The sequence below is a fragment of the Dermochelys coriacea genome, chromosome 27, assembly GCF_009764565.3.
Source record: "Dermochelys coriacea isolate rDerCor1 chromosome 27, rDerCor1.pri.v4, whole genome shotgun sequence".
Taxonomy (NCBI): domain Eukaryota; kingdom Metazoa; phylum Chordata; order Testudines; family Dermochelyidae; genus Dermochelys; species Dermochelys coriacea.
In genome coordinates, this window is record NC_050094.1 from 15,056,677 (window position 1) to 15,123,678 (window position 67,002).

General features: G+C 57.3%; 4 protein-coding genes and 2 long non-coding RNA genes across 9 annotated transcripts; all 6 read left to right on the forward strand.

Annotated features, from left to right (window-relative positions):
- Nucleotides 1-13,273: 13,273 nt before the first annotated feature.
- Nucleotides 13,274-22,039, forward strand: NAGLU (N-acetyl-alpha-glucosaminidase). The gene is made up of 6 exons (XM_038385877.2): nt 13,274-13,719; nt 16,435-16,582; nt 17,032-17,178; nt 17,722-17,807; nt 18,437-18,693; nt 19,255-22,039. The coding sequence occupies exons 1-6, from the start codon at nt 13,304-13,306 to the stop codon at nt 20,469-20,471; spliced, it is 2,271 nt and encodes a 756-aa protein (XP_038241805.2). The 5' UTR covers nt 13,274-13,303; the 3' UTR covers nt 20,472-22,039.
- Nucleotides 22,040-22,182: 143 nt separating this feature from the next.
- Nucleotides 22,183-28,807, forward strand: HSD17B1 (hydroxysteroid 17-beta dehydrogenase 1). 3 transcript variants are annotated; one of them, XM_038385878.2, is made up of 6 exons: nt 22,183-23,323; nt 24,400-24,561; nt 25,202-25,381; nt 25,909-26,002; nt 27,860-28,043; nt 28,490-28,807. In XM_038385878.2, the coding sequence occupies exons 1-6, from the start codon at nt 23,227-23,229 to the stop codon at nt 28,658-28,660; spliced, it is 888 nt and encodes a 295-aa protein (XP_038241806.1). In that variant the 5' UTR covers nt 22,183-23,226; the 3' UTR covers nt 28,661-28,807. The 3 variants fall into 3 exon arrangements, with proteins under 3 accessions (XP_038241806.1, XP_038241807.1, XP_043359342.1); XM_038385879.2 differs by having other exon boundaries at nt 27,860-28,034; XM_043503407.1 differs by having other exon boundaries at nt 22,183-22,943.
- Nucleotides 28,808-29,665: 858 nt separating this feature from the next.
- On the forward strand, nt 29,666-35,249 carry LOC122457641. The gene is made up of 3 exons (XR_006277288.1): nt 29,666-30,404; nt 33,452-33,649; nt 35,108-35,249. It is a non-coding gene; the product is annotated as an uncharacterized LOC122457641 (long non-coding RNA).
- A 268-nt stretch (nt 35,250-35,517) lies between these two features.
- LOC122457640 lies at nt 35,518-37,696 on the forward strand. The gene is made up of 3 exons (XR_006277287.1): nt 35,518-35,730; nt 36,477-36,642; nt 37,519-37,696. It is a non-coding gene; the product is annotated as an uncharacterized LOC122457640 (long non-coding RNA).
- Nucleotides 37,697-47,274: 9,578 nt separating this feature from the next.
- On the forward strand, nt 47,275-58,219 carry COASY (Coenzyme A synthase). Of its 2 annotated transcripts, XM_038385768.2 has the most exons (10): nt 47,275-47,495; nt 48,871-49,539; nt 50,585-50,799; nt 52,059-52,190; nt 52,938-53,127; nt 54,770-54,834; nt 55,668-55,752; nt 56,436-56,533; nt 56,625-56,771; nt 57,508-58,219. In XM_038385768.2, the coding sequence occupies exons 1-10, from the start codon at nt 47,405-47,407 to the stop codon at nt 57,553-57,555; spliced, it is 1,740 nt and encodes a 579-aa protein (XP_038241696.1). In that variant the 5' UTR covers nt 47,275-47,404; the 3' UTR covers nt 57,556-58,219. The 2 variants fall into 2 exon arrangements, 1 of the variants encoding a protein (XP_038241696.1); XR_005290404.2 differs by lacking the exon at nt 55,668-55,752 and having other exon boundaries at nt 47,352-47,495.
- A 4,486-nt stretch (nt 58,220-62,705) lies between these two features.
- LOC119849095 (coenzyme Q-binding protein COQ10 homolog B, mitochondrial-like) lies at nt 62,706-65,392 on the forward strand. Its single transcript, XM_038385769.2, has 5 exons — nt 62,706-62,835; nt 63,167-63,325; nt 63,591-63,783; nt 64,450-64,551; nt 64,897-65,392. The coding sequence occupies exons 1-5, from the start codon at nt 62,750-62,752 to the stop codon at nt 65,062-65,064; spliced, it is 708 nt and encodes a 235-aa protein (XP_038241697.1). The 5' UTR covers nt 62,706-62,749; the 3' UTR covers nt 65,065-65,392.
- The last annotated feature ends 1,610 nt before the right edge of the window (nt 65,393-67,002 follow it).

Below are 67,002 nucleotides of genomic sequence, written 5' to 3' on the forward strand. Positions count from 1 at the left end.
TCCCTCCTGGCCTTAAAATTCAGGAATGTATTAACTGCAGTGCTACAGATGGGACCAGCTCCAGCCAGACCCTGAATCATAGAATATCAGGATTGGAAGGGGCCTCAGGAGGTCATCTAGTCCAACCCCCTGCTCAAAGCAGGGCCAATCTCTGCCCCAGATCCCTAAAATGCCCCCTCAAGGATTGAGCTCACAACCCTGGGCTTAGTAGACCAATGCTCAAACCACTGAGCTATCCCTCCTCCAATTGCTTTGCTCTGATGTCATTCTGCAAGGCATGATCTCAGCCACCTAGCATGATGTCATTGTGGCTTCAGCCAATCAGCCGCAGATGTGACCCCATTCGGAGAGGCCCTGGTCAGGCCCAGCTGGGATCCACCTGGCCTTCCTGCTGCTTAGAAGCCTGTGGAGTAACTACCCAGTTCCCAGGGAGGGTGATAGGGCATCTCGTGGGCCTTTCTGTCTGGTGCCCGGGGTGAGAGCTCTGCATGCCAGCCCTGTGCCTTCCTCCGGCCCCAGCCAAGCATTGCTGGAAGGGAAGCCTGGACAGGTGTGTACAGGGTCAGCACTGCCCCCAGGCTGCAAAGGAGAGCTGGCCAGTGCAGAGTGAGGCCCAGCTGGAGGATCTGGATCCAGAGAGGCCACACTAAGCACCAGTGGGCAAGGCAAGGGGCTGAGTTTAGTCTGGCTCCTCTTTGGAGCATCCCCCACCACAATCCCACCAGCTGCTGCCTCCAGTTCTCCAGGCCCCACCTGTTTGCTTCCCTGAGTCAAGTTATCAGAGCAAAGTGCAGCCACATGGTCTAACTGTCCCCAGCGAGGCTCTGCCCAGCTCCAGCCACAGCGCACACCGCTGGGGACAGGCTGAGCTCCCTGGGACCTGGCCAGGCCCTGCCCACCTGCCCTTAGCACCAACTCTGCTGCTAAGCACCTCAGCAAAGCCCCTCGGGCCTGGGGCTGGGGCTGCTTGCTGGAGGGAAGTTACCATCTGAGCTTCTGCCTCCCAGTGCCAGACCTGCCAGGGGATGGTTGGCAGGAATCAGAGGGGCTGGTTCTCAGGCTGTGACTGGCTGCAATACCTTGGAGAAGAGCAAGGAGCCAACCAGAGGTGCAGGTGGAGAATCACCCTGGCATTTCTAGGACACCTATCTCCCCAAGGGCTTTGCTACCATGCACAGCACCCATCTTCTCCATCAATGAAATGCTCCCACCTCTGGGGCATGACACAGCTGCTGCTAGGGGGCAGGACGCTGTGAAGAGGGGCTCCCCATGTTCACCTGCCACAGTGAGGAGGGATCATGGGAGAGGCATTGTGCTGGTGTCTGATGGATGGCCCCCGAGATGGGAACGTTGTCCCCCCAGCAGGGAGGGCACAAGCCTTGCCCTACCACGCTATGGGCCATGGCCTAGCCCTGCAGGGCCCTGCCTATCACCAGCTCCCTACCAGCCACTCACAGCTTCCAAGGACAAATCTTGATCAGTGACTGATAGTGGTGGATGCAGCTTAGGGTTCTGCAAGCTTCACACCCCCAGCTTTGCTGGTTGTCCCCTAATCCCAACCCACAGCCCCCCACTGTCGCAGCCCGGGGTTGCCCTAAGCAGATTGCCCGTCAGGCTGAGCTGTGGGGTGGTTTTGTGATGTGGACAGGTATTCACCAGGAACCAGTGGAGCCAGATCAACCCATTTCAGGAACACTCTGGGTTTACCCAGAGCTTCGTATGGGCTCTGTCCCCATGCATCCTGAGAGTAGCCCCAGGGGGAGGGGTGGGAGCCAGCAACAGAGCTGTCTCTCCGATGCACTGATCAGGGATGGTGATAAACCTGGTGTCACTGAGCAACTGTGGGCCTGGAGCAGCTAGCAGAGGCCGTGACACCATGGTGATGGGCAGGAGCATTAGGGACAGCCAGCAGCCTTGGGATTACTACCCCAGCGTCTCCCCGTGCCTCCCCCCCACTTGCTGGCATCGCTGCTCCGTACAATTCTCCTGCAGTTCTGTGGTGAGTGGCTGCTGCTGCAGATGGAGCTGCCTGTCTGGACTCGTTTGTGATGAAGGAAGGGAACAATACAGCCCCACGGGCTTGTTTCACATATGGCGCAGTGCTCCAGCCTCCCCGCCCCCTTTCCCACTGGCATGTGGCGCTGGGCCATGCAGGGAACTCGCTGCCAGGCTGCGAGGCCCAGCTTCCATTGGGTCTGAGCTCCCATCAAGAGACACCAAGCCCATCCCAGCTGGGGACCCCCGCCCAGCTAGTGGGAGCCACAGCCATGGAGAGGACAGTCCCTGTGCAGCAGGGAGAGGAAAGGGACTGGGTGGCTCAGCAGGCCCCTGCCAACCCCAGAGTCATGGTCCTGTCCAGCTGCGAAGGAAAAGGGAGGAGTCTCTGCCCTGGACTAGCTGTGGAGCCTCGGATAGCAGCCACGGGGCAGAGTCATGGCCTGGGGGCTGGTGGGGGGATAAAGCTCCATAAAGAATCTGGCTCTGTGAGGTCAGCGCCAAATGGGGAAACAAATGCTCCCTCATCCCCTAGAAACATCTGGGCTGGAGGCCGACAGCCAGCCAAGGGGCCTGCACTGGGGCCACTGGATCACTTAGAAGGGTGGGGACCCGGTAATCAGGGCCCAGCACTGCCGTGGGGTTCCTCAGCTCATGTTGGGGGTGATTAGGCAGCGTGTTTAATGATGGTTAACTGGGGACTGGAGGAGTTTAGCTCTGCTCTCCGACAGGGCTCATTAAAGGGTTTATTACATGCTGCTTGATGACTTCATTGACCTGGGGTAAGTGATGCACTGAGGGGTCCCCTGCCACAGCCGGAACATGGGCCCTCACCTTCCCACGAGGGTCAGCCCGGGCTGTGTTCATGCAGGGTCACTCCCTCTGCCACGTAATGCAGCCATGTCTCATGTAGCCACCCTTTGGAGCCCATCCTGGCCCAGCTGTGAGCAATGACTTGGCCATGGGGCCACTTGGCAGTTCATTGGCTAATGAGGACTTGGGGCTGGCAAAGGCTTCCAGGTGGCGGCCGAAGGAGGGGCTCACAAGGATAAGAGCTCTGGGGATGTTAGCAGCAGCTGCTGGCTGGTGAAGAGAAGCGAGTACAAAGGGGCTGGGGGAAAACAAGCTGCTTGAGGACTAGAGAGGGCCCAATGTGAAACCCAGCTCTGCAGGAGGCAGGACAGGATTCAAGGCCTGCATGTGGGAGGTTACACTCACTGCCATTAGCCCCCAGCTAGAAGAAGGGCTGGATATTGAGGGGTTTCAGAGTAGCAGCCGTGTTAGTCTGTATTCGCAAAAAGAAAAGGAGTACTGTGGCACCTTAGAGACAAACAAATTTATTAGAGCATAAGCTTTCATGGGCTACAGCCCACTTCATCGGGGGGGCTAATGAGGGGGAGGGGTTGTACCCTGTAAAAGGAGTTAACTAACGAAACCCCACCCAGGAGGCTTTTTGTTAGACCCTAGCTCAGAGTATCAGACTGCCAGCCCCAGCAAGGAGCTGAGGCCTGGCCCTGCAGGGCCACCAGGGCACGTGCTGGAGGCTGATGGCCCATCACAAGCTGCCTCTGGGGTGGGACATGGCATCAGCAAAACAGCGCGGTGCAGTGTGACAGCACAGCAGTGGCGTGGGGTGATGGCCGGGAAGCGACATGGAGCAGCGTGAAGGCACAGGGGAGGCATGGGGTGACGGCCGGGCAGTGGTGCGGCACAAGGAGCTGGGGGGCTTTGCCTAGGATGGAAATGCCCAGACTATAACTTGACCGGGGGCAAGAGGTTCCTTTGGGTCTTGGGGTGACAAAGAGCAGAGACTCACTGGCAAGCCCCACCCCACAGTGCCCAGGAGTAGGCTGGCATAAGGCAGTGTGCTGCCTGCCATGGGGGTTCAGCCCCGTGGACCTGGGTCTGAGTGGGCAATGCCGGTGCTGGGACAGGGCACCCAGCAGAGCCCATTACAGCTCCTCCTCCAAAGCCAGAGCAGGGCCAGGGCCAGCCCTGGCCTCAGTCTTGCCCCCCAGGCCTGAGCTGCCTCTCCCCATGTGGAAGGAGCTGGTGGGCTCAGAGCTGGCCAGCATTCCCCAGCAATGCTCAGGCATTTCCTGCCTGGCATGCTTGCCACAAATCTCATTAAAGCCTCTCCACTTGAATTCTTTAATGTTTTATGGGGGGGGGAGTAGTGCAGTGGTAACTGGCTCCTGGCTGGCCCACCGCTCTGCCCCCAGCTCAGCCCCCTCCCCTTCTCCTGCGGGAGCCCCCTCCCCTGGGGCCACATTGCTTTGTCACTAAATGGGACTAGTTCCACAAATCTCCCCCGGGAGCCCTGGCTCAAGGCCCCGGTCCCTGTACCCTCCAAACAAGGGATGCAGAGAGGGGGGTTGATATGGGCCCGGACTAGCCCACAGGCCAGATTATGACCCTGGTCTCTCTGGAATCACACCCCATCCCCAGCCCTGACTCTGGATGACCCTGAGATACTGTAGCATTTGAAGGGCAGGGGCACTACTATGCAGCCATTGCATGTGCCCGGGAGGGAGACTCCATCAGCGTCACTAACCCACCTCCCCAAGAGGAAGCAGCCAGGTCAATGGAGGAATTCTGTCTACACCAGGGCTGAGATTGACTTACTAATGCTTGAGCCAGGGATAGAACCCAGGCGTCCTGGCTCCCAGGCCCCCCTGCTCTAACCCATTAGACCCTGTCCCACTCTCAGAGCTGGGGATAGAACCCAGGAGTCCTGCCTCCCAGTTCCCTCCCCAACCCTCCTGGGTGAAGAGGTGACCTCACCCTGGCTGGTAAATCAGTCAGGAAAAGGCAGCTCAGAGAGGAAACAATCCCTGGGCGGTAAAGCGGGGGGGGACACAGTGTTCCTCTCTGGGGCGTGCATTTCCCATCACCATAGCGCAGGGAGCTGGGGAGCGATGGTGGGCGTGTCGGGGAGGAGGGGGGCTGAGCCACTGCAAGTGTCCCCAGCCCAGCTCTGAGATGCCAATCGCCCCCCAGCCTTTGTGTTCCCAGCAGGCAGGGGGCCAAACTGATAAGAGCCCTGCCAGGAACGACCTGAGGGAGCGGCCGGCCCCAGGGTCATGGGAACAAGACTGCTTGGGGCTGGAGCCAGCCTTCCCATGGGCCACCCAGCTGCCGCCCTTCCCTAGGAGCAAGGCCGCCCCCATAATGCAACCCCCACCCCTGGAATTGGTGGGAGGGGGCACAGTTGGCTGGGAGGGGCCCTGTGGTTGGAGCATTAGGAGATGCGCTATTTGCCCCCAGCCGAGAAGGGCCATGAGTTACGAGTGCTGGGGGTTTAACGAGATCCCGCCTGATCCTGGAGGGACCTTCAGGCTAGAAAATACTTTTTCTCCTAGTGGAAAATAATAACTCAGGCATGTCCCCCTCAACCCAAATGTTAAGGGCACTGGCGGAGAGCGTGTGGGCTAGCCGGGGTGGGGGGGGGTGGCGGGTTGGGATTCAGGGACACCAGCAGAGCTGGGGGGAGCCCAGGGCTGGGATAGCAAGGGTCAGGATTGAGGGGGCTTGGATGCATTGAGGTGGCTGCATGAGGATCCTGCCCCTCCAGCTGACACCAGCCAGGACTCGGCTGCTCTGGGTGGCAAGGGGGCCGTGTTCCAGGGGCCTCCCCTTTTCCGAGCCCTGCGCTCTGCTTCCTGGCCCCGGCTGGTAACTTCAGCCTTTGCTGCTCCCAGGCCGAAGCACAGAGCCCACGAGAAGCATGCTCTGCCCTGATGATGGCTGCCCTGCCATCCCCACGGTGCCCTGGCTGGCTTGGCTGGTGCCCCAGCTCCCAGCCCCATAGGCAGGCCCGGGGCAGGGCAGCAGCAGGTGCCAACCCTGGGGAATTGTTACCTGAGAAGAATCCATACGTTACAATGTTAATCGGCATTAATTACCCAACGGCCTCGCCCCAGCCAGGGCCTGCCCGGACTCGCCTCAGCCTGCTGGAGCCATTTGGGGCTTTGCTGAGGGGGCTGGGTTACCAGCCCTGGAGACAGAGGGTCTCTGGGCACCCTCGGACCGGGGACAGGTTCCCCAGCACAGTGCCTGGGGCCCAGCCAGCCCAGGGGGTGTGGGCTCATGTCTACAAGAAACTGGAATGAGCCCCCCCCAGCTTAAGCCACGTGGGACACCAAGGAAGGCACAGAATGCACCAAGCGCCAGTCCTGTCCATGTGGCCAGCCGGAGCTGGCAGGGGACGGAATAGGTTTTCACAGGGGCTGCGGGGGAGGCGAGGTTCCCCTAGGGTCTTGTTACAAGTCAGCACAGGCAGGGTAAGCACCTCCCCAAACTCCACTCCAGGTTGGCGAGTCCTGTCTGAACAGGATCCCAGAGCCTCACACAGCAGCTCTGCCAGGCGAGCCCTGAGGGTCCTGCACATGGGCCAGGCCAAGTGGGGCCGGACTCGGGCCAGGCCTGCCGGGCCGAGCGGGGCCGGACTCCTCTGGGAGCTTCTCTGGGTATTTCACACTCTGATCTGCAGCACACTCGGATCCGCCCAGGGCACCTTCCCTGAGGGTTATTGAATTTCCTGGGAACCCCCCGTGGGAAGCAGTTACAAAACACCATTAACTCCTCCTCTTCCCCAGGCCCCTGCTGGGATGCTGGGCCCTGCTCAGCACCTCCACCAGCAGATGCATCTATCTCCCTGCAGCTGGTACCAGCATTAATGGAGAGATGCTCCCTCACCACTTGGAGATGGGCAGGGCCTGTAGCACCACTTCACTGAGGGGGAAACTGAGGCACAGAGCAAGGAATGAACTCAGCCCAAGTGACTCAGTGGCCTAGATGGGAATAGAACCCAGGGGTCGTGGCTCCCAGTCCTCCCTGCTCCAGGCCCACCCAGAGGACGTGGCATGCACGTGGAGACCAAATTTTCCTTCCCATCCATTGTTTGTGGTAAAGAGGGAAAACAGCCAAAATAAACAGGAAAGTGGGAAGGAGGCGGCTCCACATGGAGCCATTTGGGGCCTTTATGCAAGGCAGGGGGAGGGATTTACATCCTGCACCTCTCAGCTGGTCCCTGCATCCTTGGGCTGAGAAAGGCCAGAGAGGGGATCGCCCCAGCCTGGCTGAGCAAGGCTGGAGGAGTTGGAGAGCTGCTTCCAGGTCTCGCCTCTGGGGAGAAGGAAGCTGGGTTCCACTTTGCCGTACAGAGCAATGCGTTTCTCTTTACCTTTACATGCCGTGTCTCAAGTAGTAACTGTGCACTGCCTCCCATCCATCCTTCAGCAGCCAGCCAGCCCCCTTTGTCCTGGGGCTCCCAGCCTGCCCCCCCCCACCCACACCCTCCGTCCTGGGGTACCCAGCCTGCACACCATGCATCTCAGGGCTTCCTCGGCAGGAATCGCCAGCATTGCGTGCTGGAATTTAACACCAGCTCTGTTATGTAACCTGGCTTCTTCCTGGGACAGCAAACCTTCCCCTCCAGGCTGCGCAATGGGATGGGCAGCTCTGCCATCACGTGGCTCCTGGAAAACAAATCACTCTGCAAAAGGGAGAATAACATTGCGGTTCCCTGGGACCGGCCCTGCACGTTCCACCCTGACTCAACTGCCCCCATGCTGGCCAGACAGGGCTCGCCACTGAGGGATCTGCTGCAGCCCCCTGTTCCCTTCCAGCACCCTTGAGCCCCGCTGGCCAGTGCCTCCCAGCGAGGAGCTGCAGATCTTGTCGGGGGGGGGGCTGCATCAGTAGGGCTTTCGGGGCTCCTTGTGGCCAGCGAGCTGGGGGTGTCAGTGAGCACGCAGTGGCCAGAGTGCTCTGGGGCCCTTGGCCTGGCCAGGATCAGAGAGAAGGACTGGGGTGCCCAGCTCTAGCCGCCTGGAGCACCCCCCGAACCCCCCGCAGCTGTTGCTGAGAGCGGAGGGAGCTGCGGGCTCTGAGCATCTCCAGCCGACCAGGCCCCTGGTGCCAGAAGCTGGGCACCTGGAGGTCACTTTGGAAAACTGGAGCCAGAGCGACCTGGGTGCAGAGCTTCCTGGACAGCCGGGGCAGGGGCTGGTCGCCACAGGCTGGCCTCTTTTCCTGCGGTCCTGCAGCCTCCCAGCAGGGGGCAGGCGAGCATCATGCAAAGGCTCGTGCAAGCCGGGACACTATTTCCCGGACCAGCTGCTGTTCCCAGGCCCAGAGCCCAGGCTTGTACTGAAATGCGGCCGAGTCCCTGGGCTGAGCAAGGCCAGGTGGAACTAGCCCGGCTGCGGCCATCACCCTGTTGCTCCCACTGCCTGTGAGAGCAGAACTGGGCCACGGGCCAGGGCCTGACGCCATGGGCCCGAGTCTGAGCTGCTCTGCAGTGAGCCAGCTGGACAGACGCCGGTTCAGCCCGGACGGTCCGTGCTCGCCAGGCTGGCTCGTGGGCTGACACGTTACACTTCCACCCCACCATGGCAATGCCCCCCAGGTGCTCAGCCCCCAGAAGCAGTGGATTCTGGGAGCCCCAGTGCACTGTGGGACAGTTGAAGGACAATTACAGTGGCACTGGACGAGTGCAGGCTGAAGCGGGACCGTCCTGTCTCAGTGTGTGACCCCGTGCTGCTGGGAGACCTTGGGGTGGGGAAGAGTTGTGTGCTCAAAGCACCCCTGACCCCTCTCCCTATGGAACACGTCCCTAGATGTGCTAGGCCCAGGAGAGAACAGCGGGACGGGATGGGACAGGAGAGATGACCCATGTGACTGTCAGGAGGACATGAGCAGCGCTGCAGGGCTCTTGAGGTCAATGGGAATGCACAGGGGTGGAGCCAGGAAGTGGCCCTGGCGTGTTGCTATTTGTTCGGGTCAGCCTGGTTTGGGTGACCTGGGAACGCAGCAGCCTGCAGAGAGAACACACAGCCCTGCAGTCCATCAGCTGGGGAGTTTCACTTCACAGACACGGCTGCCTGCGCCCCACTCCCCTCCCCGCAGCTACGCTGCACGGTTCTGAGATCTCGGCCACGGGCTGTATTTCTGGACAGCACCTTTGACCCTGGCAGCAGCTTTTGGTGGTGGAGGGGTAGTGGCAAATGGTCCCGTGGGAAACCCCTGGCAAAGGGGCACTAGGCATATAACAGCCTGCTGGTCCCATGACTCCTCCACCGTTCCTTGGGCATTTTGCCCCTGGATCCCAGCAGGGACTTTCCATTTCAGGGCTCAGATCCCGTCCCTCTCCTGGGCAGGCCACGGTGCCTCTCAGAGGGCTAGAATGGCATCCAGCTGTGTCACGGGGGAGACTGCTTGCCCTCTAGCAGACTCCTGGCCAGGTTCCCATGGTGTAAACCCAGAGCAACCCCATGCATGGGGCACTGTGCTCATTCCTGATTCATCCTGCTGGAACAGAGGGCAGAATCCGGTTCAGTCTGACCAGCTGCGGGGAGATCCTGCAGCAGGGCTCCTCAGTAGCAGTGGGGCAGAGGGTCTGGAGAACAGCTGGTTTGTCTCAAGCCAGACTGGCATTCTGCTCCGCCTGTGTGTGGTTTTCCTGAATGGAAAGTTACCGTTTTCAGAACTTAGCTCTGCCAGCCTGGTGCCTCTTAGACCCAGCCAGACATCCTCCCAGGGACATACGCAGGTCCATGGATCCACACGCACACTGACCGACCAGCAGATACACCTCCACCCCCTCCCTCGGCTCTTCCCAGTCGCTCCCATGTCCAACAACCCGATGCCGGCCTCACTCTGCTGGTTTGATGTGTCCTGCAGCCACAGCTTTGTAGCTCACTGTGACCGGGGTCCCAGTGGGGGCCAGCTGAGGTCACTCAATTAGGGTGAACTGCAAAGAATTGGGCAGATAATCCTCAAAGATGGTGGATATTTTCAATACTTAGATTTACCAAGGCAGCATAAAACAGTTTCTTTATTACCTTGGTGGTTGCCCAGAAACCAACAACACAGTTCCCTTGAAGTGATCCAGCCTCAGGCCTCCATCCAGGTACCTAAGTCAAATATGATGAAGATTTCTGAAAATCTTATTTCATCATATAAAAGAAAAGATTCTACTAATCCCAAAGGATCGGACACATTAACTCCCAGGTTAATGAATATTCCAGATCTTACCCAAATACACACTAAAAGACAATTCTTATTAACTAAACTAAAATTTATTTTAAAAAAAGAAGAGAGAGTATGGTTAAAAGATCAATATACAGACAGACCTGAGTTCAATTCTTGAGGTTCAGATTCGTAGCAGAGATGGGGAGCTTTGTAGTTGCAAAGAGTTTTTTTAGAATTTAGTCCATAGGTTAGAATCCACTGTACAATATCATATTCAGGGTGTACCAGCTGAACTGGGATCTCATCTTGTCACTCAAACTTCCCCTGGTGAAGCTAAGTTGATATGAGATAAAAAGGATCAGGACCCAAGGATCTTTTATACAATTTCAGGTCTTTTTTGACAAGTTGGAGTCCCTCAGGGAACAACAGGCCCTTATTTCCTAAGCATTGTTGTTAATTATTCACACAGATTAACATAAGGCAATTTATGCATTAGGCAGTCTATCACCGGTACTTAGCTATACGAATTAACATAAGGTAACTGCCTGTTCTTCCACCATTCACTGATGATTGGCTCTACATTTCAAAGAGAGATTAATACAGCGATATCCCGTGTTTACAATTCATTTAAATGCTAGGACGTTCTTTTGATCTTTGAATTATCAGAATACAGCATAGACAGGGACTGTTGAGTACATTGTTACCACTACTCATCTCCCCACATGTCTTTAAGGGTTGAATTTGAGTCATTTATTCTGCAGGATGTTTAACACTTTCTGGCCATGGGTCACACTCACACTCGCCTCTCTTTCATTCTCTGGAGAGGGTGGGGTCACTTCCATGTGGCCAGGATGGCTCATCTACCCTGCACTGTTATTTCTGCCATCAGCTGCCTTTGACTGTATCCCACTGACATTCTGCCATATGATCTTCTGGGGGGCAGGGTGTATATAAATACTCTCTTCCCACAGCACCACTGCTGACTGCAGGGGGAATTCCAGGAAGAAGCCAACCCAAATGGAAAATTAAATAGGAGGAAGAGACGCCTCTCGGGATGAGAGAATACACTCAGCGAGCCACACAGTTCAGACAGAGGCGGATACTTGCTGCACAAATGGAAAATTAAAGACTCGTGTGTGTGGTTGTGGATCCCCAGAACAGAGCATGGCTCATAGAACAGCTCAGTGCCCAATTCACAAATAGGAAGGAGGGTTCACAGCAATACACTCCACCACTCCAGATGCAACTCTCTGGCTTAACCATCAAAGTGTAACATTACAGCTGTTGCTCTGCATTTACATCAGCCACACACAGAAGACAGTTCAAACACACACAGGTGCACCCCACACATGAGCTTGCACTGGGAGTTGCAGGGCTTGTGGTTCCGTGTGCAGACTGCGCCCCATTCTCCTTTTGCTCAGGGTTACTATCCTGCTGCTACTTCCTGGTGCTCTCAGCCAAGACCCCCCACCTGCTCCCAGGATCTCTGGGGGATGAGAATCTGGCCCAGAGCAGGAAGAAATACAGTGCCACTAATCTTGGAGTAGCCAAAGTGCGAGCCACATGGTTCCACAATGCTACTTGTAGTGTCTGACCTCTGGCCAGCAGAGCAGCAGGTGTTGGGTTAACACAAGTTCCACATACTAACGATGCACTTTTAAATCACACTTTTACATTTAGGGCATGTCTACACTACAACCGTGCAGGTACATCAATGCAGGTACAGCCGTGCAGGTGCAGCCTTGCTGCTGTGGTGTAGATGCTTCCCACATTAACACAAGGGCTTTTTCTATCTGCGTAGTTAATCCACCTCTCCCAGAGGCAGTAGCTAGGGCTATGTCTACGCTAGCACTTTTGTCAGGGGTGTGAAAAAACACCCCCCTGCCCGATATGTTTCACTGACATAAGTGCTGGTGTGGACAGTGCCCTAACGACCGCTGCTCATTGGGGGTGGTTTAATTATGCCATCGGGAGCGCTCTTTCCCGCCAGCACAGAGCAGCTACAAGGGAGACCTTCCAGCCGCACAGCTGCCGTGATACACTTTTGCTGTACGGTCTGTAGTGTAGACGTAGCCTAGGTCGATGCTGCAAGAATTCTTCTGTCAACTTAGCAGTCAGGACTGGGGGTTGGGTTGACCTCAGGGCATGACCTTTTTCACAGCTCTGAGAGATATAGGGAGATCGAGCTAATTTCTAAGAGTGGATCAGGTGCTGATGCTGAGGCTGCCAGCTCTTTGGGGCAGGGGTCACCTCTTTGCTGTGTGTGTGCAACCCGCAACAGGGGTCCTGAGCTGCGATGAGGTCCCCAGGCCCTACCCACTGCGTGGATAATAAATAAACACATCAGCGATGAACAGTCAGAGTGATACAGTCAGTGATAAAAAGAAAAGGAGTACCCGTGGCACCTTAGAGACTAACAAATTTATTAGAGCATAAGCTTCGTGATGCATCCGATGAAGTGAGCTGTAGCTCACGAAAGCTTATGCTCTAATAAATTTGTTAGTCAGTGATAAGAAAACCTTAACTTGGACAAGGCCAGAGTTAGTTTCTGAGGGTCAGGGGTGGCTCCGGAGATGGTGTAGGAGATCTGGGAGGCATCCTCTGGATCAGTTTGGGGGGCTGGGAGGGATCCCAAGGGTCGGTTGGGGGGAGGGAGGGATTGCTCCCCAGACTTGGGGGGGGGCTGGGAGGGATCTCCTGGGTCAGTTTGGGGGGCTGGAAGGGATCCCCTAGGTTGATTGGGGGGCTGGAAGGGATCCTTAGGCTTGGTTTGGGGGGGCTGGGAGAGATCTCCTGGATCAGTTTTTTGGGGGTAGGGGTCCCCTGGGTCGGTTGGGGGGGCTGGGAGGAATCCCCTGGGTCAGTTGGGGGAGGGTGCTGGGAGGGGTCCCTAGGTTTGGATGGGGGGTCTGGGAGGGATCCCCTGGGTCAGTTGGGGGTGATCCCTAGGCTTGGCTGGGGGGGCTAGGAGGGATCCCCTGGGTCGGCTGGGGGCGGGCCGGGAGGGGGGTCCCCTGGGTTGGCTGGGGGAGGGGCTGGGAGGGGTCCCCTGGGTCGGCTGGGGGCGGGCCGGGAGGGGGGTCCCCTGGGTCGGCTGCGGGAGGGGGCCGGGAGGGGGGGACCCCTGGGTCGGCTGGGGGAGGGGGGGCTCGATCGCCGGGGTCGGCCCCACGCCCCCCAGCCGCGGACATGGTTTCGCTCGGGCACAGTGATACAGCGGGGGGGGGGCGTGGCCGGCCGCTGATTGGCTCCCGGGAGGGCCGCCCCCCCCCCCCCAGCTGGCCGGCCCCGGATTGGCGGAAGCCGCCGCGCCGGGAGGCTGGATCCGGCCATGGCGCCCGCCGCGCTCCTGCTGCTGCTCCTGGCGGCCGCCCCGGCCCCGGCCCCGGCCCCGGCCCCCGCCCCCGCCCCCGCCCCCGCCCCGCAGGCGGCCGACGCGCGGCAGGAGGCGGCGGTGCGGGCGCTGCTGCAGCGGCTGCTGGGGCCGCGGGCGGCCGCCGGCTTCGCCGTCTCGGTGAACCGCTCGCTGGCGGCCGGCGGCCCGGACACCTACCGGCTCAGCTCCCCGCCGGGCGCCGCGGTGCGGGTGCGGGTGGCCGGCTCCAGCGGGGTGGCCGCCGCCGCCGGCATCTACCGCTACCTGCGGGAGCTCTGCGGCTGCCACGTGTCCTGGTCCGGGGCGCAGCTGCGGCTGCCGGACCCGCTGCCCGCCGTGCCCGGGGTGATCCGCGGCGCCAGCCCCGACAGGTAACCGGGCCCCGCCCCAGCACGGGCCAGGCCTGGGCACTGACCCCGGGCCAGCCGCCGCCGGCTCCTGCCGGGGCCGGAACCCGGGGTCGGGGCCCCGCCGCGGGCCCTGGCTCCCCCGGTGCGGGGCTCCCCCGGTGCGGGGCCGGGCTGGCTCCGGCAGACGCCGTTCCTCGCGGGCAGCCGCGGCTTCCCCCGGGGGCAGGGGTTGGGGATCGGAGCTGACCGGCCCCTGCTCTCCTGCCGGCAGAGCCGGGCCGGGAGCGGGCTGAGGACCTGGTCCGCAAAGTCCCATCCCTCCGGCTGGGAGCTGAATTCCCATCGCCTGGTTTCTGAGCGGCGGGGGGCGGGTGGCGGCTCCGGGTGCAGCAGGAGGCCGCGGGATGCTCCTGGCCTTACCTTGGCGCGGCGCAGGCCCCGGGCAGCGAGGCCCCATGCCAGGCTCCTGCACGCTGTCCACGGCCAGCTCCGCCTTTGGGGGGCGGAGGCGGGGGGCTTCCACCTGGCATGGCTGCGCGGCCCCGACTGCGGTCTGGCAAGCAAGGGCTGAAAGTGATGGGTGCTGAGGGGTCTCTTGTTCCGCCTCTGATGCGCATGCTGCCCCGTACCTAGCTGGGGTGACTGGGGCCGGCGGGGAGCCGGGGGTGCTGTTCCCCTTGTGATGTCTTCACCCCCAGAAGCTACTTCAGAAAACATCGGTTGCCCGTTGGCTTCCCAAGCCCTGGGGCTGAGAACTCCCCAGCCTTTCCTGCTGTTGGATTCCGTGGTGGGATTGGAACAAGGGGCTCCCTCCAGCGGTCGGGGCCCCCCACCGGCCCTGGTGCAGCTGGAGATGCCATGGACAGGTTTGGTTCATTTACCACCCCCTCTGGGTCTGCCAGGGCCTGGGTGTGTTTCTGCAGCTGGGGGCCTCTCTCACCCCTGCCCCACGCGCTCCTGTCCTGAATGTTGGCCCTACCTGGAATTTAGATGCCATAGGCCAAGTTTGTGGCTGGTGCAAGGGAGTGGAGTTAATGGAGCTTACACCAGGGATGTCCTTGGTCCTGTATCTCTGAACCACAGGTGTGAGATTGATGGGTGTCTGGCTCTAGCATCTGTTCTGCCCACTGTGCAGCTGCTCTGGGGTGGGCCCGTGATGGGGCCAGAGGATTCTGCTGCAAAAAGGGCACTTCCCCATTTAAGAGGGTGCTTCAGTCAGCTGCCTGCAGCCTTCCCGGGCAAGAGGAAGTGTCTCCCTGTCCGGGAGCGGCCCCCACGCTGACTGAGAGTCATTTGGATCCTCACTGTGCTGGTCGTATGTACTAGTGCTCTTGGCTGGGTCCTGAACACGCCATGCTCACACCAGCAAAGATCGACCCAATTAGCTCAGCCGCTGGGGCTCCTTAGGGGAGCCTTCCCTTGGCGTGTAAAAGTTGACAAAGGTCCTGGCAGGTGCATAAGGGCTGCGTGGCTTGATAGGTTTTGCTACATGAAAGCAAGGGAAGGATCCGGAGCAGAGGGGTTGCACATGCAGGTCCTTGGAAACCAATCATCTTCCCACAAGGCTGCCCTGGCGGTCGGCCTGTGGTCTGGTGCGGCTAGTCAGGAAGCTTTGGTTAGTGCTCCTTCAGCCGGAAGGCAAAGCCCTGCAGCGTTTCCCACTAGCTGCTGCGCTGGATCCAAGGGTGCGGGAAGGGTCTTGGTGTGGTTCATTACCATACAGTCAAGCAACTTGTGAAATCTTGTGGCTCTCACTTGAGATCATCTGGAAACAGCCTCCTGCTGTTCTTGCTGCTTCGAGGGAAAAGGGGAACTGTCCGTTTAAAATTCTTCACGGGCAAAGATATTGCCTTACCGTAGAGCGCTGCAGGGGATCTCAGCGCCTGGTCCTTGCTGTCATGTTTGCTGCTTGCACTTCGTTAGTCTTGGACAATGACCGTTACTCTCTGTCTAACATAGAGAATGGGCCCTTCGGTTTGTTGCAAACAACTGGATCAGTTTCCTGCTAGGCTTTGCATGAGCTGTAGGTGTTTGAGCTGCAAAACACACAGGGGGATGTTGAAATCGACACAAAAGAAGTGTCTCAATTGAAAAAACCAAGTCCCTGTGTGTAGCATTAGGGGTGTAACGTTTGCCCTCATGGGAAAAGGCTGTCTGAGTTAATTAGTCTGCAGAAGAGAAGAATGAGGGGGGATTTGATAGCTGCTTTCAACTACCTGAAAGGGGGTTTCAAAGAGGATGGCTCTAGACTGTTCTCAATGGTAGCAGATGACAGAACGAGGAGTAATGGTCTCAAGTTGCAATGGGGGAGGTTTAGATTGGATATTAGGAAAAACTTTTTCACTAAGAGGGTGGTGAAACACTGGAATGCGTTACCTAGGGAGGTGGTAGAATCTCCTTCCTTAGAGGTTTTTAAGGTCAGGCTTGACAAAGCCCTGGCTGGGATGATTTAACTGGGACTTGGTCCTGCTTTGAGCAGGGGGTTGGACTAGATGACCTTCTGGGGTCCCTTCCAACCCTGATATTCTATGATTCTATGATTCTATGAATTCTCCAGCATCCATGGCGCCAGTGCTGGCCGGGAGCGGATACGATGCATGGATGCACATTAAGCTCCATTGCGAGGAGCTGCCTGTGTCCCGGTTTCTTTCACTCGCGCCAACCCGGAGGTAGTCTCCTGCGGTGAGGTCAGGAGTCTGGCGTGTTCTCTGAAGCATCTGTTCTCTCCGCTCCCAGGTTCCGCTACTACCAGAACGTCTGCACCCAGAGTTACTCTTATGTGTGGTGGGACTGGCCTCGCTGGGAGAGAGAGATCGACTGGATGGCGCTCAACGGCATCAACCTGGCGCTGGCATTTACCGGGCAGGAGGCTGTTTGGCAGCGGGTTGAGTATTTGATTTGTTTCTAGTGAAGCCATGTTGCATACAGGGCCTAGCTGGGGCTTTTCAGGAGGGTGGGGAGACACGTTAAATGTATTGTCCTGTGGACAGCACAGAACAGGTCGCTCTGGGGGGGAAGGCTGCTGTCCGGGGAGCGACCCAGCCCCTTGATGTGGGGCAGCAGCCCAGCCGTCTCTGGTCAGCGTGGCCAGATAGATCTGCTGTGTTGGCTGAGCTGGGGCTGTGGATGCTGGGATTGGCCAGAGGGGAGCGTTCCCAGCATTGGGCACGTCCAGGCTGAACACTCCCTGCAGACTGAGCCAGCGCTGTGCTCAGCAGGGCAGCATCTTCCTGTCAGCAGCAGCTGGGAGCAGCAAAGGGCTTCAGCTGAATCTGGCCATCTGCTTTGAGCAGCTGATGTCACCCCTTGTGTTCTTTCCCTCGTTCGCTCCAGGTATATCTGTCCTTGGGCCTGAACCAGTCTGAAATAGACGAGTACTTCACTGGGCCCGCCTTCCTCTCCTGGAACCGCATGGGGAACCTGCACACCTGGGCTGGGCCCCTGCCTCTCTCCTGGAACCTAAAGCAGCTGTACTTGCAGGTACCTGCGCTTGGCTCGCTGTTGGGGCCAGGTCTGTGAGCACCCAGCCTGCATGTTGTGGAGACGCCCCCTCCAACAACTCTCCCTGCAGAGCTCCCAAATGCCACCGTGCCTCAGTGTGCACTGCCAGACAAGCATGTGGGAGCCAGGGGTATGGTGCTGCCCATGAGATGCGGGGGCTGTGGAATAAGCTCCCAGTGGAAGGGCCCTAGGAAACGTGCTCTAGGGACTAGCTTTCCCTGGCCCCCAAAGAGCTGGGACACTGAACTGACCTGGGTATTGTCTCCATCGTCCTAGTCCCTCTGGACTGAGAGCAGCTCCTGAGCTGAGCTCCAAGCCAGGCTGTCTTTTTTTCCCCCCCCATCTGGTACCTGTGGGCTCAGAACTTTGTTCAGGGCTATGACTGGGGGCTGGAGACTTCAGTACGGATACATTCACGTGGCGCGTGTCTGTCCCTGAGCTGGGTGGTGCAGCCCAGAGCAGCGCGCCTCCGTCTCCTGGCCCCTTCTCCCCCTTTATCCAGCTTTTCCTCCTTTCTCCCAGTACAGGATCCTGGAGAGGATGCGGTCGTTGGGAATGATACCAGTGCTGCCGGCATTCGCGGGGCATGTCCCCAGGGGTGTCTTGAGGTAGATGCAGATGTGTGAGTGCATCAGGGTTGGGGCTTGGGCAAGATCAGTTCTCCCAGATGGGCGTCTCTCCCCACCGAATACAACTCGGCCGCATATGCCTGAGAGCAGCAGAGATCCATGGGACTGACAGAGCTGTTAGGGATGTAACTGGTTCATCAGTTAACCGTTTAACTGGTAAGCATTAGGCTTACTGTTAACCTGTCCGTAACCGTTTACCCTGGTGGCCGGCTGGAGCAGCCCCAGCTATGCCAGGCCGGGCAGGACCCCATCCCTGGTTGCGGTGGGCTGGCAGGACCCTGGTGGGTAGGCGGCTGGAGCGGCCACAGGCCCACAGCCCACTGGGATCCCAGCTCCGGCTGGGCCAGTGGGACCCCAACCCGTGCCACCCTGCGCCGATCCTCCAGAGCAACCTCGGTTAACAGTTAACCGATTAAACTAGATAATTTTAATCATTTAACCGGTTTCCTTTTTTAACCAATATTTCCGTCCCTAGTAGCTGTGCACACCCATCTAGGCCAGGCTCCCCAGATGGCTCCTTGCACCCACGTGCAGAGCTCTGCATTGCTGGGTGGGTTGGGGAAGCCCTGCCCCCTGCTCTGACTCCCGGCTGCTGGTCTGTGCTGTAGGGCTTTCCCTCGAATAAACGTCACTCGGCTTGGGAGCTGGAGCAACTTCGACTGCACCTACTCATGTGCCTACCTGCTGGACTCCGGTGACCCTATGTTCCAAGTGATCGGGACCCTCTTCCTGAAGGAGCTGATCCGAGAGTTCGGCACGGATCACATCTACAACGCGGACACCTTCAATGAGATGAGCCCCCTGTCCTCCGACCCTGCCTACCTCTCGGGGGTCAGCACTGCCGTCTTCAGATCCATGACCGGAGGTAGGACCCGAGCAGGAAACCAGGCTCCTCCTAAAGGGCTTGGATGGCTCAGGGGTGGGAGCTGGGACTCTTTCATCCCAGGGCTTTGGGTCAAGGCTGGTCTACATTCCTGCCGGCTGGGCTGCAGCTCAGACTGTCCCCAGGCTGTGCTGGCTTGGTGGCCCAGCTGGAATGAGTTGGTCATTTCAGGGCAGTGGATGAATGGCCAGTCATGAGCAGCCTCTACAGAGGAGGGACATGGTGAGGGCTCCATGGGGCAGGGGCATTAGCGAGACCAGGAGGGCAGTGCACGGGGGAGCCTGCCCGGGCTGAACTGGCTCTGGGGACTGCAGCAACCAGGCCAGGCCCTTGCATGCAGCTTGGGGGGTGAGCTGCACAGTGAGCTCTAGGGGCTGGCAGGTAGGCGGATGCCCTGGGACGAGAGTGGGGCTGGCACCGCTCAGAGCCCAAGGGCAGCTGATGCACTGAGCCCTTTATAGGGAGCGACAGCTGTGGGGCAGCTCTGTTGTGGGGGGACAGCATGTCCTGATGCCACTAATGGCTCTGTGTGTCTGTCCCCAGCCGACCCTGACGCGCTGTGGCTGATGCAGGGCTGGCTCTTCCAGCACCAGCCTGACTTCTGGCAGCCGGCCCAGGTGCGGGCCCTGCTGCGTGGCGTGCCAAGCGGCCGGATGATCGTGCTGGATCTCTTTGCGGAGTCCAAGCCCGTGTACCAGCGGACAGAGTCCTTTTATGGGCAGCCCTTCATCTGGTGCATGCTGCACAACTTCGGCGGCAACCACGGCCTCTTCGGCACCGTGGAGAGCATCAACCAGGGCCCCTTCAATGCCCGGCGTTTCCCCAACTCCACCCTGGTGGGCACCGGCCTAGCCCCGGAGGGCATTGAGCAGAACGACATGGTCTACGAGCTGATGAATGAGTTGGGCTGGCGCCAGGAACCTCTTGACCTCCAGCGGTGGGTTGCCAACTATGCTGAGCGGCGCTACGGTGCCAGGAATGCGGAGGCAGCCAGCGCCTGGCAGCTGCTGCTCCGCAGCGTCTACAACTGCTCGGGGCTCTGCGTCAACCACAACCGCAGCCCACTGGTGCGCCGGCCGTCCCTGCGCATGGCCACGGAACTGTGGTACAACAAGAGCGATGTCTACGAGGCCTGGCGCCTGCTGCTGGGTGCTGCTGCCGAGCTGGGCACCAGTCCCACCTTCCGCTACGACCTGGTGGACGTAACCCGGCAGGCCGTGCAGCAGCTGGTGAGCGACTACTACCTGGAGATCAAGCAGGCCTTTGAGAGCCGCTCGCTGCCGGAGCTGCTGACAGCCGGAGGGGTGCTGCTGTACGACCTGCTCCCGGAGCTGGACGGCCTCCTGGCCAGTGACCCCCACTTCCTGCTGGGCCGCTGGCTGGAGCAGGCTCGCGCCGCAGCCACCAGTGATAAGGAAGCCGAGCTGTACGACCTGAATGCCCGCAACCAGGTGACACTGTGGGGGCCCAATGGCAACATCTTGGACTACGCCAACAAGCAGCTCGGGGGGCTGGTGCTGGACTATTACCGGGTGCGCTGGAGCCTCTTTGTCTCGGCACTGGTGGAGAGCCTGAACACCGGCACTCCCTTCCACCAGGAGCAGTTCAACCAGGCCGTCTTCCAGCTGGAGCGGGGTTTCATCTACAATGGCAAGCGCTACCCCTCCCAGCCGGCCGGCGACACGCTGGAGATCGTCAGGAAGATCTTCCTCAAGTATTACCCCCATGCCATGCGGCACGGCCGGGTGGGGGCTGCGTGAGGGCGGCTGGTGGCTCTGTGGGGGTGGGAACGGCGTCTCTGGGGGTGGCCTGGTTTCTCCCATGCCGGAGATGCTGGTTCCCCCAGCTTCTGTGGCCCTCCTCTCCCCCCAAGCCTCTGCCAGAGCCTGAACCAAGGCTGTGGACCCAAAGGGAAACCAAGCAGGAGCCTTGCGCTGCATGTGAGCCACGCTGCCATGTGGGCAGGAACAGGACTGGGCTGGACCCACCAGTGCAGCACAGCGAGCTGGGGAAAGGGCTGGAGGGACCAATCCTGCATTGGCCCTCTGGGAGCTGGGATGCTCTGACCTGACCAGTGTCTCCAACAGCCCAGCCTTGCGGCTTGGAGGCTGATCCCAGTGTCTGGCGGAGGCTGCTGGATTGTGGGGCGGAGGGTGGATGAGGCCTGTTGCAGAGGCAGGCAGGACGGAGGGTGAGAGTGCTGATCCCCAGGGGCATGGGATTCGCAGAACGGGGCAGGGATAGACACTGGGATATCATGGCACTGGTTGCAGATCTGGAATGGGCACATGTGGGCAGTGCCTGCCATGTAGGTGATGCCCTCGCTGCTATAGGCTGAAAAAAAACCCAAGTGCCATTTCCCCACCACTGGCAGCAGCAAGGTTTGGGGAGGCTCTCAGAGGAGGGAATCGCTTCTGAACAAGCCAGGGGGCAGGAAATGCAGCAGAACCCTCGCAAGCCCAGGGGAAGAGTCTCTTTGTCCAGGGAGGGGAGTGTTAACATGCTGCTATTCAGGGGTCTAAAGAACAAAAATCAGGGAGGCCAGAAAGCCCCAATCCTGCTGATTTGATGCTGTTGCAAAGTGGTGCAGCCAGCCGGGTCCCTGCGCTGACTGGCTGGTGGGCAGGGCCGGCTCCCTGCGAATCTCGCTCCCTGCCCAGGGCTAGGAGGAGGCACTGCATTGCCTGCACCTCCCATCTGTCCCTGGCTAGGGGGTGCTGCCTCAACTCCTGTCCCCCATTTCCCCCCCAGAAGCCCCCTCCCAGCCCCTGGGTGTCAGAGCAGTTCTAAGGGCTGTCCCCACTCTTCTCCCCATGTGCCCTCTCTGTTGGTCTCAAATGGGGGCAGATCTGCCCCAGAACAGCAGTTCACCCACATGGGGTTATTCCTAGTGCCAGGACCTGTCTGGATGGGGGCCGGCTCCCCACTCTGAACCCCCCGTGCCTTTGTACTAAAGCAAAAACAGACTTTGGGAATATATTTTTATGAGGACAGTATATTTTTACACCAGAGACCCCCCCCATTCACCCCCCTCCACCCAGAGCGCTGCTCTGTGCCTTGCCCCCTTCCCGCGCCAGCATGTGAGGCTCCCAAGGAGAGCTGGCAGGTGTCTGAATTCCTCCTTGCACCTGCTTCCAGTCGCTGCCAGTCTCTCCAGCTCTGGGGCTCAAGAGGTGCAGCCGGAGCGCAGGGGCTGGGCTGCAGTGGACTGTCGCTCTTTTAGCCGAATGATTTTCATACGATTGTATAAGTTGGTTTGAACTGGCAGCACTTTTCGGAGACTCTGATGCCCGTACTGTGCATGCCAATTAAAGCCCTGGCATCCGTTCATTCCGCGTCTGAGGGTGTCTCTTCCCCGTCCCCTCCCGGCGTTATTGGCAGAGGGCTACAGGCAGAGGGCAATGTGGCTCTTGGCGCTGTGCATAGCGGGGCGAGGAGAGTGGCAGCTGTGAATCAGAGCAGGTCTCTGAGAACAGCCAGAGGCTGGAGTTCACAGCTGCAGGCAGTCACAACACGGCGCATCCCGGACAGGCTGTCTGCAGCCAGCCAGCTGTTCTGGCGCTGCGGGACTCGGCTCTCCCCTCCGAGCTCTGGGGGCTCTATGCTGGTGGAGTTTGGCTTGAGGTTCATAGCCAAGATACCCTTTTGTGGGTCTTAAATGAGCAACTGCAGGGGCCTGGCTTTGGATGCCCCTGGACCAGTCGCTCCTTCCCTCCAGTTCGGTCCCAGAGGACTGGAGAAAGGTTTGACATTTGCCATCTTTAGGAAGGGGGCCAATGAAGTGCCAGGGCACTACAGGCCAGTCAGCCCAACTTCGATCCCTGGAAAGCGACTGGAACAAATTACTAAACAATGCATTTGTAAGCACCTGGTGAATAATGAGGACTAGCCAGCATGGATTTGCCAAACGAGCTGAATTTCCTTGGCAGGGTCACTGGCCTAGTGGATGGGGGAAGAAGCAGCTGGGTTATCTCTCCCTTTTCGCCAGGCTTTGGTGGCTCCAAGGGGAGGAGTGGAAGCTCTTTTGCTGGGGCATTGGTGTTAATGGGGGCTTGGATGAAATGGTGGAGAGCACACGGAGCGATCCTGCTCTGGCCCTGCCCCGTGGGGAAGGATCAGGCTGAGCCCAGGGGTCCCTGCTGGCCCCAATTCCTACCTGTCAACCCCCCACCTCACTGCTAACCATGGCTGCCTGAGGCTGTTACAGCCCTAAGTCCGTGTCCTGGGCCGGGGTGAGGCCATTTGTCTCCTCCTGCAAACGGCCTGCCCCTGCCCTGCCACACCCCGCCCCTGCTTGGGGCCTCAGCCATGGCCTCTCTGCTGAAATCTTATCTCCAGCTTGCTGAGAGTGAAGGCAAAAGGGAAGCTCTGCTGGGGGTGGAGGAGGGATGGGGGAGAGCCCAGCCTTGAGATAAGAAAGTAGACAAAACAGCAGAGCCCACAGCCCCTGGGCTGTCTGCAGGAAGCAGGCGTTGCAGCTGCATTGGATGCTCAGTCTCCGAGCCAGAGCCAGCGATGGAGAAAACCGTGGTGCTCATTACAGGCTGCTCCTCGGGGATCGGCCTGGGGCTGGCCGTGCGCCTGGCCTCAGACGCCTCCCGCAGGTTTAAAGGTACTCCCCGGGCTCGTAGAGCCATGAGCTGGAGCCAGTCCTGACCCCATGGCTGGTGCGCTCCAGTGCAATGGGCGGACGAGGGGCCGGCAGATGCATGTTCCTTGGCTGGGAAGGAGCTGGGCTCCTCAGCCCCAGGGGATGGGAGTAGTGGCTGTGGGTTGGAGATGGGGATGCTATGGGGCCGGGCATGGTGGGGCCGACGGGATACACGCGCCTTTAAAGGTAAAGGGGGAGGGATAGCTCAGTGGTTTGAGCATTGGCCTGCAAAACCCAGGGTTGTGAGTTCAATCCTTGAGGGGGCCATTTAGGGATCTGGGGTAAAAATTGGGGATTGTGCCTGCTTTGAGCAGGGGGTTGGACTAGATGACCTCGTGAGGTCCCTTCCAACCCTGATATTCTATGATTCTAATGGCCTACAGGCCCCCTAAGAGAAAGCAATGGGGCAGCCAGGCTACTCCCTTCCAAGAAGTCTCGGCAGAATAAACTCCCTGGGGCCAGAGGGGCAGATGGGAGGAGAAGAGCAAATGATCCTGGGCAGGTCACAGCCTGGGGGAGAAGAGGTGACTTGGAGCCACATAGTGTCAGGCAGCACAAGGGGTGTCTAGTCCCAGCACACGCCTGGTGGTGAGCTGGCTGGGGCCCTGAGCACTGGTGGGGCAGCAGCTGCTCCTGGTCCATGCAGATGGGGCTCCCTAGAGATCACCCCTTCCGTTCATCCCAGGAGGTGGGGGAACCGAGTCACTCGCTCTGCTCCTGCGTGGCCCTGGACGGAGGTAGCCCTTGGGGCCAGCAGATAGGCTGAACTGGGCCAGGATGAGCCTTCGGTCTGAGGGGAGCATGGGCCCAAGGTATCTCCTGGGGGGGACGTTCAGGAGACACTTGGTATGGTGCAATCCACAGCAGAGCCTTTGTCCTTTGGAGTTGCTGGAGCTGCCCATATCAGGAAGGTCTTTGTACCCACCAGAGTGGGGGGCCTCCCCTGGAGGCAGAGAAGATCCCCCGCCAACTGCCCAGTGGCTGGGGGAGATTGCAAGCAGCCCCCACCCCAAAGCTGGGTGCTTGTTCTCTCCTAGTCTACGCCACCATGCGCAACCTGGCCAAGAAGGAGCGGCTGCTGGAGTGCGTGCGGGGCTGCCACGCCAGCACCCTGGAGATCCTGCAGCTGGACGTCACCGACCCGCTCTCGCTCGCCACAGCCGTGCAGCAGGTGCAGGAGCAGCGTGTCGATGTGCTGGGTGAGCCAGTCTGGCCAGACATCTCTGCAAGCCCTCGCTCTGGGAAAGGGGCCTAGTTACCCAGCCAGCCCACTGTATCTCCCCATCTGCTGGGCACCAAGGAAGATCTACCACGTTCCCCTCCAGCTGCCAGATCTGCCATGTGTGACAGGTCCGTGGGGGTCGCACAGCTGAGACCCCACTAGCCAGCTCCTCGAAGGATCTTCCCATGGGCCCAGCCTGCAGAGCCTCTGAGGGAAAGGGAGGCCCCCAGAACAATGGGGGGAGGGCCAGTGAGGCCTAGCCCCCCCCAACACAGAAGGGGATAATGTCCAGTCCTGCTATCCCTGGGGTTTGTCATAAAGCCCCAGCACCCGGAGCCCATGACTGGGTGAGAATCATGCTTCTCACTGCGAAAGAGACAGAAGTGTCCAGCCCTGGTGTCGGGGTAGCCACTGGGAGAGGAAAGATCTAAGGGCTCAGCACCCAAAAGCCAGGGACCACAGCCCCATGCTTTGGATTTCTAAGCCAATTTCATGACGTTTTGGGGGCTGACTTGTTTTTGAATACGTGGGGCTGGCGCTGAGGGGGACGTGGGCCCCAGGGAGCTCCCTTCCCTGCACCCCACTAACAGTGGCTCCTTGCTATGCCCCACCCCCAGTGTGCAATGCAGGGGTGGGGCTGATGGGGCCCCTGGAGACCTGCTCCTACCAGGCCATGAAGACCATCTTCGATGTGAACGTTTTTGGGACCATTGGCACCATCCAGGCCTTTCTGCCCGGCATGAAGCATCGCAAGGCCGGCAAGATCATCATTTCCAGCAGTGTGGGGGCGCTGCAAGGTGAGACCCCTCCTGCCCCATGGGGGATGGGGGAGATACCTCCTAGGCCAGGCTTGGTCAGCAGCCCTGTCCCTGTGGAACCCAGCGACCCTCTCCCCAGGCACCTGCTCACTGCATTCAACTGCACAGAGCTGGCCGCCCCTCACTGCAGCCTGTGGGGTCCCGGCCCCGGCCTTCTTGGGGAGATTCCAGCCATGCATGGCCTCACCGTCCACCAAGGACCCTGGGGAGACTGGGCATCTCACAATGAGCTACTGCAACAGGAGCCCAAGCAGCTGCTGTGGCTAGGCGGGGATTGGGATTGTGGCTAGGCTCCCCTGACGTGCACACACCAGCACAGCCATGTATGTGTTCTGTTATGCTGCCCGCACCCCATGGCTGTGGGTACCTACGTAGTCTTGCAAATCCCTCCTCCTCAGGGTGAAAGGTGGGGCCCAGAGTAACATGTGAGCTCCTGGGGTCTGTCTGGGAGGAGTTGGCCTGGCTCTCCCTGCCAGTTCTCACCCGTCCCTCCCACTGTGCCCTAGGGATCCCCTTCAACGCTGTGTACTGTGCCAGCAAGTTTGCCGTGGAAGGTCTGTGTGAGAGCCTGGCTGTGATCCTGCAGCAGTTCAATGTGCAGTGAGTACCACGGGGAGCTCACAGTGAACGGGCCTGAGGCCATGCAAAGTGCTATGCACCTGTCACTAGCACTCACTGCCCTGCAGCCATCTCTGGGGTGGAACAAGGCAGCTGTAGCTTGGTGCTATTGCTCAGTAGTTTGGGATGGAAAGGATGTGACAAAGCGGGACTGTTCTTAATGTTTCCTCTGAATACTGTAGGGGTGCCTCAGTTTCCCCTATGCAGTTCTTAAGTATCTAGGTGGTGGGATAAGGGGGTATGATTCTTGCAGAGCTCTAGAGGGCAGGTGTGTGCAGGGGTCTGGACACAGAGAATGGCCGACACCCTGTTTCCTGGCCACTGATGGCCTGGCCCTTCCCCCCTGCAAGGTGAGAGCTAAAGGGTTGAGAAAAAAGGAACCAGGTGACCTCCTGGCCCGGGAAAGGGACAAAGCCCAGAGGAGGAGGCGCTGGAGGGTGAGGCAGTTTGGAACTGGCTGGGGACATGGAGTGAAGTGCAGATGGGGTTGTCTGACTCACTGCCCCCCAAAATGGACCTAGCTGAGGGGTCCTGTTCTCTGCACCTACAAGCTCTGGTTTAGACCATGTTCCTGTCGTCTAATAAACCTTCTGTTTTACTGGCTGGCCGAGAGTCACATCTGACTGTGAAGTTGGGGGGCAGGACCCTCTGGCTTCCCCAGGACCCCGCCTGGGTGGACTCGCTGTGGGAAGCGCACAGAGGGGCAGAGGATGCTGAATGCTCCGAGGTCAGACCCAGGAAGGTGGAAGTTGTGTGAGCTTCTTGCCCTGGAGACAGGCTGCTCACAGAGGAGACTCCCCCAGAGTCCTGCCTGGTTTCGTAGGGAGCAGATCCAGAGCATCACTTGGGGACTCCGTGACAAAGGGAAGAAGAATCCTGCAGCCAATTGACAGTGCAGGGGCAGTTCCAGGCAAGAGGATGGAAACACCCGAATCACTGGCATTCATCCATTCCTGGAGTTTAAGGCCAGGAGGGACCATTAGATTGTTTGGTCTGGCCTCCTGCATGGCACAGGCCAGAGAATCCCCCAGTTCCCCTGTCCTGAGCTCAAGAGCTGGGGTCTGACTAAAGCATTGCCCACAAAGGCACCAGTCTGGGTCTGTAGACCCCAGGAGACAGAGAACCCACCAGTGCCCTGGGGAGCTTGTTCCAGTGGTTAATCACCCACCCGCTTACAAACCGCTGCCTTATTTCTAACTGGAATTTGTCTGGCTTCAGCTTCCAGCCGCTGGTTCCTGTTCTGCCTTTCTCAGCTAGCTTAGGGAGCCCATATTTTCTTCCTTGGAAGGTCCTGTCGCGCCTTCCTAGTCCCCGCTCAGTCGCCGTTCTGAGAAGCTGACCAGCCTGGGCTCGGTCCCTCTCTCTGTGCGGCATCGTCTCCAGCCCTGGAATCACTTTTGTGACTCTTTCCTGCAGCCTCCCCAAGGTCTCCACACAACGCTTGCCCCAAACCTGCACCCAGCGTTCCAGTTCCAGCACCGCTCGCACCACGGCCGGTTACGGAGGGGAAATCTGGGCGGCTTGGAGACGTCTGTGCACCAGCATGTCCAACATGCCACCATCCTCAGCCCTAGCGTGTAACGGCTGTGCTCTCCCTGCCTCTGGGCCTGTCCCCATCACACACACCCCTCCAGCTCCTGGGGGCCATGGGCTCAGATGCCATATTGGAGAACTGGCTCAAGATGCCGAGTGCCCAGGGCATGGGGGTGAAAGCCCCTCTGTGCATGCTTGTAGGGTGTCACTCAGGGCTCTGCCCCTGGGCAGGGTGGGGCGTGCTGGCTCTGTCTGCACAGACAGCTGTCCCCTGGCAGCTGCCCGTCTCTGCTCTCTCTCCTGCAGCATCACGCTGATCGAGTGTGGCCCAGTCAATACGAGCTTCCTGGCCAACCTGCAGAGCACGGACACCGAGGGCAGCGCGCTGCAAGGCCTGGACCCGCAGACCCGTGCCCTGTACAGCCAGTACCTCCAGCACTGCCAGAGCCTCTTCCGCGACGTGGCCCAAGACACCGAGGAGGTCCTGCAGGTCGCTCCCAGCCCCCTGCTTCTCTGCTCAGAGGAGAGGGGCAGGGCCAGGGGTTGAGACAAGCCCTGAGCCCCAGAGCAGCCAGAGTGCTGAGGAGGGGTCTCCGCAGAGCGATCTAGCCCTGGGGAGAAGAGCCATCAGTCGGCAGTGACAGGGGGCAGCCACCCCCTGACCTCACACTGCCAGCTGGGGCAAGGGGGACTGGCTGGGACCTGGCCCAGCCCTCTCTGCCCACAGGGGCCTGAGGTGGGGGCTGCTCCCTGGACAGGGGAGGGGTCCGTACAGTCCCAGGCAGGTCTCTGGCCCTGTAACACTGACGTGGCCCTGCTCTTCCCGTCAGCGGAGCTCCCTGCCAGTCAGCGAGGGGATCCCCAGCCCCCAAGGGGTCCCCTGCCTACTACCAGCTTGGAGCTGTCCCTCATATGCCCCCTCTCTGCTTTTCCCAGGTGTTCCTGGAAGCCATCTGTGCCCCCTGCCCCCCTCTGCGCTCTTTCACCACCCAGTTCTTCATGCCGCTCACCCGGCTCAAGCTGACAAGCCCTGACGGCTCAGAGTACGTCCGCGCCATGCACAAGTTCATGTTCTCTGCCGGCGAGGCCCAGGGCGACCGGGTGTGAGGGGGAGCAGCACGGCCGTCCCAGAGTGAGGAGGGGTTCGCAGTGAAGCAGCCCTCGCGTTGCCCTGAGTTTGTACAGGTGGGCTGTGCTCCCCACCCAGTGGGGACATGACCCTGCCAGGGGGCCCTAATAAACTTGTCTGCTCCCTGCACGGCTCCTGGCTCCATCTACCCCGCCGCTGTGCCCTGCAGTCTGCACTGCCCTGGGGGCTGCTGCAAGGGGGGGGCACGCTGGGGGGGTATGCGGGAGGGAGCTGCGGTAGCAAGCTCTGCTCTGGTTGCGTCTGCCCTGGGGGTGGATGGGGCTGGGACCTCAAGACACCTTGCCAGGTGCCACAATTGCTGTGGTGAAGTGTCAGGGACTCCCAGCTATCCCCATGCACCTCCCCAGCTGGCGTGGGAGGATCATGCTGACAGCTGGGGGTTGCAAATCCCACCAGCCAGTCTAGCCCCCATGGCAGCCTGGGGCAGTGCTGGGCCCTGCCTGGGCATGGGGAGGTCTGCCACCCCCACCCCTTGCTGCTCTCCCAGTGCGAGCTGTAGTTCACCGGTCTCTATACTAAACCTAGTCCCCCAAAGGCAGGTCACAGAGTCTCCCCTGCCGGGCCGAGGTCCTGCCATCTGCCTTCTGGAGTAGGGCGTGAAGACAAGGCCATGCCAGGGCATTTAAAGCTTGAGCTGTGGCCCCCTTCAGGCATTTCAACCTGACAATGCTGCTCGATCTTCCCTGTGTCAGCAGCCGCTGGCAATACCCGGTGCCCAGACCGGTGTGTGAGGAATCCTGGCCCTTACATGTGGCACTGAGCCCGGTGGGCACAGCCACCTTCATGCACCAGTCAGCTTGGAGCAGCAGCTCTCTGGCGTGAACCACACTGCAGGAGGGGCCTCAGCATTAGCTCCTGTCTCCACTGCTCCCCCGACCCCCTGCTCTCTCTGTGCCCCCCGCATGGGAGACCCCCCAGGTTGCAGTGGGGGCTGGTGCTGCAGGCACCAGTCTCTCCGCTGGGCTCGTTTCCGCACAGGAGTGGAATGGGGAGGTGCAGAGGGCTGTATTTCATTTCTCCTGAGGGCTGGGCCATACGTGTGGGACTAAACACTCCTAGCCCCCCTTTCCCCGCAGAGCGGGGCTGGTGCCCCTGGCAGGTTCGAGGGGAGAACTGCTCTTTCTGATGCCCCAGAACCAGACTGTCCTATGCAGTATCAATCTCTCCCCATTAAGCTCCCGCTCTCACTGCTTCTCTCCCTTCTCCAGCCCCCCAACCCATGTCCTGTGCGTCATTCCTCTCTTCCCTCTGCCCTTCCTCCCCCATGGCAGATCCCATCTGCCCCCACGTGGGCTTCAGTTCCCCTCACACCTGCCTCCTCTACGTGTGGGCTCAGCAATGCTAGAGTGATGCTTCCACTGATGTGTCATGGCTGAACTTCGGAGTGAAGCACCATATTGAGGGCCATGGGGGAGCTCACCCCTCGCCGAGCTATTGTTTCAGGCTCTCTGCAGACACAGGCAGATGTCATGATCACCTTTGAAGGTCGTCTTCACCACCAGAAGGACTAGATGCTCCGATTCTGAATATGGGCCCGGGCCCCATCACGGCACCAAGCAGGCGAGATGCAGCCTGTGGGTGGCTTGACTGGCAGCCCAGCAGGGGACGATGCTGGAGCTGCCTTCTGTCAGAGGAGCTGTTACACCTGGGTCCTCACCACTCCTGGGCCCTGAAGATCCTGTCGCGCTTCCTGTAAGGAAGGTTCATCGTGTGGGAGCCAAAGCCCAGCCCAGCGGCATCAGCTCCTCTCGCACCAGGGCTGGAGCCGTCACTATTGGTTTCCCCGCCTAAGGAATCTGATGCTGTGCCCTGGATGGAGAATGGCCGCTCTGCCCCACCCCAGGAGTAGCTGCATCTCTGGAGTCAGTAAAGCATGCGGGGCTCCCGCTGCATGGCAGATGCTCCGGCAATAGACGGGCTGCTTATTACTGGGCATGTGAGAAGCAGACTCGTGAGCCCCTGGTTCGGAGATGAGCCTGAGCTGGCTCTGAGCGGGTCCCTCGGGCCTGGCCGCTCCATGGGGCTGGGGCTGTTGCTCCTCGTTGTGTGGCTGCGGGGTCAGATTCGGCTCAGGGCAGACAGTGCAAGGGCCCCAGGGGTCATGCTCTGGCATGACTCGGAATTTACCCCAGGGGGTCCCTCTTCCCGGAGGCCGAGCAATTGTTGCATGGCACCAGTGCAGGCTGTAGCGCAGCCTGTCACAGGTGGCAGAGCAAACACATCGGCAGGCTGGGGGAGCGGGGGTGGGGGCATTCCCCCTGGCACCTGCCGCTGCAAGGCAGCGGTGTGATGGCTGGGCATTGTTGGCATGTTCTGCTGCCAGGCAGGTGAGTTATACCAGCCCCAGGCTGGCACATGCAGCAGATGGACAAGTGCGTTCTACTAAAGCCAGCCAGGCAGTTGCATTACACTCCGGTGAGCCGGGCACCGCAGGCTGGGGCTAGGGCTGGCGCTAACCAAGCACGGTATGGGCCCCATTGCATATCAGCTTCAGCCTCTGCAGTGAGGCTCTAGCCACCTGGCGCCCAGCTGCAGCCCTAGTGGCTCACCCCGTCTCTGGCCTCCTGCCCTGGCACTTGCATCTTCCCCCCCGCCCCCGCCTGCTGGGGCTGGAGGGGCCAGAGTCACCTGGGTCCTTGAAGCAGCGAGGGGTGGGAGGAAGGGGTGGGAAGGTACGGGCAGGGAGGGATATTCACTAGTCCCTCCTTCACCTCCAAGCACTGAAAATCCTGCCTGGTGCCTTGTTAGTGCCCAGCCCGATCACGGCCCTGGCCCGGCAGCCAGGGCTCTCCAGGGATCACAGAGGGGCAGGACCGGGTGAAGCTGTGCTAATCCTGCTTGCTGGGCCGGGGCGAGGGGTGGGCTCAGCCAGGACTCCCCGTGCAGACCTGCAAAGGGCCAGTGTCCCAGGCCCCACTTGTTTGTCTCTTCCACGAGAGGCTGATGTAGGTGAGCTTCTAGGGCTGCGTGGGCTGCATGATTTACCAGTGGGAGGGGGAAATGGAAACACAAATAACTGCTCTAAGGTGGCCAGGCACTCAACCAGCTAGGCAGAGCTGAGCCAGGACACTTCAGAGCCTCCAAGGGCAGCAACAAAGGCTAGGGATTGGCAGGCCACAGGGGCCAGTCTGGGCTCCTGCATCCCCCAGGCCTGCGAATCCCTGCCAGTTCCAGGGGGCAGGTGTGGGCTAGGTTTCCATAAGCAGAGAGCAGGGTCTGGGGGGTTGGCAGAAGAGGCTGTTCCAGTGCTCTCAGCCCCACCTCCAGCAGGGGCAAGATCTGGCCCATGGGCGCTCTCCTGCTTTTCTTATTGGTCGTCTGTTCTGGGGCCCGAGCCTGGGCCTCGTGCGTTTCTCCCGCAGAACAGCCATCTTGGGGTGGTGAATGTCCACGCCTGCCTCCGCCCCTGCTGATGGTGGGCAGTGAGGGCAGGGGCTGCAGCTCCCGCCTCACCCTGGAGCCATGGCCATTAAAAGGCTCCGGCTCCCTAGAGCAATACAGATGTAGCCAGCTGTGATGAAGCCGGACTGTTTTTAATGTTTCCTCTGAATAGTGTGGGGATGCCTCAGTTTCCCCTGTGCAGTTCTTAAGTATCTAGGTGGTGGGATAAGGGTGTGTGATCGTTGCAGAGCCCTAGAGGACAGGTGGGTGCAGGGGTCTGGACACAGAGAATGGCCGACACCCTGTTTCCTGGCCACTGATGGCCTGGCCCTTCCCCCTGCAAGGTGAGAGCTAAAGGGTTGGAGAACAAAGGAAGCCGGTGCCCTCCTGGCCCGGGAAAGGGACAAAGCCCAGAGGAGGAGGGGCTGAAGGGGGAGTCAGTTTGGGGCTGGCTGGGGACATGGAGTGAATTGCAGATGGGATTGTCTGGCTCACTGCCCCCCAAAATGGACCCAGCTGAGGGGTCCTGTTCTCTGGACCTACAAGCTCTGGTTTAGACCATGTTCCTGTCGTCTAATAAACCTTCTGTTTTACTGGCTGGCTGAGAGTCACGTCTGACTGTGGAGTTGGGGGGCAGGACCCTCTGGCTCCCCCAGGACCCCGCCTGGGCGGACTCGCTGTGGGAAGCGCACGGAGGGGCAGAGGATGCTGGATGCTCCGAGGTCAGACCCAGGAAGGGGGAAGTCGGGTGAGCTGTGTGTCCTGCAGACAGGCTGCTCCCAGAGAGGAGACTCCCCAGAGCCTGGCTTCGTAGGGAGCAGATCCAGAGCATCGCCCGGGGACTCCGTGACACCAGCCCCCTCCCTGTGGGACTGGAACGTTGGGACTGAAGCCACGAGAAAGTGGTCTCAGTCCATTGGCAGAGCTGTGGGGAAGGGGGAGCCCAGGGCTGGGATAACAGGGGTCTGCGGGTCGGGATTGAGGGGCACCAGCAGAGCCGGGGGTGGGTAGCTTGCACGGTCCCTGCCCAGCTATGCCTGGTACCTGCTAGCGCTGTGGGCCTCTCACTTTCACAAGCACCAAATCCAGCCATTACAATAAACCAAGTCACGCGAGGCATGGAGAAGAGGGCAGCCCCCCAGCCCACTTGGGCCCTCTGTTGCCAGTCTGGAAGGGCAATGGCTACCTGCACACTGTCCCCAGAGCCCAGGCTTCCCTCTTCTGGCCCAGGAGGCTGATTTCCCCATGCCAGGGGACTGGGTGCTCACATTTTCTGGCCGCTCAGTGAAGGAGCCTGTGACCAGCTCCTATTCAGCCTGAGCGTGGAAGATGAACTGCAAGACCTCCCCATCGCTGTCCTCCCAAAGGCCAACACCACTTGCTTGGCTAACAATACCTGTCCACCCACCACCTATTGAGAAGCAGGTGGCAGCTTGGCAGGGTGATGGCTCCCTCTTTTCTGATGTACCCACCGGGAACGCGGGGCTGTATATAAGGAGGGGAAGCGCTGCCTGCCTGACACTTCACTCAGCAGCCTGGACAGCAAGCGCCAGGAAAGAGCAGAGGTAAGTGCCCTCTTTGTGTTTCCCATTTGTAATGGGGACAGAGCGCACCCGAGTCCCACACTCCCCTAGGAAAGGATGGAGGGGCGGGGGACTCCTGGGACCAGCTCTATCAATCCCTCGGCAGTACTCAAATTACTGGGGGGCTGGGTCACCTGGCTGCTTTTTGGGGCTACCTCACTGCTGTCTTATGGCTCCTTCTCATCACTGTTCCAATCAAAGCAAGCCGCTTGACATGCAGGGCCCCCCTGCTTTTTCTCCTGAGCTGAATCTGCCTGCTGGCTGCAGGGTTTAGTAAAGACTCTGTGCTTAGGAAATGTAAGGACTTTTTCCCAGTAAAAGGCTCCAGGAGGAGATGCTGAGAACTCGGCAGCCCCTCACACAAATCACGTCACTCGGCTAACCTTCATGCAGGGTCTTCCAGGGCAGTGCTGGGACTAGCAGCCATGCTGAGAGCAAAGCCCACAGCCAGGAAAGGCGGAAGCAGGCAGGTCCCACAAGCAGCCACAGGAGGATAATAATGAAAAAACAGAGAGCTAACACACACTCCTGTTAGGCAGGGGACTGGCCACAGGGATAGCCACTGTCCACACCCTGTCCATGCAGAGCTGCTCACAATCTCCCGCTCGCTGCAAAGCTGCTGCCACTGAGGATGGAATTAATGCTTGGCAGAAAACGACCTGCCGTTAATGCTCCCCCCAGGCTTCAGAGCCCAGGCTCCAGCCCGAGCCGCAATGTCAAGTTACACAGCTATTTTTAGCGTGCTGGCTTGAGCCCTGCAGCCCAGATCTGTGGGTTGTGCTGACATGCCCTGAGGTTCACTCCAGTAACGCCCAGGTCATCAAGCTGAAAACGCGCTGCCCCATCTCTCCCAGCAGCGTCTGGCCTTGCTGCATTTTGGTCCCAGCTCCCTGGTTCCAGCGACCGCGCTGCCTGTGGGGTGAACAAATCTCTCCCATGTCAGGGCTGAGTCCCATGTGTGGATGGTGCCTGTGAAGAGCCTGGCAAAAGCCCCTAGCAGGCCCATGGGTGGTCTGGAGAGGGCCTGGGGCTCATTCTGCCCTAGGTTTGGTTCACTCTGTCCTGTCTGTCTGGAGTAGTGGCCAGAGCAGGGACTTGGATTCCACTCCCAGAGCTGTCACCATCTGGGTGTGTGACCGTGGGCCAGTCCCTTTCCCACCGAGCCTCCTCGCAGGGAGCTGTTCATTCCTGGCTGGGAGGTATTCAGGAGAGGTGCTGGTGCAGGGCAAAGGGCTGCTGCTGTTCCTCCAGCTCAGTCCTGCTTATTAGCACTGCCTCTCCCTGGCAGTGTGAGGATTTCAGCGCCAAAGGCTTTTCTCATCCCTGGTGCAAGTTCCACGCTGCCCAGACACCCCCAGGAGAATGATGATGCTGCTCCAGGCCAGCCTTTGGCTGAGCACCCCCCCGGGGTGTAACATGGCAAGTTCTCTTCTGTTACAGCCAGCAAAGGCAATTTCCAGAGATGAACCTGATGCTTCAAGTCACCTTCCTCGGTCTCCTGTCCCTGCTGGTGCAGGGTTGGGTTCAGAACTAATCCCTGCAGAGTTAGAGATGGAGCATGCTGGACCTGCCGCGGAACAGAGAGCTGGGGGGCTGGTCTCTCTCCTAGATCAGGGGGTTGAGGCTGTTTGCACATGGCATTCCCACGATGCAGGAGCTGAGCTGGGCTGGAAGCGGCTCTCGCTACCGCCAAGGCGGGGGTGTGGAAAGGCTTTTGATGAATAACTGATCACGTCTCCCTTGTAGCTGTTATATGGGGGAGCAGGTGTGAGAGTCTTTTTCTTTTCCATAACACAGGCTTGGGGAGGAGGCGGCTGGGATCGAAGGCAGCGAGATACCTCTGGGGTGAGGTTACATTAGCCAAGCCCTTGAGAGGGGCCTCAGTCTTTCTCTGCCGTCTCTGGAGCTCAGGAAGTTTCATTTCAAGTGCGCATTAGAGCCTCACTAATGAGCCACGATACCGGTGCCAGATGAATTCTCTCGCTGCAATGACTCATGCCACGGCGGCCCTGCAGGGCTGCCCGGCTCCTGGGCTGCAGGAGGCATTGTCTGGGGGAGAGCAGGTAAAGCCCCTTCCCGGGGAGTCCAGGCTCAATGGCGGCCTAAAAGCAAAGGGTCACGTGCTAACATGTGTGTCTGTATGAGGCAGAAGGGCAAGGCCGTGGCCTGTCACCCTCCTGCTGGGAGCGGATACGGCTCCTCAGCCTGATTCTGCAAGGAGCCCCTCTGCTGCTCCCTGCAGGGTCCCCTTGGGAGGCGGCTGGGGGCCCATGCCCTGCGGTGAGAGAACTCTGAGCATCCCATCCAGACAAAGCGGGTGAGGGGGGTACCCCCGGGATCGGAACGGGCCAAGCCCCTTCAGACTCAATGAGAACAAACCCAGATGGCACCTCAAGGCCAGAGCTGTTACCCCTTGGGACGTTCTCCCTGGCGGCCACTGCTGGACAGAAAACCATTAACAGAAGGAGCAAGCTGAACCCTAAGGGCAGCGCAGCCCCAAACACAGCGAGGTGCAGTGGTATCAGAGCCCTGGGGCTGGCTGTCCCAGGGGAGGTGAGCTCCAGCGAGGCAAGGGGCCTGGGAAGTGGGTTTGTGGGCCTGAGCTGCTCACTTCCAGCAACCTTGCAAAGCCAGGAGCTGCAGGCTGCTCCCTGTTCCACCTGGCGAACCATGTGGTGAACTTGGAGTCCAGCCCCTCTGCCCCAGGACTGGGAGCAGCTCCCCGCGGGCCCTGTGGACCAGGCACTAGCAGTGAGCAGGACTCAGGTTGTTAATGCACCAGCTGAGTCAGGCCTGGTTTCCCCCACAGTTCCTAAGTGCCCTGCAGAGCTACTTCAGCAGCAGAGGGATCCACAAAGAGAAAACTGCGCCAGCCTTCGTGCTGTCCACGAGGAATCGCAACCTGGGGGACCAGGGAGAATGAGAGCTGGTGGCCCCCAAGAGGGGGGTAGATGACTAGGAAGAGCTGATGGCAGGTAATTGCTCCCTTTCCTTGTCTTTGCTCAGGACCGGCTGGCTTGGCACCATAAGACAGATGATGCAGGGGCCCCTGTGAGCATCACGTGGGCAGTTAATTTTGTCCCCTCTGTTGTCATTAGTCCAAGTTACCCGAACATCCAGAGAGGCAGCGTGGGCTAGTGGAAGTGGGACTGGGACCCAGGAGCCAGCAGGTTTATTGTCCGCAGTGTGGCCTTGCGCTTCTGATGGGGATGATGATATGGGTGGGGCTTCACTCAGCAATGTCTGCAAAGAGCGCTCAGGGTGAAAACCCCAAGCAAGGACTAGACAGAGTTGTTCCACTGTTTGCTTCCCAGCCATCACATGGTGACTGTTTGAGCCCTGCTCTGCCCCAAGCCTCGGCCCCCACTCTGCATTGCTTCTCAAGCACATGGAGTATAACAGGCACCAAAGTGTTACCCTGAGAGCCCTCGAGTTCGACTGGAAGGGAGCCCGTGCAAGGGAAGGCAGGCCCAGGTGCCACACCCGTCTTGTCCTGGTGATTGTTCCATAAGAAACTAAACATGCAAACTTCCAGACCATTTTTATGATTGACCAGGCATTGTGGGGGGTTTATGTCTCTGTGAGCTAACAGGCCTAAGCCATTGCTGGAAGCGGAGCCTGGACCAGAGGAGTCTACGTTCTGGTCCGCACACCAGGAGGGAGGATCCTGGAGACGATGAGAATAACAGGCTCTATGGGCCTGAGGGGCGGAGCTGGTGCAGAGGGAAGCGGGATACCAGACTCAGTGGGACAATGCTCTGCCCCAGTGTGTACGGTAACTCTCTCTTACCGGCCTTCTGCCTTCTGGAGTCTAGCACTGACTGATTCCACCTTGGTCCTTTCCTGTTCAGGTGGAGTCTTGGCAATACGATCTCTTCGGCCTCTGAGTACTTCACAGTGATGCACTGACTCTCTCCTGCCGCTGCGCTGCTGTGCACACCAACACACGCACACCAACACATGAGTGACCTTTTTATATTTGCTGGGCTCTGCCTGCAATACTGCGCTCTAGGTTTTGGATTCAATAAATTCTCCTCTCTAACGCTTGTCATGTCACCTTCTTTGTGAATACCAGCAGCAGAGGAGCTGCCATTTGGCTGTGTCTCCGCACGTGAGATACCTGCTCCTTCCCCCCTCCCCCAGACCAGTCCAGGATTCAGCAAGAAGGATTCGCACTGTCTGTCATACAAACAGGAGAATTCAAAATTATGTGTTGAAAAGACAAGACAAGAAATAGCCACCGTCCCTGACCTACCTCCTGGGAGCGAGGAAAGCATTAATATTATACAGTGACAACAGTGCTGCATCCTTAATGATGGATTTCAGAGTAGCAGCCGTGTTAGTCTGTATTCGCAAAAAGAAAAGGAGTACTTGTGGCACCTTAGAGACTAACAAATTTATTAGAGCATAAGCTTTCGTGAGCTACAGCTCACTTCATCGGATGCATTTGGTGGAAAAAACAGAGGAGAGATTTATATACACACACACAGAGAACATGAAACAATGGGTTTATCATACACACTGTAAGGAGAGTGATCGCTTAAGATAAGCCATCACCAGCAGCAGGGGGGGGAAAGGAGGAAAACCTTTCATGGTGACAAGCAAGGTAGGCTAATTCCAGCAGTTAACAAGAATATCAGAGGAACAGTGGGGGGTGGGGTGGGAGGGAGAAATACCATGGGGAAATAGTTTTACTTTGTGTAATGACTCATCCATTCCCAGTCTCTATTCAAGCCTAAGTTAATTGTATCCAGTTTGCAAATTAATTCCAATTCAGCAGTCTCTCGTTGGAGTCTGTTTTTGAAGCTTTTTTGTTGAAGTATAGCCACTCTAAGATCTGTGATCGAGTGACCAGAGAGATTGAAGTGTTCTCCAACTGGTTTTTGAATGTTATAATTCTTGACGTCTGATTTGTGTCCATTCATTCTTTTACGTAGAGACTGTCCAGTTTGGCCAATGTACATGGCAGAGGGGCATTGCTGGCACATGATGGCATATATCACATTGGTAGATGCGCAGGTGAACGAGCCTCTGATAGTGTGGCTGATGTGATTAGGCCCTATGATGGTGTCCCCTGAATAGATATGTGGGCACAGTTGGAAACGGGCTTTGTTGCAAGGATAGGTTCCTGGGTTAGTGGATCTGTTGTGTGGTTGCTGGTGAGTATTTGCTTCAGGTTGGGGGGCTGTCTGTAAGCAAGGACTGGTCTGTCTCCCAAGATCTGTGAGAGTGATGGCTCGTCCTTCAGGATAGGTTGTAGATCCTTGATGATGCGTTGGAGAGGTTTTAGTTGGGGGCTGAAGGTGATGGCTAGTGGCGTTCTGTTGTTTTCTTTGTTGGGCCTGTCCTGTAGTAGGTGACTTCTGGGTACTCTTCTGGCTCTGTCAATCTGTTTCTTCACTTCAGCAGGTGGGTATTGTAGTTGTAGGAATGCATGATAGAGATCTTGTAGGTGTTTGTCTCTGTCTGAGGGGTTGGAGCAAATGTGGTTATATCGTAGCGCTTGGCTGTAGACAATGGATCGAGTGGTATGATCTGGATGAAAGCTAGAGGCATGTTGGTAGGAATAGCGGTCAGTAGGTTTCCGATATAGGGTGGTGTTTATGTGACCATCGCTTATTAGCACCGTAGTGTCCAGGAAGTGGATCTCTTGTGTGGACTGGTCCAGGCTGAGGTTGATGGTGGGATGGAAATTGTTGAAATCATGGTGGAATTCCTCAAGAGCTTCTTTTCCATGGGTCCAGATGATGAAGATGTCATCAATGTAGCGCAAGTAGAGTAGGGGCATTAGGGGACGAGAGCTGAGGAAGCGTTGTTCTAAGTCAGCCATAAAAATGTTGGCATACTGTGGGGCCATGCGGGTACCCATCGCAGTGCCGCTGATTTGAAGGTATACATTGTCACCAAATGTGAAATAGTTATGGGTCAGGACAAAGTCACAAAGTTCAGCCACCAGATTAGCCGTGACAGTATCGGGGATACTGTTCCTGACGGCTCGTAGTCCATCTTTGTGTGGAATGTTGGTGTAGAGGCTTCTACATCCATAGTGGCCAGGATGGTGTTTTTAGGAAGATCACCGATGGATTGTAGTTTCCTCAGGAAGTCAGTGGTGTCTCGAAGATAGCTGGGAGTGCTGGTAACGAAGGGCCTGAGGAGGGAGTCTACATAGCCAGACAATCCTGCTGCCAGGGTGCCAATGCCTGAGATGATGGGGCGTCCAGGATTTCCAGGTTTATGGATCTTGGGTAGCAGATAGAATACCCCAGGTCGGGGCTCCAGGGGTGTGTCTGTGCGGATTTGTTCTTGTGCTTTTTCAGGGAGTTTCTTGAGCAAATGCTGTAGTTTCTTTTGGTAACTCTCAGTGGGATCAGAGGGTAATGGCTTGTAGAAAGTGGTGTTGGAGAGCTGCCTAGTAGCCTCTTGTTCATACTCCGACCTATTCATGATGACGACAGCACCTCCTTTGTCAGCCTTTTTGATTATGATGTCAGAGTTGTTTCTGAGGCTGTGGATGGCACTGTGTTCTGCATGGCTGAGGTTATGGGGTAAGCGATGCTGCTTTTCCACAATTTCAGCTCGTGCACGTCGGCGGAAGCAGTCTATGTAGAAATCCAGGCTGCTGTTTCGACCTTCAGGAGGAGTCCACCCAGAATCCTTTTTGTAGTGTTGGCAGGAAGGTCTCTGTGGGTTAAAATGTTGGTCAGAGGTGTGTTGGAAATATTCCTTGAGTCTGAGACGTCGAAAATAGGATTCTAGGTCACCACAGAACTGTATCATGTTCGTGGGGGTGGAGGGGCAAAAGGAGAGGCCCCGAGATAGGACAGATTCTTCCGCTGGGCTAAGAGTATAGTTGGATAGATTAACAATATTGCTGGGTGGGTTACGGGAACCATTGTTGTGGTCCCTTGTGGCATATAGTAGTTTAGATAGCTTAGTGTCCTTTTTCTTTTGTAGAGAATCAAAGTGTGTTTTGTAAATGGCTTGTCTAGTTTTTGTAAAGTCCAGCCCCGAGGAAGTTTGTGTGGAAGGTTGGTCACCATGAAAGGTTTTCCTCCTTTCCCCCCCCTGCTGCTGGTGATGGCTTATCTTAAGTGATCACTCTCCTTACAGTGTGTATGATAAACCCATTGTTTCATGTTCTCTGTGTGTGTGTATATAAATCTCTCCTCTGTTTTTTCCACCAAATGCATCCGATGAAGTGAGCTGTAGCTCACGAAAGCTTATGCTCTAATAAATTTGTTAGTCTCTAAGGTGCCACCAGTACTCCTTTTCTCTTAATGATGGAGTAGCTGCCACTCCATCATCATAATTATCTATGATGATCAGGTAGAATGTAAAGAAATAAGAAGCGATGCAATGGATAAGACAGAGTCCGTCTGGGCAAAAATTACATTGGGGAAGAAAACTAGTAGGGCCTCTCCTACGATAGTGCTTGGGGTGTGCTATAGACCTCCGGGATCTAATTTGGATATGGATAGAGCCCTTTTTAATGTCTTTTTAATAAAGTAAATACTAATGGAAACTGCGTGATCATGGGAGACTTTAACTTCCCAGATATAGACTGGAGGACCAGTGCTAGTAATAATAATAGGGCTCAGATTTTCCTAGATGCGATAGCTGATGGATTCCTTCATCAAGTATCAGAGTAGCAGCCGTGTTAGTCTGTATTCGCAAAAAGAAAAGGAGTACCCGTGGCACCTTAGAGACTAACAAATTTATTAGAGCATAAGCTTTCATGAGCTACAGCTCACTTCACCGATGAAGTGAGCTGTAGCTCACGAAAGCTTATGCTCTAATAAATTTGTTAGTCTCTAAGGTGCCACGGGTACTCCTTTTCTTTTTGCTTCATCAAGTAGTTGCTGAACTGACTAGAGGGGATGCCATTTTAGATTTAATTTTGGTGAGTAGTGAGGACCTCATAGAAGAAATGGTTGTAGGGGACAATCTTGGCTCAAGTGATCATGAGCTAATTCAGTTCAAACTGAATGGAAGGATTAACAAAAATAAATCTGCAACTAGGGTTTTTGATTTCAAAAGGGCTGACTTTCAAAAATTAAGGAAATTAGTTAGGGAAGTGGATTGGACTGAAGAACTTATGGATCTAAAGGTAGAGGAGGCCTGGGATTACTTTAAATCAAAACTGCAGAAGCTATCGGAAGCCTGTATCCCAAGAAAGGGGAAAAAATTAATAGGAAGGAGTTGTAGACCAAGCTGGATGAGCAAGCATCGTAGAGAGGTGATTAAGAAGAAGCAGAAAGCATACAGGGAGTGGAAGACAGGAGGGATCAGCAAGGAAAGCTACCTAATTGAGGTCAGAACATGTAGGGATAAAGTGAGACAGGCTAAAAGTCGAGTTGAGTTGGACCTTGCAAAAGGAATTAAAACCAATAGTAAAAGGTTCTATAGCCATATAAATAAGAAGAAAACTAAGAAAGAAGAAGTGGGGCCACTTAACACTGAGGATGGAGTGGAGGTTAAAGATAATCTAAGCATGGCCCAATATCTAAACAAATACTTTGCCTCAGTCTTTAATAAGGCTAAAGAGGATCTTGGGGATAATGGTAGCATGACAAATGGGAATGAGGATATAGAGGTAGATATTACCATATCTGAGGTAGAAGCAAAACTGAAACAGCTTAATGGGACTAAATCGGGGGGCCCAGATAATCTTCATCCAAGAATATTAAAGAAATTGGTACCTGAAATTGCAAGCCCATTAGCAAGAATGTTTAATGAATCTGTAAACTCAGGAGTAGTACCGAATGATTGGAGAATTGCTAATATAGTTCCTATTTTTAAGAAAGGGAAAAAAAGTGATCCGGGTAACTACAGGCCAGTTAGTTTGACATCTGTAGTATGCAAGGTCCTGGAAAAAATTTTGAAGGAGAAATTAGTTAAGGACATTGAAGTCAATGGTAAATGGGACAAAATACAACATGGTTTTACAAAAGGTAGATCGTGCCAAACCAACCTAATCTCCTTTTTTGAAAAAGTAACAGATTTTTTAGATAAAGGAAATGCAGTGGATCTAAATTACCTAGATTTCAGTAAGGCATTTGATACCGTGCCACATGGGGAATTATTAGTTAAATTGGAGAAGATGGGGATCAATATGAACATCAAAAGGTGGATAAGGAATTGGTTAAAGGGGAGACTGCAACGGGTCCTACTGAAAGGCGAACTGTCAGGCTGGAGGGAGGTTACCAGTGGAGTTCCTCAGGGATCGGTTTTGGGACCAATTTTATTTAATCTTTTTATTACTGACCTTGGCACAAAAAGTGGGAGTGTGCTAATAAAGTTTGCAGATGATACAAAGCTGGGAGGTATTGCCAATTCGGAGAAGGATCGGGATATTATACAGGAGGATCTGGATGACCTTGTAAACTGGAGTAATAGTAATAGGATGAAATTTAATAGTGAGAAGTGTAAGGTTATGCATTTAGGGATGAATAACAAGAATTTTAGTTATAAACTGGGGACGCATCAATTAGAAGTAATGGAGGAAGAGAAGGACCTTGGAGTATTGGTTGATCATAGGATGACTATGAGCTGCCAATGTGATATGGCTGTGAAAAAAGCTAATGCGGTCTTGGGATGCATCAGGAGAGGCATTTCCAGTAGAGATAAGGAGGTTTTAGTACCGTTATACAAGGCACTGGTGAGACCTCACCTGGAATACTGTGTGCAGTTCTGGTCTCCCATGTTTAAAAAAGATGAATTCAAACTGGAGCAGGTACAGAGAAGGGCTACTAGGATGATCCGAAGAATGGAAAACTTGTCTTATGAAAGGAGACTTAAGGAGCTTGGCTTGTTTAGCCTAACTAAAAGAAGGTTGAGGGGAGATATGATTGCTCTCTATAAATATATCAGAGGGATAAATACAGGAGAGGGAGAGGAATTATTTAACCTCAGCACCAATGTGGACACAAGAACAAATGGGTATAAACTGGCCACCAGGAAGTTTAGACTTGAAATCAGACGAAGGTTTTTAACCATCAGAGGAGTGAAGTTTTGGAATAACCTTCCAAGGGAAGCAGTGGGGGCAAAAGATCTATCTGGTTTTAAGATTCTACTCGATAAGTTTATGGAGGAGATGGTATGATGGGATAATGGGATTTTGGTAAGTAATTGATCTTTAAATATTCAGGGTAAATAGGCCAAATCCCCTGAGATGGGATATTAGATGGATGGGATCTGAGTTACCCAGGAAAGAATTTTCTGTAGTATCTGGCTGGTGAATCTTGCCCATATGCTCAGGGTTTAGCTGATCGCCATATTTGGGGTCGGGAAGGAATTTTCCTCCAGGGCAGATTGGAGAGGCCCTGGAGGTTTTTCGCCTTCCTCTGTAGCATGGGGCATGGTTGACTTGAGGGAGGCTTCTCTGCTCCTTGAAGTCTTTGAACCATGATTTAAGGACTTCAATAGTTCAGACATGGGTGAGGTTTTTCATAGGAGTGGGTGGGTGAGATTCTGTGGCCTGCGCTGTGCAGGAGGTCGGACTAGATGAGCAGAATGGTCCCTTCTGACCTTAGTATCTATGAATCTAATCTACCTACTGTTTATAGTGCACCCATCACCATAGTATCTGGTCACTGCCCGCCTCCCCTGTCTTTCTTGGGGACACCTGGAGCTCCTGCTTCAGCGCTTGAACTCAGAAATTTTATCTGGACCTTTTAAAAGTAGGTTTCTTTAGTATCTTTGCTGCTGTCATGGAAGGACTTAGAGCAGATTCTGCCCAAGGCCCCAGAGAGCATCATCCCTGGGGCAGATTTCTTCCCCCTACCCGACAGCTCCTGTTGCCTTGATCTCACCCCCTGCCCTGGACAAGCCCCCCCAGGCGCAGGCCCCTTCAGACAGGAATTCCCCAGGCCCGTGCACCTGAGCGGGGCACAGTCCTGCAGCCTGGCATAGCAAGGATGTGACATGGTGCTGCAGAAGAGGGTTATCAGCGGAATTTGGGTTTGTTTCTGTAGTGAGATAAGGAGGTAGGGTGTGTACCAAGGCCTGGCCCGGGCCACGCAGGGAGAAGAAATGTATTCTGAAGCATTAAGAAAGGTGACCTAAGTGTGGAAAGAAGCGGTTTCAGAAAGGGCTGAGGCCAGGTGGGAAAGGCTGTTCCCGGAGCTCATCTCTAGGCAGGGACATAGTAGTTAGAGATGGAGAAGCCTCGGCGCTCACAGGACCCATTCCCTCAGTGTCACCTGCGCATCCTGTCCCAGCCCGGAGCCCATTCTCCAGCACTACTGGCCTGTTCTGCCGAGAAGCGTCACGCGCCCAACTCCAGGTGGCTGAAAAGCTGCTGCAGGTGCTCCATAGGTCGGCTGCAAGCCCCAGACAAGACAGTCGCTTGCCCAAGAGGCTTCTTGGCCTGGCGAAGCGACTTGAGGGCCTTTTTCTGTCTGTAATGCGATGACTTTTGAATACTGGATCTGATCAATTCCGAAGGTTTAGGGAATGTTCTAAGCACCGATGAGCAGACCCCTGTTGATTTGGGGAAAAACTGGAAAAAAACAAAAGGGGAGAAATGCGGGGACGGGGGCTCATGGAGCCCCTGGCATCTGGTTAGCAGAGCAGAAAGAAAAGAAATAAGAATAGTGGGAGGAATGGGGGTGCACAACAGCATCCCTGGCATGTGGGAAAGGGAACCCTGGTATGAGGGGCATGGGAGCAGGGAGGCATGAAGAGCCCCTTCCATGTGTCAGAGGGGCAATAGGGGAAGGGAGGGCACCCAGAGTCCCTGGCATGAGGGAGCGTGTGGGGAGAGATTGCAGGGGGTCCCTGAAGAGAGGAGAACGGGAGGGTGACACAGAAGGCGCGTGGGGGGAGGGAACGGAGGAATGCAAGGAGCCCCGGTATATGCAATGAGTTTGGCTCCAGAACCAACAAAACGGGTGATCCTCTAGGTTACCATCAATGCTGTGACATCTAAATGGCTAAAAAATCAGGTTTAATGGGAGAAGAACGGGGTCAGACTCTTGGGGTGGGTTTAGGGTTTCTTTGTTGTAGAGGGTGTTTATTTCTTGTCTGTTGGATGGGTTCTCAAGCAAACGGGTTCCAGAGCAGGGCTCAAGGGCTCAAGACCTCCTCTCTTTTTCCCTGGCTAGAGGGTGGATCTCTGAAAGGCGGCTCTTCCATTGTCACAGAGGTGGCTGAGAGTCTCCGTGTCACCTTCTGGGTTTCCAGTGAGTTGTGATGAGTCTGAGCCAAGCACAAGCAGGTTGGTGAGCTGCAGTGGATCAGCAGGGACCACTGGCCCCAACCGCCAGCTCCCAGCCCAGGGTCTGTAAGGCCCTTAGATCCCTAAATGGGTCCCAGGACTCCCATCTCACTTGGCAGGGTACTCCTGGTGATGCTTAGTGACATGGGGGGCATCTTGACACCCCTTTTCCCCCACCACTTGCCCTTTTGAGACCCCCACCCTTAACTTCCACCATTAGCGCCTCCCCCTCCAGGTAGGGTGACCGCCTTTGTTGGATGGAAATATCACATGAAACATAAGCGACAAAGTTTTATTTTAAGGGACATTGTAGGGAGCCCCGATTTCCCACAGCACAGCATGGGTTGTCCTCCCCAGGGTACATTTCTCCTGCTCTCGCCTACACAAGGCAACTAGCATTTGCTTCAATCCCATGTTTAAAACCCTCCCTGCTGTTATCAGTTTTAATACACCTCAGTCCATCTTAAAATAAGTGGGGTGAGGGGTCACTGCAGGAACCCCTCCCTACCCCTCCCCACCTTTCCCCTTAGCCCCGCCCCCTGCAGGAGCCCCCCACCTCTCGCCTTAGCCCCTCCCCCTTCAGGAGCCCCACCCCACCTCTCCCCTTAGCTCTGCCCCCTGCAGGAGCCCCGCCCCACCTCTCCCCTTAGCCCCGCCCCTGCAGGAGCCACGCCCCACCTCTTGCCTTAGCCCCGCCCCTGCAGGAGCCACACCCCACCTCTCCCATTAGCCCCGCCCCTGCAGGAGCCACACCCCACCTCTCCCATTAGCCCCGCCCCTGCAGGAGCCCCCACCTCTCCCCTTAGCCCCGCCCCTGCAGGAGCCCCGCCCCACCTCTCCCCTTAGCCCTGCCCCTGCAGGAGCCCCGCCCCAGTTCTCGCCTTAGCCCCGCCCCTGCAGGAGCCCCACCCCACCTCTCCCCTTAGCCCCGCCCCTGCAGGAGCCCCGCCCCACCTCTCCCCTTAGCCCTGCCCCTGCAGGAGCCCCGCCCCAGTTCTCGCCTTAGCCCCGCCCCTGCAGGAGCCCCGCCCCACCTCTCGCCTTAGCCCCGCCCCTGCAGGAGCCCCGCCCCACCTCTCCCCTTAGCCCCGCCCCTGCAGGAGCCCCGCCCCACCTCTCCCCTTAGCCTCGCCCCTGCAGGAGCCCCGCCCCACCTTTCCCCTTAGCCCCGCCCCCTGCAGGAGCCCCCCACCTCTCGCCTTAGCCCCTCCCCCTTCAGGAGCCCCACCCCACCTCTCCCCTTAGCTCTGCCCCCTGCAGGAGCTCCGCCCCACCTCTCGCCTTAGCCCCGCCCCTGCAGGAGCCCCGCCCCACCTCTCCCCTTAGCCCCGCCCCTGCAGGAGCCCCGCCCCACCTCTCGCCTTAGCCCCGCCCCTGCAGGAGCCCCGCCCCACCTCTCCCTTGTGAGCCCGCCCCCATCCCCCCGGAAGTCGCGCCCCGTCTCGCGAGAGCCCGGGGGGTCAGAGGCCGCCCAGAAAGTCGATACAATTGTGATTGGACTTTAAACGGAGATTTTAAAAATGGCGATGACACACTTCCGGCGGGCTGGGGTAGCGCTTCCGGGTCAGGCGCGGGGCGGCGGCGAGAGGCGGCCCCTGGCCCGGCCGCTCGGTGAGTGAGCGCGGGCCCCGCCCCCCATGGCCCTGTCCCCGCTGGGGGGGCGCGTTACCCAGCATCCCCCGCGGGCTCCCCGCCTGCCGCCCCCCTTACGGGCTGGTCACCCCGAGCGGGGCCTCACCGCGCCCCCCAGGCCGGGCCGCGGGGGCTGGGAGCAGGGCGGGGGGGCTGGGAGCAGAGTGGCAGAGGGTGGGGGGAGGGGGCGGTGAGGCAGGGGGCTGGGAGCAGGGTGGGGGGAGGGGGCGGGGGGGCAGGGGGCTGGGAGCAGGGTGGGGGGACGGGGCGGGGGGGCTGGGAGCAGAGTGGCAGAGGGTGGGGGACGGGGCAGTGAGGCAGGGGGCTGGGAGCAGGGTGGGGGCACGGGGGCGGGGGGGCTGGGAGCAGAGTGGCAGAGGGTGGGGGGACGGGGCAGTGAGGCAGGGGGCTGGGAGCAGGGTGGGGGGAGGGGGCGGGGGGGCTGGGAGCAGAGTGGCAGAGGGTGGGGGGACGGGGCAGTGAGGCAGGGGGCTGGGAGCAGGGTGGGGGGACGGGGGCGGGGGGGCTGGGAGCAGAGTGGCAGAGGGTGGGGGGACGGGGCAGTGAGGCAGGGGGCTGGGAGCAGGGTGGGGGCACGGGGGCGGGGGGGCTGTGAGCAGAGTGGCAGAGGGTGGGGGGACGGGGCAGTGAGGCAGGGGGCTGGGAGCAGAGTGGCAGAGGGTGGGGGGACGGGGCAGTGAGGCAGGGGGCTGGGAGCAGGGTGGGGGCACGGGGGCGGGGGGGCTGGGAGCAGAGTGGCAGAGGGTGGGGGGACGGGGCAGTGAGGCAGGGGGCTGGGAGCAGGGTGGGGGGAGGGGGCGGGGGGGCTGGGAGCAGAGTGGCAGAGGGTGGGGGACGGGGCAGTGAGGCAGGGGGCTGGGAGCAGGGTGGGGGGAGGGGGCGGGGGGGCAGGGGGCTGGGAGCAGGGTGGGGGGACGGGGCGGGGGGGCTGGGAGCAGAGTGGCAGAGGGTGGGGGGACGGGGCAGTGAGGCAGGGGGCTGGGAGCAGGGTGGGGGGACGGGGGCGGGGGGGCTGGGAGCAGAGTGGCAGAGGGTGGGGGGACGGGGCAGTGAGGCAGGGGGCTGGGAGCAGGGTGGGGGGAGGGGGCGGGGGGGCTGGGAGCAGAGTGGCAGAGGGTGGGGGGACGGGGCAGTGAGGCAGGGGGCTGGGAGCAGGGTGGGGGGACGGGGGCGGGGGGGGCTGGGAGCAGAGTGGCAGGGGCAGTGAGGCTGGGGCAGTTGGTTCTGGGTGGTGAGGCTGGGGGTTAGTGACGCTCAGACCATGTCACTAGAGCTCTCACACTTTCCTGTCACCCACGTAACCCCTTCCCTTGCTCCTGCGTGTCTGTTCCAGGTGCCATGTCTGTCTTCCGCTCAGGCCTGCTGGTGCTCACCGCCCCGCTCTCTGCCCTGTCTCTGCGCCTTGTGCCCATCCTGGCCTCGGCCTCCCGGATCGTGGAGGACACGCTCTACATTCACCTACAGCCGGGCCTCAGCTTGACAGGTTCTTCCCAGCCCAGGTCCACTTACGTGCCAGCCACACCCGAGGTCTATAGCCTCATCAACAAGCTGTATGTGGATGCTGACATCCACAGCCACCTCGACGTGCGGGTCCTGCTGACGAACATCCGCAACCAGAGCCTGGCGCCACAGTCGCTTTCCTCAGTGCAGAACCTCTCTCACCCGCCCGAGGTGATCCTGACCGACTTCCAGACCAGTGATGGGGGCCAGTACAACCCAGTGAAGCAGCGCCTGGAGCGTTATGCCACCAGCTCTTACAGTTGCAGGCCCAATCTTATCTCTGTGCTGCTGTACCCAGAGTATGAGCCCATGATGGACGAGAGCGAGCTGCCCCCATGGGAGCCAGACTTGGATGGCAGGGCCCTGCAGAGTTACAGTGATGTCGTTGTCGGGGGCACTTTTGACAGACTCCATAATGCTCACAAGATCCTTCTGAGTGCATGCTGCCTGCTGGCTGAGAACCGGCTTCTGGTTGGTGTCTCTGACAAGGATCTTCTGGAGAGTGAGTAAGAACCCTATTCCCAAACCAGGAAGCAAAACCCCAGTTATGCTTGTTTTCCTTGGGCTGTCACTGCTCCAGTCCTTTTGCTCCTGATGGCAGGGAAGGGAGCCGTTTGTATCACTCTGTTGCGTTTCCCTTGGGCCGGCTTAGGACCAGCCGTCATGGACTCTGAAAGGGGGGTGCTGTCCAAGCATCTAGTATCTTTAAAGGTGGAGTGTGTAAATTGTGGGAAAGGGGAGACCACATGAGAGGATGAAAGGGGAGAGTAGGTTTCACATCAGAGGAGATATAAAGCGCATTTGAACCATGTGGGCACAGTGGTAATTTAGAAGCATCATTTATTAACGAGACAGGAGAGTCATTTAGGCCCAGCAGTTAGGCTTGGTGGCTTTTATGAAGAGATTTTGTAAACCTTCTAATAGGATTAGCAGTGTTTGGTGGTTTGTATTGTTAACCCTTCCCTGGCAGTACTGCGAGCCCAAGCAGTAGCCCTGGGTTTGTGCCTGAGAACTGGAAACTGGCCAAAGCTGATAAGTGAGACTCACCAGACTACTCCCACTGCCTGAGCCAAGGTGGAACGGCATCCCTGGTGAAAAGATGAGATGTCTGAACGTCCCAGGGCCATCACTTGTGAGGGAGGGTTGTCATAGTGATTGGTATCTTGCTCGTGTCCCTTGAGTATGTTTTGCTGTCTGTGTTTTTAGGATGGATGTGCTGCCCTTGGAGTTAAATATTCCCTGCCAAGCAGCACAAGGCTGAGTCACTTGTCTGTGCTCACTGCTGCTTTGTGCAGAGATGATGCTCCTCTGATAGCAAACCCAAGGAATTGCAGCAGCAGCATCTTGCCAGAGTGACTCCTTTCTCCAATGCACAGAAACCTGGGGAGCTCAATGTCCTTTGGGCACTAGGGAAGTGAGGGCTCAGCTCCTTCCAGAGATTGCTAAAGCCTCTGTCGGCCTCTCCTTTAACTGTCACTATTTGCTGCTAGCTGTGGGTGCAGGGAGCTGCACATTGTTGCTTCCTCCCTGTTTCTTGTCGTTTCCAGATAAGATGCTGAAGGAGCTGATCCAACCATATGAGCAACGAGTGGAGAAGCTCTGTGAGTTCCTGGTGGACGTGAAGCCCTCTTTGCGTTATGACATTGTGCCTCTGGTAGACCCCTATGGCCCATCGATAACGGACCCTGACTTGGAGTGTATAGTAGTCAGTGAGGAGACCTGCAAGGGAGGGGTGGCCGTGAACAAGAAGAGACTTGAAAATGTAATGCCTTTAAAGCTGACCTAGTGGAATACGCCCCCCTCCTGCTATTCATTCCTTACTTGTGTGGCGAAATCTGGTGGCATTGAAAGTGAGGGCCTGGGAGTTCTCGACAAAGCCAGGCATGGGCAGCAGGTGCTGTACAAGCTCCCCAATTTGCCTGTTTTCGTGAACAGTAGTCCTGATCTGCACTCCCCCTGCTGTTCCAGGGCTGGGCTTCCTCCCCACCCCCACCCCCCCAACTCAACTCTGCCAATGCCCCTCATGAGCTGGCTGTCCTTCCTGACTGTGTTGTGAAGGGAGGGTGTAGCTGTTCCAGAGGAAAAGAATGAAAACTCAGATAGCTGTGAGCGGGGAGTGCAAGGGATAGATAGGACCAAACAGTTTATTGGGTTCTGTTCTCCTCTGAGCTCCACAGAGATGGCCCCTCCATGGCAGGGACCCTGCCCCTTAGGGGGTGTAGCAGGGACAGCCCCAGTCTGGGGGAGGATGTGGCTGTACCTCTTCACTGGGGTTGGCCTTCTGCAGAAACCTCCCCCATGGCTCATGCCATGAGGGGTATAGCCCTGCTCCTCTAGCCATACCCCCTCAGGAGCAGTGTGGGAAGCTACCCAAGGGGGACCCTTTCCTCCTGTCATCTCTTCTCACTGGTTGAGCAAGAAAACTCCAGTGATGCATCTGGGAGCTCAGCAGTCCCCGTTGAGGCTCTCTTTCTCTGTCCACTGTCATGTATAGGAACTGCCAGCCCCATCAGATGGGCCCTGGGCCCAGCTGGGGATTTCTGTCTCCAACGGCAGCTCGTGCCCAGTGTACGAATCCCCTGAGTGGACAACTCTGGAATAGCCTGCCCCAGGGGAGCTCTCTCCTGGGCCCAGGCAGTTACTGGTTGGCCTGGCCCAAAGGATAGTAGGGGAGCTGTGTCCTGTAGGTGGAAAGTGGCTCTTGATTCCTAGAGACCCTCCCCTTTTCTGGCTGCTGCTTTCCCGCCTGACTCCAGAGTCCCCTTCTGTCATCCCAGTCCTTGCCCAGCAGCGGCCTGTAGCACTGCTCGGTTGCAGGCAGATGAGGATTAATCGGTGAGAGGCAGCAACCTCCAGCCTCCTTGCAGAACTGCCCGCAGGCCGGCTGATTGCATAGGGCTTCCAGAGCATGGTGTGAAGACACTGCCTTCACTGTGACTCTGCTTGGGGGCTGGTCTAACTGAAGGGCTGCTGGTGGCTCTCCACCCTCTGACCGCACTGTGCTGCACATTCTGTTTGCAGGGGCTCTCCGAACTAGCCCTCCATGAGATCCTGCTGGTTAAAAACCCCAGTCATGGAGAGAATGAAGAGGAAAAGATCAGCTCCTCCAGCATCCGGCAGAGGCTGCTCGGAACACTGCTGCAGCCGCCACAGGTAGGATGGCACAGTAACTGGAGGCTCTGCAACAGTGACTCCAGTCGTTTGCCAAGCGACCTCTGGCTTGTAGGGTTTTGTGTGGCTTCTAGCCCTGGGGAGAGACGCTGGTCTACTTGACCTCCAGTGAGTGGGGACCAGAAACAACAATTGCTCCCCCCAGGAGAGGAGTGACACAAAGACAACAGAGCTCAACCGCATGTCCTGGGTCAAATAACAAGGGCAGTGATGAGAGTGGGGACATAGAGACAACACAAGGGAGCGCCCAGCGGAGGGCCTGGACAGGGCCCATTGCTGGAGTCAGCTGGCACTGTCCAAAAGAACTCAGCCCAGGTGCCTGCCTGAATGAGTTCTGGGGGAAAGGGCCCTGTAACTGCATCCTCCTGGACTGACCTGATGCCAGAAGGAGGTTGACGGTGACATTCCCGGGCTTAGTTTGGATCCCGTGACTGTAACTAAACACAGGGAGAAGTGCAGCCAGATGTTGAGTGAGTTTTGGAGGAGGTGTGGCGGACACTGGGGTGTGCCGGGGTCTCCCTTTCAGGGGCATCCATGGAACATACCAAGACCAGACCATGTCTCTACTAACGGTCCCAATGAGGAGCTGTCAGCTTGCATCAGCTTTCACATCCATCCTCAGAGCTCGTGGGGAGTCACGATCAGGGCCTCTTCTCCCCAACCCTTCCTGCCCCCACCAGCGCTGAGTAGCTTCGGAATCTTCTGATGCTGTAACTCTTCTTTGCGTAGAAAGACCCAGCCCGGCCTTCTCGTCCCTATGTGATCGGTCTGACTGGGGGAACTGGAAGTGGGAAAAGTTCCATTGCCAGACACTTGGAACATCTAGGAGCTTTCTGCATCGATGTTGACAAACTTGGCCATGAAGCCTATGCCCCTGGTGGCCCTGCATATGAACAGGTGGTGGAGGAGTTCGGAAAAGGTACAGCGAGCAAATTCTGCATAGAACACCAGGGCAGCAAGGGTTATGGGAACACATCTGAGTTCCAAATCTCTCCCTCCTTTGGTTTGGGAGCAGTCAGCGTACCCTGTACTTCTCCAGCTAAGGGGGATGTGGAGAGCTAATGTCTGAAAGTGAAGTGCTGGAGCTAGTTTGTTTCTTATCCACTGACCTCTTTGGCTGTAAACAGCACCCATGGTTATTTGCCCTGGACCCAGGGTGCTCGCTGACTTGTGCTTCCCTGTACTGGGTATTCGCTGCCACTGAAGCAGGAAAACACCAGGCCACCTAGAGTTTGTCTGTTGGCTGACTCATCCCTAGGTGGTGTCTCAAAACCAAACAAACAGCTCTTTGGGATCCAGAGGATGCTCCTGGCAGAGAGCTCTTTTGATAATAGGTTGGTTTGGAAGCCTAAACTGCTTGGTAGGGACCCTGGAGGACAAGGGCACCCAAGCTTCGGTGATCTAAGGACTGTGTTGCAAGCAGAGTTGTGGGAGCACAAAGGCTGCCGGTGACTGGCAGAAAATGGTGCCAGCTGCAGGTGCCCTTATCCTTAGAACAGAGGTCCTAGCATACAGTGCTCCAGCTCAGCGGCTCTCAACATTTCCAGACTCCTGCACCCCTTTCAAGAGTCTGATTCGGCATGAGGACCCCGTAGTTTCCCCTCACTTAAAAACTCACAAAATCAGACATACAAATGCAGCAGTGTCACACACACTATTACTGACACATGGCTGACTTTCTAATTTTTACCATATAATTATAAAATAAATCCACTGGAATTTAAATATTGTACTTGCATGTCAGTGTATAGTATACAGAGCAGTATAAACAAATCATTGCCTATGAAATTTTAGTTTGTACTGACCTCACTAGTGCTTTTTATGTAGCCTGTTGTAAAACTAGGCTCTAGATGAGTTGATGTATCTTCTGGAAGACCTCTGCGTACCCCCAGGGTATGTGTACCCATGGTTGAGAACCACTGATCTAGTTTGAGCCAAGCAGAAGGTGCTTCGTTTAAAATGAAACCTAGCATGTTGGTCTGTAGCATTTTTAGGCCTCGCCTCTGTATTAAAGATGAGAGCTATGCTGTGCCATGAGTATGTTGGCCACCTGCTGCTTTAAAAGTGACCTGAAGGTGAGGAAAAAGGGACTTAGAGACGGGCCTGTAAGGTTGTCCAAAAATCTGTTGTCTTTTCCATAAGAAATTCAAGTCTCGGTGGTGCCTGGTGACGTGCTATGTGGAAGCTGAGCGGTGGAGGGGGGGAGAAATTCTTAGGGAGATCATTGAGCTGTTTTTAACTGCTCTTGAATTCCGCTGCCTAATGAACCATAGGGAGAAAGGACACTTCCAGTAAGGCAAGAGACCTCCCACTCTGTAGCTGTGCCCGCTGACAAGTTCTCCAGCTAGAGCTGGGAAGGCTGGACTTGACATTCCTAATGTTCTCAAGGTGAAGGAAAAAGGCCTTTCCTGCCCTCTATACACTTTAAAGAAGCCCAGGGTTTGAAACCTTGTTTGCAGTTCCCTTTAAGGGAATGCCAGGCAGAGACACCATTAAGCAGCCCCTGCTTCCCCAGTGCTGGAACCCTGAGTCCTTTTTTCCTCTTGCTCTTTGTCTTCCAGACATTTTGAATGAAGATGGGACAATTAACAGGAAAATCCTTGGGGACAAAGTGTTTGGAAACCAGGTAAAACCTGCCCAGCTCAGTGTCAATATTTCCTCTCTCCTGTCCCCGCTGCTGCCAAGGCTTCGGTGTGTTCCACTCTGTGCTACTGCTGCTGCCTCCCTCTGCTCCCGCAGGCTGATTTTTCTCTAGCGTGAAGGTGGTGGTCACGCTGGAGACCCGGATCCCCTCCGTAGCCCAGCCGGAGGAGACTCACTTCCAGGGCAACATTTCCCAGTGTTGGTCTAAGCACTGGTGTAGATGTGGCCCAGGCCTCTGTGTCCTGGGGTTCCCCTGAGCAGAGTTAGCCAACACGGTGATGGGAACACGGACCACTGGTCCGCTCCTGTTCTTCCCCCTTCACTAGCGAGACCAACAGTGGGAGATTAGCCACTCTGGGTTTTGAGCTGCAGCTGAGGTATGGAAGGGGAGTTCAGTCTCCATGACCTCGTCGCTCCTTGGCTTGTCTGAGTCAGAGCCCTGTGTGGACACCTTTCTGCTGAGGCCTGGACTGTGACTCCCACTTCCCCAGCTTCCTCTGTTACATCGTGATAGATCCTTGCAAAGCTCCTCTCAGCTGAGCTCTTGCAGTGACTGAGATCAGGCTACTGCTGATGGAGCAGCTCAGAGAATCTGTTCCCTTCAGGGCAGGAAAGAGGAGGAGAGCACCTTGCTTCCTAGTGCAGCATCATCACCTTCCATTGGGGGCTAACCTAGCCAGCTGGAAACGTGGGGCCCTTGGGGGGGGGCAATAGGGATGCTTGTGGGCGACTCCCCTTGCTGGGTTACCCAGGAAATCTGTCACTTGATCATATTTGAAAGCAAATAACTGAAGTCCAGCCATGTGCCCTTGCCAGGAGCGGTTGAAGTGTCTCACAGACATCGTGTGGCCTGTGATCGCTAAGATGACACAGAGGCAGCTGAAGGAAGCGGCAGTACAGGGTGAGCGTGATCTTTCCCTCTGAACCCAAAGGGGACTGGACATATCATCCTATTACCACCGTACAGTCCAGAGACCCTGGGTAACTGCTGTCCTCAGCCCCAGTCTGCAGCTGCATCTATTTCCTGATCAGCCTCGAGCTGTTAGGTTTTCCCAGCTCAAACCTTTCTGTGCTTTGCTGGGAGCTCGTCCACTGCATCTCGGAACCTTTACTCCCTGCAGTTGGGTAAGTGCCAGGGGCCAAACTGCTGCCAGACTTGGATTGGGAGTCTTTGCATTAAATGGTTGGGTACTCTGCCCCCTCCCTTTCCAGAGAAGGCCATGGGTGCATTTATAATACCATATCTCAGCAGTGAGGGTGTTGCATGTGTTTTCCCCAGGAGAGAATTCCTCTAGCTTTCTGGGGAAATGGAATGCCCCTGGAGCGTTGTTAGCCTGACAGGCATTTTCCTGGAGACGCTTCCGTGGCCCGGCCCGGCCTGTGTGCACATGCTAGGCAGGAAACAGTCTGGAGCCTGCTGCTTTCTCTTCTGCACGGGGTTCTCTTGCTCTGCGGTAAGGTGTCTGTGCTGCCAATTTGCAGGAACTCGTGCCATTTCAGGCTTGCTTGGAATTGTGTGTGCCCCAGGGAATTGTGTGTGCTTGTGGTTCCCAAGCACTCACAGGGAATGGCCTTGTTCCACAGGTAAAGCGGTGTGTGTGCTGGATGCTGCAGTGCTGCTGGAGGCTGGCTGGACAGACATGGTCCATGAGGTATGGATGGCCAGCGTCCCGGAGAAGGAGGTAGGCGACTCCCTCCCCCAGCCATTTGCGGGTAGGGATTGGCTCCTCGTGTGCCCGCGTGGAAGTGAACGTCCTCTCTTGGTCTTTTCAGGCCCTGTGCCGCATCATGGCCAGAGACGGACTGAGTGAAGAGGCTGCTCGGAACAGGCTGCAGAGCCAGCTGAACAACAGCCAGAGGGTGAAGCAGTCACATGTTGTGTTGTACACCCTCTGGGAGCTGGAGGCAACCCAGAAACAGGTGAGAGCCCAGGGTCTGCCCAGCTGGGGATCCAGGAGTGCTTGCTGTCTTGCCTAGGACAGGCCAGCAGGGATGGAGGGGAGCCGTTGGGGTCCATCCCTGTGGCAGAGATGCAAACCGTACCTATGCTGAGCTTCAGCCGAGGACCTAGATACCATGTGGTTAGATAAGAATCCTGCCTATGCTACCCTAGAGCCTTGGACAAGCTACATTCCCACTGCTCGCCCTATTATGATCAGATCGGGTGAGAGCGTTGTTCTGCTCGAGTGTAAATGGGGCTTAAGGAATATCTGGTCTTTACAGCTGGCTCAGATGAGGAGCTAGGGATCTTCCATGTCCCTCTCCCCATGGAGGAGCTATGGCTGCTGGGTCTCTTTCCTTCCTGGGGTGAGGGTCGTCTCCTTGAAAAGCAACACATTCTGGTAGATACCCAATTGCGGCATTAGCTCTGCGGAATCAGGGGTTAGTGGAGTGGCCAATGAGACCCGCCCCCAAATCCTGTCTGTGCTGCAGCCACCCCTGGCAGATCTGCCCCACGGGTGGGTTATGAGTCCTAAACAGCCTGAAAGGAGTGAAAGGTTTTGGGCCTTTGTGCATGCTGAGCTGTAAGTGGAGTTCACACCTGTCCCTGCGCCAATGCCCTAGTAGGCTGTGCCCATCTCTGCCCTGGCACAGCTGCATTTGGTGCCCTTTTTTCTGCTGACCCTGACTTGCTCTCCCATGTTTGTTCTGGCAGGTGGAGAAGGCCTGGGCCCTCCTGCAGCAGCGCATCGGCCAAGACTAGAGTCTGAGGAAAACCACCAGGTCCCATCACTCCCGTCTCATCTTCATGCACAGTCAGACTGGGAATCACAGCACAGCTGGGCCCTGCTGCCAGGGGCTGAGTGCATACGCACTTGACCCCACTGTGTATCTCACACCGTGTTCTAGCATCACATGTCCTCAGTCAGCAGGGCACAATTCAGGTCTCAGCTGGGTGGTTAAAATGGCACATCTGGTGTCGAGGGGAAGGGGCTGGGGGCAGAGACATCCTGCTTTACTGTTGCTAAAGGCCCTGACCAAGAGGCAGTACCCTGCTGCGGGAACAAAGGGCAATGAGGGGCAGCTGCTCTGAGCTTTCAGCATGGGCACAAGCCAGGAAGGCAGCAGCAGCACTTGCCTGATGTGACCGATGTCCCCTGCACCGTCTGAGGCTGCCATCTCAGAGGAGCCAGAGAACACTGCCACACAGCATGTCCCAGTAGTAGACCCAGCTACATTTGCCACCCTAGTCATCTTTGGGTTACACTGTATGGAGCCGGGACATGAGCGCAGTCACCCCCTTGTATGATCAGTATTGTTGGGTTGTCCCCCTTTCTCACTGGATGGGCCGCCGTGGTATGGGTTGCCAGACCTGGGTGTACTGTGTACCCTGCAGGCATGTGTCAGTTAAAAGTCCGGTTTGCGCAGTCTGTCTCCGTGTGGTAATTGTTCTGCCAGGCCTCTTACTTCTGTTCACCTGAGCCCAAGGGCCTGTCCCCAGGAAGGCTGCGTTTGTGCCACTGGTCTAAGTTAAAGCAGCTCTTCCCGCCGTGGGCGAGAATCCTGTTGGCTTGTGATGGGAGCTTCACTAGCCCTCAGCTGTCATTCCATGCAGTGCAGGCTCCTGCACTAGTGGCCGGGACAGCTGTGTCCAGAGGTGCTGAGCACTGGGCCAGCACCAGATCGGAAGTCTGTTGAACTAGGGAGACCCCGGAGGGCTTTTCCCCATTCTCTGAGCACTGCCAGTGCCAGCCTAGTGCTGTCAGAGCCTGAGCTGAAGTTAGCTTAAGGCTGTTCATAGGGATGATACAAAACCCCCATGCAGAGCTCTTGTGCAGCAGGAAAACGGATCCAAATCGCACAACACTAGTGCCACAAAGCAGCCATGCCCCTCCACTCCTTCCTGGATCCTGAGTGCAGTGAGGAAGGGGTGGTGTGGGAGCCCCTCGGATGTGGTGCTGCCATCACCAGTCCTTGCAGCAGGAGCTTTGCCAGTGGGCTGGAATTTGTATTCAGTTTCATGCCCAGCGTGTACTGACTGCTCTCTCTCAGCCCTGGATATGGCTTAGGTGCTCAGCTTGGTGTTTGAGGGGCGAGTCTGTACGGTGTTCTAACCAGCCAGCTCTGAATCCTTCATTAGTCCAACCAAAGTCTCCCAGGACCCGCCCTTCTGTGCCTAGCAGTAGAGTGCTGATTACACCCAACCCGTCCCAACGGACAGCACCAAGCAGCGTGCAGGATCCGGCCACGGCTGCTGTCTGTGGCTATCAGTAACCGAGGCGCTTAAGTAACTTTAAAAAATAGACCTTGCCGTTGTGCCAGGTGGCCAGCAGAGAGAGCTGCTCATTCAACCGGTTATCAGCACTGCCCCACGGAGCAGAGAGCCCTAAATTATAGGCCACTTGCTGGTGCTAATGATTTGAGAATCATTTTACTCCCCTAGCACCTCTAGTGCAAGGCGCGTGTTAATAGGTTCAGTGGGTGATGCATGTTTATGGCACTGGAAGGCAAAGCTGATGGCAGAAGCACACAAGGCAGAAAAAGATCTTGGATGGACGAAGAGGTCTCCTGGGTGGATCATCCCCCAAGAGAGTAGCAGAGGATCATTCAGAATGGGCTGCAATGGGTGCAAATAATAAAGATGCCACGTAAGAAGCAGCACCTCTAATCTCCCCTTGTGTGTTCCTTGGTATGGGGGCAAACATTCCACCGTCCAGGCAGAACCCAGAAGAGCTGTCCACCCTTTTCCCCCCCTCTCTGCTTGTAGGTCACTCGCAGAATGGATACAATTCCTCTGACCAAAGAGCAATAGAGGGAAGAAGTGTCCCCACTCCCTTCAGCATCTGAGGGTTTGTCTACATGGGGAGGAAAGTTATACTGGTTTAAGTCAAGGTGTGAATTTAAATGGATCATGGAACTGGAAGGGACCTTGAAAGGTCATCTAGTCCAGTCCCCTGCACTCAAGGCATGACTAAGTATTATCTAGACCATCCCTGAGAGGTGTTTGACCAACCTTCTCTTAAAAATCTCCAGTGATGGAGATTCCACAACCTCCCTAGGCCATTTATTGCAGTGCCTCACCACCCTGACAGGAAGTTTTTCCCAATGTCCAACCTAAACTGCCCTTGCTGCAATTTAAGCCCGTTGCTTCTTGTCCTGAACTCAGAGGTTAAGAAGAACAATTCTTCTCCCTCCTCCTTGTAACAACCTTTTACATACTTGAAAACTGTTATGTCCCCTCTCAGTCTTTTCTTCTCCAGCCTAAACAAACCCCGTTTTTTCAATCTTCCCTCATAGGTCATGTTTTCTAACCTTTGATCATTTTTGTTGCTCTTCTCTGGACTTTCTCCGATTTGCCCACATCTTTCCTGACATGTGGCGCCCAGAACTGGACATAATACTGCAGTTGAGGCCTAATCAGCGCGGAGCAGAGCGGGAGAATTATTTCTCCTGTCTTGCTTACAATACTCCTGCTAATACATCCCAGAAGGATGTTTTCTTTTTTGCAACAGTGTTACACTCTTGACTCATATTTAGCTTGTGATCCACTATGACCCCCAGATCTCTTTCCGCAGTACTCCTTCCTAGGCAGTCATTTCCCTTTTTCTATGTGTGCAACTGATTATTCCTTCCTAAGTGGAGAACTTTGCATTTGTCCTTATTGAATTTCATCCTGTTTACTTCCAGGCCATTTCTCCAGTTTGTCCAGTTCATTTTGAATTTTCATCCTGTCCTCCAAAGCACTTGCAACCCTTCCCGCCTGGTATCCATAGTTGTAACCATAAAGTAACACCATGCCCCATCCTTGTGGCCACTCAAGTCCAGAGTACCAGTGCCTTTTTTCAGTGTTGCTTGTGACAATTAGGAAGGGTTTTAAGTTAACCTGAAAAAGCCACTTGGCTAGTGGACTATGAGGGTCCATGTGGAGTTATACTGGAACAACTCTTGGTTTAGCTATACTGGTATAACTGGTCAAACTTTCCTGTGTAGACAAACCCTGAGCTGACTGCTCCTTACTGGGCAGGAGTAGGGCTCGCTGTTCACACTCTTTTCAGCCCTACAGTAGATCAGGCTGTTTCTCCTCCAGCAAACCTATTACTCTTCCCCCCCCAAGCTTGTTCTGGTCACAGAAGCTTCATCTCTGAGGATAGGGTGGGTCCATCACCAAGGGGTCAATGAAGGAAAGGTCCCACCCTACTGTCCCTGAGCTCTTGGTGATTTATAAGATGCCCAGAGGGGAAGCAGAGCTGAGTGATACTGAGCTTCAGCCCATCCCAGCCAGCAGGCCCAGCCGGGGCCTGTCCCTTCTGTCTCCAACCAAGGAGAACGTTGATTCCCTGATGCTGGCTGCAGAGCAGCAGCACTGGAGGGTTTCAGACCATCTCCCAGTGCTGCTGCTGCTCTTCCCTGGAGAGATTCCTGCCCTTGGAGCTTGTGGAGACGCCTTATGAAAACCTCAGCTAGAATTTCACTGTCAGACTGCAGTGAGCAGGCTCTTTCCTTCCCTAGGCCCGAGTCTGCTGCAGCTATGTCACCGAGGGAGAAGTCAAGAACACTGGGCCAGGAAGTCTGGCCAGGCTGTTTGTCCGCAATCCCTGCTCCCTTGGACTGGCCTACATATGTGGAGTGTGAGTCATCTGCAACGGAAGCCAGGTTGTAAAGTGTCTGTTACGCAACCAACCCTCGTGCAGGGTTTAGCAGGGAAAAACCAGCCGGGGCTGGGGCCAGCTCTGCTCCTCTGGAGATCAGGTAGGAGTTTTGTCTTGGCCTCTAGGCTCTAGGGCCGTAAAGACAGCAATTGTGTCTCATTCCTGCCCCCGGGGCTAGAGCTGGGGTGGGAAATGTTCCCTGGGTCCAGCCTTGCTGGAGCCCTAAAACGAGCCCTGGTGTTTGCAGGCAGCTTTCTCTCTAATTCGCCCCCTGTATTCACACACTAACCCCCACCCCCACTCAGCGAACACAGAACTCGCACCCATGACACGGTTCCATCTCTGGCCTAGGGCTGGACGCAGGCAGCACCAGGAAAAGGGAGAGTGTCCCCACTTCTTGCCTCAGTGAGCCCATAACCTGCCCTAGGCCCAGACCCCTCCGTACACCCATCTTGAGACCTGCCACCCACCCTGCTCCCCCATACAGCTTCCCTGGGCCCTAGACCCCCAGCCCATACACCCATCCTGAGACCTGCTCCCCCATACAGCTTCCCTGGGCCCCAGACCCCCACCCCGTACACCCATCCTGAAACCTGCCACCACCCTGCTCCCCCATACAGCTTCCCTGGGCCCCAGACCCCCACCCCGTACACCCATCCTGAGACCTGCCACCCACCCTGGCTCCCCCATACAGCTTCCCTGGGCCCCAGACCCCCCGTACACCCATCCTGAGACCTGGCCCCCTCCCTGCTCCCCCATACAGCTTCCCTGGGCCCCGGACCCCCCCCCCTACACCCATCCTGAGACCTGCTCCCCCATACAGCTTCCCTGGGCCCCAGACCCCCCCGTACACCCATCCTGAGACCTGGCCCCCTCCCTGCTCCCCCATACAGCTTCCCTGGGCCCCAGACCCCCCCCTACACCCATCCTGAGACCTGCTCCCCCATACAGCTTCCCTGGGCCCCAGACCCCCCCCCCGTACACCCATCCTGAGACCTGGCCCCCTCCCTGCTCCCCCATACAGCTTCCCTGGGCCCCAGACCCCCCCCTACACCCATCCTGAGACCTGCTCCCCCATACAGCTTCCCTGGGCCCCAGACCCCCCCCCGTACACCCATCCTGAGACCTGGCCCCCTCCCTGCTCCCCCATACAGCTGCCCAGGGCCCCCCTTGGCCAGGCCCCTCTGCTCCGGACTCCTCCGGCCCCAGGGCGCCCGTCTCGGGGCTGTCCCTGCCGCGGCCCCGCCCCGTGGGAGTCCCCCCCCGTCACTGGGGCCGGGGCGGCGCAGACGGACCGAGCCGAGGGCCATGGCCGGGAGCAGCTGCAGGGGAGCCGCGCTCCTGCGGGCGCTGCGGGGAGCTGGGGGCCGCCCGCGCCCCGCGGACCGGACTCGGTAAGGGCCGGGCCGGGCTGCGGGGTTCCCGGTTCCGCCAGGAGCCGCCGCCTGGTCCCGGGCCCCGGGGATGGGGCGGCCCCTGCCCGACCCCTCGGAGCGGACGCCCCACGTGGGACCCCCGGCACCGTCCCCTGGTGTCCTGCCCCCCAGGCGGCGTCGGAAGAGCCCCCGTGCTGCGCTGGGGGGCTCGGTGCTGGGGGCGGGAGGGGGCTGCGGAGGTGATTCCCCGGGCTGAGCTGTCCGGGGTTGTCTCCACACCAGCGAGGCTGCCCTGCCCCCGGGATGTGCAGGGACGCTCACCCCCCTGTACCCGCCTTCTGTGTTTCAGGTATTTAAGTTCCTGTGGGATCCTGGCCACATCGCAGGCCCCCAAGCGGCCTCCCGTGGCCCCAGCGTGGGTGCCGCAGCCCCCGGCACGGACCTTCCTGAACCTGGCAGCCCCGCTGGGTGCCAAGCGGATGGAGTACGCGGAAGCGCGAGTGCTGGGGTGAGTCGCTCCCGTCGGGCCGGTGTGTGTTCAACGTCTGAGCCCCCAGCGCCCCAAGGGGGGCTTGGCCCAAGGGGCTGGTAGTGGGAGTTGTCTCTGGTGGGCAGTGGCAGGGGCCTGTTGCCCAGGGAAGGGGGTAGGGTGCAGGTCAGTGGCTGAGTTCCCAGCCTGACGACCCCCTCGCCAGGTGCTCTGCACGTTACTCTGTGAAATGTCACCCCCCCCGGCACCTGCTCACAGGTGGCTCATCTCCCCTTTCTTCCAGCTACTCGATGGAGCAGATGTACAACGTGGTGGCCAACGTGGAGAGCTACCAGCTCTTCGTGCCGTGGTGCAACCGCTCCAAGATCCTGTCCTGCCGCAAAGGGCTCACGCGGGCAGAGCTGGAGGTCGGCTTCGCGCCCCTCGTGGAGCGCTACGTCTCTGAAATCTCCCTGACTCCCCAGCACCAGATCCGGGTAAGGAGCCACCAGGGAACCGGGTTCTCACTAGGGGGTTTGAGGGGAAGCCCAGGGCCAGAAACCCTGGGCTTAGCTAGGAGGTGCTGAGCACTCTCAACTCGCTACAGGTGCTCGACACTTCTGATAATTGGCCCAAGGCATGTCAAGCCGGGGCACCTAAATTCAGAGACTGGTCTTGGAGAAGGTTGCTGTGGTTCCCAGCCTCGTGTTCTTGTGGCTGTGACCCCGACTGCCCCATTCTCATAATGCTTCTGTGTATGAGATGCAGCCCCCAACACCCCCACCCCTCATGCTGAGGCAGCAGCTGGAGTCTGAGGAGGCCCAGGGTTGTATCTGGCACTGAGCTGTGTGGGTCCATTTCCAGGCCGATCAGGGCTGAGGATATGCTGACGTCCCGCTAATAAGTCAGTGCTTGGGACGGGTGCCAGATGAGGAACCTCTGTCCAAGCAAGCTGCCAGCCCCAGCCTCTCTACAGATGGGGGCTCGCATGTTACTGCACAGCGGGTGTAACCCCGTTCCGCGTTCACAGACTCGTTCATGTGGCCCTGGCTGGGTGTCACTGGCTCCTAGGTGTGGGTGGGTTGAAATTTCTCCCTCTCAGCTGCTGCTCAGCTGAGAGCCTTGTCGGATGAAACTGACACGAGCCACCTTTCCTCCTGCAGGCTGTATGCAACGACAGCCGCATCTTCAGCCACCTGGAGACGCTGTGGAGGTTTAGCCCTGGGCTGCCGGGCCAGCCGGACACCTGCACGTTAGACTTCTATGTGAGTGTTCCTGTCTGTGCCAATCCCCGAGGCAGGCTGGGCTGGGGGTGGAAGAGGCAGGCTTAGCCCTGCACAGAGCATTCCTTCCTTCATGGGGGGTCACCGTGTGTGGCTAATGAATGGTTTAGATGGCCACCCAGTGATGCTGCAGCCTGCTGTTCTGGCAGGCTGCCCCTCTGCAGGAAGTCGAGGGCAGCTGCAATTTGCTGCATCTTCGTGCTGATCACATGCAGCCACTGGCTGGGCAAAGTGTGGCAGCTCCTGCGCTGGTTCTCAGGAGTATGGTTAATTGCTTGGCCAGAGATCCCAGGGCAGCCCCCGTTAAGATCTGTGTTTCCTTGCCAGGTCTCCTTTGAGTTCAAGTCCATCCTGCATTCCCACTTGGCCAACCTGTTCTTCAATGAGGTGGTGAAGCAGATGGTGACGGCCTTTGAGAGGTGGGCGGAGAAGATGTACGGCCCGCAGACGGGCGTGCATCCCCAGAAGTGTTTGCAGGCAGCCCGCTGCATGTGATGATGCCTCAGGACCAGCATCTGCCAGAATGGGACACCACTCTGAGCTCAGCCGAAGACTCTTGTCTTGTTTCATTCTGTCCGGATTTTTGGCTGGACGCCACCCAGATCCCTTGCTCTATTTATGTCTATTTAACCCACACACCCTGGGGATAAATTATTTTTTTAATCCTTTTTTTGTTTCTATTTAATGTTGGTGCCACAAAGACCAAAGGTCCATTGTCCTGATCTATGTGTCTGTTGCAATATCAAATGTTCATAGACCCAGTGTCCTGTTCTGTTTTTAAATGTTCTGTTTTTAATGTGACCTCAGTAAAATTTGGATTGAAGTCTTGTTCTGAACATTTCTTCACCCACCAGCCTCACTTCCGCCTTGGGGTCTTTATCGCTTCTCAGCAGCCTCCTTCCCCAGCTTCTGGGAAGTTAAGTAACCGTGATTTCAGTGCACTGAGCTTAGCCAGGCAAACAGGAAATGGAAACTGTCATGGGAACAGGGAGGGGCTGTGGAATCCAGTGTGATCCAGCTTCCTGTCCACTTCACAGCCGCACACGGAAACTCCCCGGGTCGTGGGTATATAACAGCTTGGAGGACGCCTGTGTTCTGGCACTGGCAGCAGCCAGCAGTGGAACAGTTAAACCCACCCCCACGCTCCGTGGGGAACTGGCACTATAACCTTTACCCCAGGGCAGGCCCTGCTAGATGCGCTGCTCTGGTGTTACCCAGGCTTTGCCCCTGTGCGGCTCACCCGAGGTGCTGCCACGAGTGGGTTGTGTCCCAAATGGCTTTAACTCCAGGCAAGAGAGTGCTGGGGCAACTGCCCTGACTGACTGAATTATGCACCCCTTGCTGGGGTTTCTGTATCCCAGCGCGTCAGTGTCCAGGCGAATGGCCCGTGCCCCTTGTCTGTCTTCCTGGCCAGGCGTGTTCTGATGAATACGAAGTGTGGCACAGTGGAGGTGCTGCTGATCGCAGGGGCCCCGGGCCCTGTGCTGGTGCTGGGCAGTGTGGCTGCAGTGCCCAGTGGGATGGGGTTGAGTCCCAGGGGCGAATTCTCAGACTGATTAAGCTCCAGTACCTCCATGGGCCTGCACCTGCCATTTGCTAATTGGGTTTCTGTGCAGGTGATCACAGCGGTATGCCAGCAGGTCTGCAATCTAATCACTGGGCCCAGGGCCCTGCTGACAGCCTGCCCCTGGGCTTGGGGCTTGGGCTCAGGTTTTAGAGGCCTTGTCTGGGCCAGGGCTGGCTCTTCCCACAGGAAGGTGGGATATGAGCGGCTGCCCCCTCCTGCTTCACAGAGCTGAGTCCCCTTAGTGCTGCAGCCCAGCTGGGAGCCACCTGCTCCTTCCTTCCCTATTAGCAGCCAAGTACCCCCATGTGGGTAGAAGCGAACTGGACCCCCAGCAAAGGAACCAATTTCAGGCTCCTGAGCTCCAGCCCATGGATGCGCAGCCAGTTCACAGCTCCTTGCTGTGCTCTCTGGCCTCTCCCGAGAGCTACACTGGGGGCTGGGCAGGTGGCTGCCCAAACCATGCGAAGGGGAAGGAGCGGGCTGTGAACCCCCCACTGCCTTGTGCTGCACAGGCTGTCAGCCCAGGGAGATCCAGGCAGTGACTGAAGGAGCCTGAGGGGAGCAGCCCGCCCCTGGTCACTGTGCAGGGGGAGCTAGGCTCCATGTTCAGGGTCAGGAGGAAATAACAGAATGTTTTCTCTCTGCGCAGTGAGGTGCAGGCAGGGGGAGGGAAGGTCGCCGATTCCTGGTGTGCTCCCCCGTCTGCGTCACAGCCGCGCTCACAAACAGCCCCGCTGTGCTGTGCTGGAACGGTCCAGCTAGAGAGACGCTGGGCCAGGGCCAGGGGCTGCCTGGCCCAGGAATGTTCCTCGTGCCCCCCCAGATCCTGCCACTGGGGTGCGGAGGGGGAGGCTGCCTTGAAATAC

Coding starts and splice junctions, on each gene's coding strand:
- NAGLU (XM_038385877.2), top strand. CDS start 13,304: ATGGCGCCCGCCGCGCTCCTGCTGCTGCTCCTGGCGGCCGCCCCGGCC. Junction 13,720..16,434: donor CGCGGCGCCAGCCCCGACAG/GTAACCGGGCCC, acceptor CTCCGCTCCCAG/GTTCCGCTACTACCAGAACG. Junction 16,583..17,031: donor AGGAGGCTGTTTGGCAGCGG/GTTGAGTATTTG, acceptor CGTTCGCTCCAG/GTATATCTGTCCTTGGGCCT.
- HSD17B1 (XM_038385878.2), top strand. CDS start 23,227: ATGGAGAAAACCGTGGTGCTCATTACAGGCTGCTCCTCGGGGATCGGC. Junction 23,324..24,399: donor CGCCTCCCGCAGGTTTAAAG/GTACTCCCCGGG, acceptor GTTCTCTCCTAG/TCTACGCCACCATGCGCAAC. Junction 24,562..25,201: donor GCAGCGTGTCGATGTGCTGG/GTGAGCCAGTCT, acceptor CCCCACCCCCAG/TGTGCAATGCAGGGGTGGGG.
- COASY (XM_038385768.2), top strand. CDS start 47,405: ATGGCGATGACACACTTCCGGCGGGCTGGGGTAGCGCTTCCGGGTCAG. Junction 47,496..48,870: donor GCCCCTGGCCCGGCCGCTCG/GTGAGTGAGCGC, acceptor TGTCTGTTCCAG/GTGCCATGTCTGTCTTCCGC. Junction 54,835..55,667: donor ACAAAGTGTTTGGAAACCAG/GTAAAACCTGCC, acceptor TGCCCTTGCCAG/GAGCGGTTGAAGTGTCTCAC.
- LOC119849095 (XM_038385769.2), top strand. CDS start 62,750: ATGGCCGGGAGCAGCTGCAGGGGAGCCGCGCTCCTGCGGGCGCTGCGG. Junction 62,836..63,166: donor CGCCCCGCGGACCGGACTCG/GTAAGGGCCGGG, acceptor TCTGTGTTTCAG/GTATTTAAGTTCCTGTGGGA. Junction 63,784..64,449: donor CTCCCCAGCACCAGATCCGG/GTAAGGAGCCAC, acceptor TTCCTCCTGCAG/GCTGTATGCAACGACAGCCG.